This window comes from Lepidothrix coronata, unplaced genomic scaffold, assembly GCF_001604755.1.
Source record: "Lepidothrix coronata isolate B3197 unplaced genomic scaffold, Lepidothrix_coronata-1.0 Scaffold13, whole genome shotgun sequence".
Lineage (NCBI taxonomy): Eukaryota > Metazoa > Chordata > Aves > Passeriformes > Pipridae > Lepidothrix > Lepidothrix coronata.
Genome location: NW_016690193.1, coordinates 3,303,230 through 3,375,318, shown reverse-complemented (window position 1 = coordinate 3,375,318; position 72,089 = coordinate 3,303,230). Strand labels below are relative to the sequence as shown.

The following is a 72,089-nucleotide window of genomic DNA, read 5'->3' as shown; positions in this document are numbered from 1 at the left end:
AAAATGAGATTAGATATAAGAAGAAGTTTTTTATAATGAGGGTGGTAAAACACTGAAACAGGTTGCTGAGAGAGGTGGTGGATGCCTCACCCCTTGAAACATGCAAGGTCAGGTTGGACAGGGTTTTGAGCAACCTGATGTTGTTGAAGATGTCCCTGGTCATTGCAGGGGCGGTTGGACTACATGATCTTTAAAGGTCACGTCAAACCCAAACTATTCTGTGAATAATAATAATAGAAATGGGGGAAAAATAAAAAAAGAAAAAGAAAAAAGGAAAAATAAAATCTGAGGGGAAAAAAAACTACAAGTGATGCACAATACAACTGCTGACCAATGCCCATCCCATCCCCCAGCAGTAAATAGACCCTTCCAGCCAACTCCTCCCAGATTACGGACATGACATTCAATGGTATGGAATTCCCTTTGGCCAGTTTGGGTCAGATGTCCTTGCCACACTCCCTTCCACCTCCTCATTGGCACAGCATGAGAAACTGAAAAGTCCCCGTCTTAGGATAAACACTACTCCCAACAATCAAAACATCATTTTGTCATCAGCATTATTCTCATACTGAATACAAAACACAGCCTTGCACCAGATATTAAGAAGAAATTAATTTTATCTGAGCTGAAACCAAGACACCAATATATTAGATAATTAAAAAAATTAAAAAGGATTTGGTAAAAGGAATTTATTAGAACCTATGAAGTATAATGTGTGTGAACTATTTTTTACAATCAAGTGATCCAGTCAGGAAATTATTTAATTAGGTAATAGGACCAACTCATGTGAAAGTGCAAGTATAAGCAGAAGCATTCAACACCTAACAGGACATATTTGGCATCACATAGTATTAAATCCGAAGTCAGTAAGTTCTTTGAAGATCAAGTACACTAGGACATAACTAAGGTCTTTTGAAGTTTGAAACCACAAACAAAAACAAGCCAAGACAAAATGAGAAACACTAATCTACCTGAGTAATATTCAATATCCCAATGAAGAAATAACTTGGGACACTTTTCAGTCTCCCTATTGGAGTGGGTTTGTGGACAACACCAAAAATGCAAGATCCTCATCTAAATTAGGCGGCCCAAGGACTCTAAACACGGTCTTAATGACTATGTTATCAGCTGTTCTGGAGTGAGTTTCCCAATTCTGTTCTAAAGCAAAGGTCCCTTTTCCTAATACAAATTTCTTTTAAAAGGTTGTAAATTTAATTTTTGTTAAAACCTGGAAAATTTACAACCAGTTGCACTAGTTATATACATGATGGATCACAACAGCACAAAAACAATTCACGTAGGAATAAAACCTTGGCTACAAGTACTGTGTTGTCCAAAAAAGAGAGCATGACAGCAAAAGAAAGTAATCAGATTTGGGATGCAGCTATGTAAAAGCATTGCAGCCTTGTCAGTTCTGGTACAAACTGGTCTTCTTAAAAATTAATATAATACAAATGTGAAGATGAAGGGCTAGGTTAAAAAGAAAGATTTGTGGAACATTGACAAATAGGCATTGCTACTCAAAGAATGTTATTACATATGAACACTGGCATTTCAGGACAATGAAAGTTATGAAGAAAAGTACAGGCAGTCATGGCCCATTTTCACTGGAAAAGATGACATGGATACATGAAAAAAAAAATCTCTATTTTGTCACAACTACTGCTGTTGTTATATTTTACGTTAGTAAAAGGCAAAAATATGTAATTAAAAAAAAGTCAATCCTGTTTGTGCCATCAGCCCTATTCAGAGGCCCACACAATTGGAACAGGATTCAAGTTAGAAGTTACAGAGCAGGAATCAAAATAGGAAAACAGCAGAAAGACTGTAAAAAGCAGACAGGTGCGATTAAGATACTAATAAATATTAAACTCCACATTTCTAATCCCCAAATATCATTAGTTCTTGTAATAAAATATCAAAGTTCTTCCCTTACACAATTAATTTCCTTTTTCATCTTAACCTTCTAACTTTATTTTGTGCTGGTGCTATCATACGAAAGCTCTTTGAGTGCTTTTCTCTGATTGCACTGGCAGAGTTATATGAACCATTACCTATCATTACCTTTATTTCAAACCTGTCAGTTCTTCCTCTTTGTAGCCAACAAGCTGTAAAAAGGGAAAAAATGCAGTCTTTGTCAGAATAAAACACATACAAAAATGAGCTGAAAGGAGCACGTGAACAAAAGAGAAGGGAGAGTGAAGAAAGAGAAAGATAAGAGAGTTGCAGAGAGTGAGCAGATTTATCAAAGGACATTCTACTCTCGTATCATTTAAAATTAATAAATAAGTAAGCCCACAACATTAACACATATCGCATGCTAGACCTGGCTCCTGCCCATGACTCTTCTTTATTCTGCCACGCCTTGTACTTAAAATACCTCAAACATTCCATAAACATTATGCAAATAAAAATAACATTGATACCACCATCTCATACATGGAAAAATGTACATAAATTGAGCTTGGGTACATGAGAGAAGATGCGCTTCCCTCAAAGCTGTATCTTACGAGGTGCTTTTCAGTAAATCCTTCATGAGCCACACAATGAGCGATGAGCAATTAGTTCTAATTAAATAGCCCCCTCTAACTATAGTGCTGCCAGTGACACGTTAATGACCTCAAAATGCACTTGGATTCGGAAATCTTTTCCCCCTGGGTGCATGCCAGGCTGCCTTACCTCTGTAAAGCTGTGGCATGCTCCAGCTGCTACTGCACATGTATGGAATGTCATTCCTATTTGCAGTAACATGCACCGTAGGCAAACACTGGAGCTGCCATTATAGAAGGGCACTGCAGACACAGCTCCGAGACTAAAACATGCCGGTAAGTTTTGATTTATCTGCATGAAACACCCAGAGAAGTCACATACAATTGCAAAGTGATGGCATACTGACAGGCAGACCACCACGGGGGCAGGCAGCCAACTTAATGCAGCAGATACACATTCCAGAAGTTATTTATCATGCTCAATGTTCCAGGTTAGTAGCATACCTCTTAACATCTCAAAAATAAATAGGGAAATAAAAAAAAATTAAAATCTTAATTAAATAGTCAAATTCACCACTATCACCCTTCCTCCCTCATCTAACTCATGTTACTCCCTTCATTTAACACAATGGAGCCAGTGCCAGAAACTATAGTGTCCTGCTGTCTCTCAGTAAGTAGGACACAAAGGAATAGAAAAAAAATCAGTTATCCTTGTTGTGAACATATAGTGGAAGCCACTGAAAATGACCAGAGGAAATAATGTAATGAAGTCACAAAAAGACAGCTAAATTTGTAGTCATTCCTAATCTAGCCATTATCTAGAGACTGAACTGCGAACATTCATCACAGGTATTCAAACAAATTGAATTAACTGTCAATAAATTCTGAAGTATTTGTATTTGGCAACTTTTATCTACAAAGCAGAAGATGGAAGTATGTGGAATATGTGTTAAAGAATGGAGCCAGAGCATCTGCCATGGCAAGCATGCAATTGGGCAGCTGGAAGAATCTAAAGCGCTGGCTCAAGGAATCTATCAAAGAAATGAACAGACGGAAAACTTATGGGACTTAACAACAAAGGACGTACAAACAGTGGCAGAACACACACATGGATTGCTGAGCCCAGCTGAGACCCCACAGGTCATATGATGGCACAGAAAGGATTCAGATTTTCCATCTTGTTTTGAAAATATACCCATACTCTATAGCCCACATATACATTCCTCCTGGGCTGTGATTTACAAATACCTCAAGAAAACAAAACCTAATCTGTATGAAAGAGAGTAATATTTTTCCTCACAGTTGTTTTTTGCTTGTAGGATCTCTCCTCTCCTTCCATCTCTCTTGAATGACATAGTGCAGTTAAAACACAAGACTTGAATCAGTTTAGACATGTGAGTTTGATGGGATTAGGGGCAGTTAAAGATATTTCCACTGCTCTTCCAAGATCTAGCTAATGGCAGTCAAGAATGTTAAGATGTGGGGAGCTTTCTATGACTGTGACAGAGAGAAGCACAAAGAAAAGCTGTTCCAGAAGCACATATGGTGCAAGAAAAAAATCTGAAGAATAAAGTAGTAGCTTAAAGCAGAGAAAAGTTATGATGGCACTATAAGTTTCTTGCAGTTAATATGCAGCTTGTCACAGCCTCTAGAAATCACAAGTTAGTAAGTATGAAAGCTAGAATATGAGAATGACGTGCATGCGGCCAAAACAGAATTCAGATTTAAATTTTATTTTTATTTCAATACATGAATGTGTCCATGAATATGAAGGACACAAAAGACCCAGATAAGCTCAGGTATTTTCATTTAAAAAGAAAAAAAAAAAAATCATTTCATATTTGGATCCAAAAGCAATCAGTGAGAGAGGTAAAAACACTCTCAATTTAGAGCAAGAAAGGAAAGACCATGGAGAAAAAAATAACAGGAATGAAGAAGGGGGGGTGGGCAAGCAATCCCAAAAGCAGGAATAAGTCTGTAAATTACACTGCAATGAAAACATTGTAATTTGTTCATATTAGACTTCGATATGTGTGAAATTCCAAACACAGCTAGAGCAAAATGCAGCCTACTACAAAAAATTGAAATCTTTAATTTCCACAGAGAAAGATTAAAATATAACAAACATATCAAGCTATTGTCTGCTGCATTACATACAGTCAGAATATATCAAGTCCTATTATTATTACTATTATTTCATTTGAATTACAATTGCACCCATTGTCCAGGGGATAATTTCCAGAGATTCTATCAGTGTTCAGAGGATTCAGAATCTAAAACAGCAAGCAGCATACACAAGAGGAATGGGAAGATATTAAAGCATATCCAGCAAGCATCGACTTCTTCTACCAGCAATCTATTTAGACAAAAAAATATCTCCTATCTAGTACAAAACTTGCATTATCCCAGGCTTGGTGAAAATCTGCTATGTATTCATAAATGCCCACCTTTAAAAAACTGCATATGGAGGAAACGAGAACTGCCTCAAATTCTAATAAGGCTCTACTGAGTAGGTCTGCACTCACATCACGCACAGTCATGGAGCCAAAGCACCTGGTGGACACATATCTAATGTTCTGAGCTTAAAGAAGAGCATGAGAAGACAGGAACTGAGGAGTATGCTTTCTGGAAGTGCTCCATTTCATAGCATTTCATTGAGTGGCACATCTGCAGCTGCAACACACACTTGCACTTTCTCATATAGACTGCAAAATGGGATAATGCTGGCTGACACACAGCAATCAAAATGATTAGCTGTTTCTGATATTTGGGCTCATACAGAAGCAAAGATGCTAAAATGCTGCCTTGCAATCAAAAGAGAAAGCCCAAAATGCAATAGGTGCAAGAGAATTGTATAAATATTTCTTACAGTGAGCACCATATGAAAAGTAATCTCAAAGTTTTTCCAACAATCTAATCTGTTTGAAGACAGTGTCGTAGCAAAGTTGAGACCAGGGAGCACAAGTTGTGCATGTAATGCTTCTCTGCTATAGCCATGAATTTACAGCTGGAATGCTAAGTGAGAAAAAACAGTCAGATGAACTTCTCTTCTGCAGACTCTTGTTCTCTGGGAGGTTTGCAAACACAGTACGCAAAGGGGCAGCTTGTGGATGAAAAGAAAACCATAGTCATAAATATTGACCCTTATAGCTACTGTTACCATGGTGCCTGTGCAACTCAGGCCATTCTCTTAAGCACTGTACGAACAAAGATGAAGAAGAAAAAAAAAGTCTGCTACCACAACTTGAGCAAGAGACAGCAGCTGGCAAAAGGGGAAAACACAAGAAAACTGGGATAGCAGTGGTCTTGGCATAACACAGCTGCTTACCTGGCAGTAAACATTTGTAGGCATTATAAATAAGGAACCTTTTTGGAAAGGCTTCGAAGGAGGAGAGTTTGCAAGCAGTTCTGTGCCTGTTTATGAAATCAAAGAATAATGATAGCATTAAAAAATATGCTAAAAAATTAAATGGATTATGGAGATTGGCAACTGAACGCAGAAATAAATGTTTTAATAATGCAGGAGATGAGATGTGTGAGAGAATAAAGAGCCTTGAGAACAAAAGACAAACTTCCTACATTTAATGTGACAGGTTAGGTGGAGCTAGCTGATGAAGTCAAGCAAAGAAGTGACAGAGGTCAAACTGAGAGCTAAGGAAATTATCTTTAGAGAAGCAATTATCATTGACAGAAGTGGATCAAAACTGCATTGCCAAGGCTAGAAGTGTTGTTGGCATAATCAAGGTATACAAGAGAAAGGTATGAGGATGACTGGGAAGGCTAAGGGTTCTGTTTCAGCTATATTGAGATTCGAGAGGTGCACATAAAGGCCTAAGCAGATAGCAGACAGGCCAAGATTTTAGTTTCACCATGGAAGTTGTAGAATACTTCTGTATCTTGTCTGCATCCAGAAGATGTGTCCATGTCTATTCAGAAATTGTATCTTCAAAATAATATATAAGTGGGGCCTCTGGTGGTCTAGTGGTTAGGGTGCAGGACTCTCACCGCTATCTTCAAAAGATGAGATTCTAAAAGACTAGGGACTAAAAGCTTTTGGAGATTATGGATATGAATTAGAATGGTTTTGAGAGGAGGGTAAAATGAAGATTCAGGAGGTACAAGAAAAGAATTCAGCACATTCTACATGGAAGTCATGATAACAAACTTAAAGGGAATATGATTTGTTGATCGTTATTAGTTCTTTGTCTGTGTGAACCTATTACTCTGCATGCATGTGTGTGCATGCATTAAAAAACAGAGAGACAGAAGAAGTATAGCCAACACTGGAAGAGTAACAAACTATGACTACTTACAGAAACAGGATTTTTTCAGGTTCACACAGCCAGACAGAACCTGGAGCCCTGAAGGGGCTGAGTCAGCCCATCTGATAAAAACATGGTTATTATAATTCATCAAAATTTATTGTGATCAGGTCTCTGATAAAACAAAATTTAAAAAAAAAAAAAGTGTGTTATGTCGATCCTTAAGAAAAGTAAGGAGTAAAACCCAAAGAACAGCCTCATCTGAAGCCCTGGAATCATGGAGCACATCTTCACAGAATCACAGAATATGCCAACTTGGAAGGGACCCCCAAGAATCACTGAGTCTAACTCATAACCATGCATAGAACCATCCCCAAGAGTCACACCATGTGTGCCTGAGAGTATAATCCAAACACTTCTTGAACTCTGTCAGGCTTGGTGCTGTGACCACTTCTCTGGGGAGCCTGTTCCAGTGCCCAACCACCCTTTGGGTGAAGACCCTTTTCCTAATATCCAGCCTAAACCTCCTCTGACACAATTTTAGGCCATTCCCTTGGGTCCTGTCACCACAGAGAAGACATCAGTGCCTGCCCCTCCTTTCCCATCATGAGGAAGTTGTAGCCCGCACTGAGGTCTCACCTCAGTCTCCTCCAAAGAGGAGAGGCCCTCAAAACCCTGTACTGACTTAGCCTTTATTGTGAAGGGGATGACAGGAAAAAGGAGCAGAGATTGAAATAGAGAGCATGCCACCCTTTCTAAATATCTAATATGCTACAAAGTTGCCACAAAAAGAGATTTGCAGGCCTGAGCTGTCATTGCACAATGTTTCAAAGCTGCAGTCTTCTTTCTGTGCTTCCCTTCTAGGCCTGATCTGTAAGTTTCCCACTTGCAGAAGGAGAAACCCGAGGCCCTCTCTTTGCAGTTATACAGTATGCCCGCAGAAAAACTGTCAACATCTAAACGCTCATGTAAACAGGTGCATATTTTAATTCTTTCTCCCATAGGCATAATAAGTATTATTAAGACTAGGGCAGACAGCAGATTTTTAAAAGGCTTTAGTTATATCAATAGTAAATTTGAATGGATTTTTAGTCTGCTGTAGTAAGGCAGTAAAATATAATAGCTTCTTAACTGACACATTGTTATCAGTCTTATTATGGCTTTCTTCATGCCTGTCAGTGGATTATGGTAATTTTTGTAGTCACGAGTCTAATCAAAGTAGAAGAGACTGAGTTACTGACAGCTCGGGAGAGATATAACTGCTTACATAATACTGTCATGAAATTCCAACACAGGCAGAAACTTCAGCATCTCTCTAGCCCAACTCTCCTCCTAGTTAAACAAAGCAACTTTTGGAACAACAGGTTCCTTATATGTCAAACAAAGGAATAGAGAAAGTTCAGTGGTTTCCCTCAAATTAATACAGCATTCATAACAAGAAACTTTGTTCTAGGCAGTTGGTGAGAAGCAGTTTAGAGATGGCTTTGTGATCAGTATTGTAAACTCAATATCTACCTGTCCAAGATACATCTTCTGCTTATTTCTGAGGACCTGGTCAAATTAAACCATCACCCCCCATAGTCTAAATTCCTTAGTAAGGCTGAAACACCACTTTCGCACTCGCACTCAAGCAAGCAAGATCAATTTACTTTCTTCTTCAAAGAACCAAGGAAGAGTTTTGTGCATTATACAGTGGCTTAAAAAGGGTAACAGCCAGGACTGTACATACATGCAAGGTGTGCAGTGTGTAAGAGCAGGCATACACTGCATGTAATAGATATAATCACAGTGCAGTTGTTGTAGGGATTTCTGTTTTCCTTTCCATTCTCTTCAGTCTACCCCAGGAGCCACCTGCAGTGACTGTCAGTGACCCACTGTATCTATCACTGCAATCACTAACATATTTCAAATTGCCTACTGAAGAATGAGTTTATACTCGTGCTTTAACCACAGCTGATGTGAGCTTGAAAGTAAAGGAAGTAAAAGGTTTGACTTAAGAACAGAACCCTGAGATCCCATCTACTAGACTGTCTACTGAACACTAAATTTAGTAAGTGGCAAAAGAAGACAAACCAACCAACCAAAAAAAAACCAAAACGAGACAGTAGACTGGTGGCACATATCTCATCAGCATTCTTCACCACTGATAGTACAAGGGAAAATGTGAACAAACACAACAGCAATACAGGAAAGTAACACGCCCTGCTGTGGAAGACAAGAACAACAATTCTTGCTGAAGTTAGTAGGAATGTAGTCACAGCCTAGATTTCATTCATTTCCTCTTTACATATAAAACCAGGTGTCCTGAAGCTTGATCTGATGGTGAGTGACATTCCTTCGATAAAGTAATTTCTTTCTTTCCTCATAAATGTGTGGGATGTCAGAACACTCTGAAGCACAGGAACCAGGCATTATGGAGGTATCTATGAAAGAACTTATTCACCAAATGTAGTCAATCTCTGAACATGGCAGCATCAGTCTGAAAAGAGGCCTCTTACATTTGATCTTCACATAAAATAATACAGGCAGGTACTGAAGTGTTGCTTGATCCTACATTTGCATCATCCACAATGGTACAAATCATACCTGAGGAACATCTTTATTAAGAAAAGCAAAACATTTTAAAACATCCAAATTTGTTTCCTACTGTGTGCAAGCTGAGAAGAGTTTCATTTTTCCAAATCTGTTTAAATTCCTGGCTACCTGAATGGCCACTGTATTATCAGTCAAGTGTAACATAAGAACTCCACAGAGCTTCATGAGTCACAGTATTGGATCCAAAGCCGATTGATGTGAAGGTGAAATATTATCTTCTCATTGAGTTTAAAGGGTTTTGGCTCAAGCCTATAGTAAAAGACATGAAATGAAGCGATGTAAAACCACTTGAAATAAGCTAAACCACTTCTTGAGATTAAAGACAAATTATTATATAATACAGAATCTTCAGCATTTTCTGCTTATCCTCGTAGGATTTAATGCTATCTTCTATAATTTCTATTCTGCAATGAACTAAGGTTATCTGCAATAAAGATTTCTGTAAGACATTTCACCCTGCTTTTGCAAATCCTTAATCTTTTCCACCAGATTTTGTTACAGACTTCAATCATCCTTTTTAACAGCATATTAATTTCAGAAACTACTGAATCAAGCTTTAACATAAAAAAAGTCAAAGTATAACTGGAGGGCAGAAAGCAGTGAAATGCAAAATATTTTCAAAATGAGAGCGATACAGAGTTAGCTTTTGTGGCTGAGGAAGAGGTGTTGCAAGTAGCACAATGAGATTCAAATATTATCGGTGAACAAATACCTTCTACTAAAATCCTTCCTTTTATAGGTTTCAGAATTTACTGTCCTAGCTGGACCTGTCATATATTTATTTCATTCACTATCTTTACTGCATATCTGTTCTACTTCTTCAGTAACCAAGTTCTAACTGACCAGCACTATGCAACATGAATTCTAACCAGTGTTAATGAAGCATCTCAAAATACTTTTCAATCAGTCAGCAACAAGCTCTGGGCAAATACTACATGAGGTTTTTTTAAAATGCCTTCCTTGTGAATAAGAAAACCTAGCCAAACTGAAGAAACTTTTTCAAAGCTCATATCAATACTCGCCTTCTGTTTAATGCTATAAAATCCTATTTCATTAACATATGATAGAAACACTGTTATAACTAATACTACAGATTAGTTAGTGCCCAGCAGAGGTGGGTGAGATATCAATAGATGAAAGCATTGCTCTTCTAACTGCAAGCCATGGCAAATGCCGAAACTAAAAAATACTGAGATCTGGTATTACCAGGGATAATATAGTCACGTGCCACACCGTAACACACACCAAATGCAAATTCTGCTCTGGCCATAGTTTATCTTCTACTTACACTTTTCAGTCTGGCACTTGAGTCTACATAAAATAATGCACTGAAGTAAACAGGATGCCAACTTGACATCAACGTTGACTAATGTATTCAGGGCATTCAGGATTTACTTGTGAGGGATTGGGGCTTTGGGGTTTTTGTCTGTTTGTTTTGGGGTCTTTGTGTTTGATTATTCTATTGTTGGTTTTTTTGAGTTAAGATTCAGTAACCCAGATCATTCAGCTTTGAAGGTCACTAGATAAGGACATGACACGAGAGTGTTTTTCCTCCTGATGTTTTCCCTGTACAATGCACCTAAAATAACATCATCATCATATGCTACTTAGCGGAATTGAATCAATTATATCAGATTGCTGTGTTATGTTCAAATACATGAAGCCAAATAATGAGCATTTGGTTTATTGTTTGTCCTTTTCAGGAAACTTGGCCTTATGGGAAATTGACAATCAAAACAAAACACCATGTTGTAGCCTGTGGGGAGTACTTTTGCTCCAAAAAAAAATGATAAATACCATTGTCTTTCATTGTGGAAGTATCCCCCACCAACACAGGCAACTGCTGATTAGCAGGCAAATACTGAATGAGCCACCTGTATACCACACAACAGATTTCTGAACAATACCACTTTTAAAGAGCCAGAAGTATCAGGCCACAGATGGTGCTTTAAAAAGTCATTACTAGGGCAATTTGTTGCATCTCACCTCAATCTTTATTGTTGAGATTATGCAACAATATATGCAAATCAGTCACCGAATTTTACAACAGCTATAGTTCTTTTTCACAAAATCCACTGGATCACAATAATTATAATAAATATTAATAATCTACATCATAGTCTTATGAGCCTGCATCACCTTCTCTGATCTGAGGATCAGCTGAACAGCACAAGTCAACATATCAGACATCTTGGTCTCTACGGGGGTCTCAAAATAGCAGCTTTTTAGTGATCAAGTATGCTGATAGAGATACCCAAGTTACTGAGAGAGGAGAAAGTGTTTTAAGTTTTGGACAGTTTCCAGATTCCTTTGAAAATGGGCAACACACTCCAGTCTTTTCTCTTGGTTTTAGCTGTTTGCTTATGTTCTCAAATTCCCTGTTTTGGGGAATAAAGACTCTTTCGAAAGTCAAGTCTCTGAGCAAAGTCTGCATGCTATGACCTGAGAGAAGGTTCTTTCCATCTAGTCAACCAGTATGTACCAGGTTGCACTGTAATGATTTCTCAAGCACTTTGAGCAGAGGAGGTCTTACAATCTATTTATCATATGCAGTTCAAGTGCTCCACCCAGATGGGCAGAACTTGCTTTCCCTGCAGAAACTTGGGTTCATTACAGTCCTCTTCACTAATCATTTTCATCTTCTTATTGTTTTGCATAAAAAGAATTTATTCTTTTTAAAAACAACTCTTTAAATACATGCATTTTCTAATATTTGAATCTACACTTATATTCCAATCCCATAGGGGAACATTCTGACAATGAAATGGCAGAAAAAATGAGTTTAAAAGATCATCACACCCCTAATATTCTACAGGCTTCTGAAATTCTAGCAGACAGTTTTTGACCTGACAGGACAAACCATGTTGTGGTTGCTCCATATTGTGGAAATTTTGCCATCTTCACCTCTGCCAGCAAGAGCATCGTAAGCTTGCACATATTTTCAAAACAAGTCTCCCCATCCAACTATTTCAGAGTACAGGGAAAGGAAAAAAAAAACCACACCACTCAAAAGAGAAATTTTAATGTGTTAAAAGTCCATTCGACTTAAATCCCAGAAAAATCCCCTAGAGAAGACTGACTCGCTATCTCATTTTTTTCAATTGTCATCATTAAAGTTATTTCTGTATTGCAAATATTTCTGTTACATGGAAATTGGTAGAACCTGCCTTCTCTCAAGCAGAACAATTAGTTCGTTAAGAAAACCTACATAACTTCTAATAGGAATTGGAAAGTGTTCATATCTGTACAGGAATAATTAACTGCTCAAAGTACATAGTGGAGGACATCTTGCTAGGTATCAGTTTTGTTGGAAGAACCTGATGGTTACATTGGATCACAAATATTAATTAATAATCTTGTTTCTTTGTTTTAGTACCATAGAATAAGAAAAGTAGATGTGCCATTTGTAGGCATAAATATAAGCTGAAATATAAGTGAAGTATCTCTATTCAGCACAAGCAATGCATCAGTTAAGGCAGAATTCCCATGTAGGTATGACATTTCAGGAAAAGCAGGGATATAAAAAATATCAGATACAAAGAAAGACACAGGAATATTTAGCTTTAAGAGATCAGTGAAAACATACTAGTGAGATTCTTACTGGATCATAAAGAGGAAGGGATTTATTTGTTCGGCCTATTGTCTACAGACAATACAAGTGTAGCCTTAATCATCACAAAGGAAAAAAAAAAAAGGTTTGTGGTAAATATTAGGAAGAGTTTTGCATCAGTGAAGATTGTAAAGGACTGAAATAAGTCTGAAATACCTACTGCCAGTGGTCCCTGAGAATAGGTTAGACAAACACCTATCAGGAACACCACCAGAGTACAGGCCCAGACAGAGATGACTTCTTGTGATCCAAGAGTATCTCCCGACTCTTTGCGCACTCTTTTTCCCATTCAAAGCGTTTTACAGCATGTACCTCTTACCCACTTTAGCCCACCTCCACTTTTTGGTGTAGAGTAGTGAAAGTGTTCATTCACTCACTGAAAGTTGTGGCAGGCAGAACTGCCAGGCTTGAGGACTCAGAAACAATGCCTAATTTTAGCTGAAATAAAAAATTCTATCGGATAAAAAAACCTCAGGAAAATACCTGAATTTGTTAGGGGGAAAAAAAGTAATATAAAGAATAAAGTAATAACTTAGGAAGTACAATCCACTAAAAGACTTCTTGAGGGCTGGTAAAGGCCTTGCTAAACCAAAGCTATGCATTGCTGTGGCCGAGAAGCAATACATCAAAGTTGTCAACTTATGCAATGTACTGTGCTTCATTTCTCTTTCAAAATATGTGAAAAGCTATGTAAATTCTAGAAAGACATACACATATCTGGCACCTGACATGTACATACTAATTGTGTTTAGGTACTGAAATAAAGGAAATTAAGAAATTTCAAAAGTGACAAAGCAAGAACACAGCAGTATTTATATGTCCTATCTTTCTGTATGTCCATTTGTCAAATAAATCACAGCACACCAAACAAATAATCCAACTCCCTCCTCAACATGTTTAAGAATTTGTTCATCTCTTAGACATGATTTAGCGACTCTAGCACTTATTTGTGGAAGGAGAAGGTGGTAGAGAAGCAAGAGTTAACAAAAAGATTTATGAATGGGTAGCACAGTAGCATTAATAAGTGCGGGGGCAGATGGTACCAATACTTTAGTAATAAATAATAATTATTTGAAGTGTTGCATATGGGCAAAAAGTCTCTGGGGGTCTTTCTCTTCATAAAAATAGCTGTTGCACCACAGCATTGATTAACCTTTTAGCTCCATTATGGTATTTATCTTCCAGTAAGAACTGACAACCAAGAGGATTCCAACAGGCTCCAGTATGGAGAATGTTACAAAGTTTCACACAACTACACACGAGAAACATGGTAAGTTAATCAATATTATAATTGGACTGCTACTTATGCCTATTTTATGTTAAAATCTTAAAACTATAAGCATAGTTTTGTTTAATGTTTATGTCTTCTTGAGTAAATAGTCTCTGAGTGTGAAATCGTATGGGACTGTTTGTGGGGTCAAGGAATTATCTAGATTAGAAAAGACTGGAGGTTTGATCCAAAAATATTTTTTCCTCCATTCTTGAGATTAACTGCAGAATGAGGTAACAATTCTACTCAGATACTATCACCAACATATGAAACTTCACCCACTTTTGTGAGGAACAGGGTCAAATAACATATTCATTAAGAGTAGTAATTCACACCTCAGTCTCGCTGATTTAAAGGACGAGTGTGTCATTAGTGTCATGTGCCTATGTCAAGGCATAGAGAAAGTGCATATCTTAATTCTACTGCAAATGTAGGAGCAGCACAATTGGAATCCTAGACAGGATGGCAAAATCACAACTGTCTCTCAGCCAGCCCTCCAGCATGTTAGGACAAACCTACATTCTGTGTCAATACACCGAAGCACAGACAGAGAACAAGGCATGTGCTGCAGGAAAGATGGTGTTTACATCTAGCATACAGGTGGAGAAAACAGCTGATACAGCAAAACCTGCCTGCCCCCAAGACCAGTTAGCAAAGGTGACAATGTTTCTGTTGCCCAGTAGAGACTCGTTTGGTGACTATACTCATACTGGGTAAGACTGTAAGAGGCCATTTACTTCCCTCTTGCAAAAAACAGAAGAACAGATATGGCAGTCACTTCCCCTCTCATAAGATCCTTTCCTAAAAGCCTATATATATACATATATATGTATACACACATACATATATACACACACATATATATGTATACATATACACACACATATATATGTATACATATACACACACATATATATGTATACATATACACACATGTATACATATACACACATGTATACATATATATACATATACACACATGTATACATATATATACATGTATACATATATATACATGTATACATATATATACATGTATACATATATATACATGTATACATATATATACATGTATACATATATATATATGTATACATATATACATGTATACATATATATATATGTATACATATATATATGTATACATATATATATATGTATACATATATATACACATATATATGTATACATATATATATGTATATATACACACACACATTTCAGTAAACCACATTTTCTCTGTTGACTGTATTTTCTCTCCATTTGCATTCCAGCCTAGTTGAATGGGTTGTCAGTCACTGTTTGGCTAACCCTGAATTGTCCCAATATGTAAATCAGACTTCCTCCCTTTAATCCCCTAAAGAGGGTTTTTTTCTGCATTTAAATCATTTTACTACTCATTACACGGACAATGAATCCAGACCCATGTGTTTGCCTATGCTAATAAATGTATAACTAATGAAATGAGGATTAATTAAATACTAATGCAGTGACATAAGATAGGAAGAACAGTGAGACTTCTAAATTTTACTAATGAGGTATTTAGGAAACATGTGGATAAACCTTCTGAAACTGAAGGTTAAAACATCTTTGAATCTTGATGCCAAAACCAAACATGCAACATGCAATACACCATTACTGTACTATACCAGTACTAATTGCTGAGGCAAGTCAGTATCCAAGCAGGATGCAGCCCAAGCCATAGGACATCAGGCACTGCATCCACCAGTTTACTACTGGGCAGCAGAGCAGATGTAGCACATTCATAAAATCCTCTACCCAAAGAGCAGACTTTCTGGACTGGATACCAACCTCAACTACATTCATTTTATATGACTGTAATACCGTCCTGTTTACCTGTTTACCACCTAAGGAGTCTTTCTGCTGTGCCTTTTGCAATCGGACACGTCTATCTCATATTGGCCCCATTAGCCACCAGCGTGCTTGTAACAAACGTGGATAGAGCCTTTCCCAAACCTTCATTCGCGAAGCCTGGCCACGAATGATGACCGCCCTGTTTACACCAAGGTTTGATTTAATCTAGTATTGATCAAGCTTCAACTGCACCACAATTCCGTTTGCTTCTTACGGGAAGAAAACATTCAGCTGTGTCCACACTTCACTAGTGAAGAGGACTGCTGAGAAGCAATTTGACTTACATCATAGCTTAGAAGAGAATCAGTTTGTTTTAAATTACATTTTAATGCAATGGTGCTTAATCCATTTTTCTGAAGTCCTGCATTGCCAACACTCAAAGAAACAATAACAACGCTTTATTTCTTCAGCCAAAACCATACCACCTCTCAGGCTTTCTCACACTAGCTTTGAGAAAATCTGGTTATGGCTGAACTATCTGAACGTGCTTTCCTACCTGGAAAATCCTCATAGGTTTAATGTTCTTTTGAAGGCACTTCTCCCTGTCCCCCCCCATATATTTCCTTTGCATTGTTAATGCTATTTCCTCTGAAATTCAGGCCACAGGAGTTCTCTTTGTTTGCTACTTTGCTGTCCTTGGAATGGAGTTTAGGGAAGCTTTCTTGCCTGAGATAAGAATAATTACACTAAACCTGGTATGTGTTTGTATTATTGGTCAGCAGTTATCACATTATCTGCACCAAAGAAGTCATCATAGGTGTACCCTGGAACACTGGGGTTTTTGCAGTTATTTTCTCACATACAAGGAGTGACTCAAGAGGAAGCAATATGAAACTGAACCCAGACCTAGTGTAACTGTGCTGAAAAAAAGTAGAAACAATGCTGTAAAATCTGGGTGTAAGATTTATATTACTATTATCCTCTAGATAAATCCACAGTGGGATATGAAAGCCAATATATAAAGTGATTTTTAGCTATCTCTCACAAAATTAATCTCAGAGAAATAGCCCAACAGACAAATACTGAAGGTCAGATTTTTTTGGTTTAATAAGGAGGTAGATAAATAGCATTAGACAAGACTTGTTTAGGAAACATAAGTCAACAGCACTTACATAGTAGTGTTTTGGATAGACATAGACTCAGAAGTCTTAGAGAAGACAATGTTTCTTGGCATCCTGAACCACTTGGTAAGTTATAGAGGGGGATCTTCTCCGAAGTGCAGAGCTTCTCAGAAAGTCAAGCTACAGAGAGTCTGGAAAAAAGAATCACTGCTGCTTGGGTGGCAGTAATGAAACTTGGTGATTGAAATCTGCTGGGCTCATTTGTCAATCCTAAGCATCCATGTAACATTCAAAGCTTTCAATTACCTTTCCCAACACGTACTTTTCTGGTTTCCTCTCATGTTAGCAGCTTCCAGCCATGCAAGGGAAAGCTCGGCTTTTTTCATGTTCAAACACGTCTCAATGTGAGAGGTGTAGAACAGATATGAAATTAATCTAAATATGTGTGTGGGATGATACAGTCTGATATCTAGATCCTGTGTGAAACCTAATGTCAAGATCCATTTATAGCTTAACTTTCAAAACAGACAAAGGAATTGAAAGAACTCGGAAGTCCTGAAGTATTGACTGGAAAGAGCCATACAGGTACTCAAGTCTGTGTGTGAATGTCCACATGAATATCAGCAAAGGGTGAGTGGCGGTGGTGTCCCTCCATTCCCACCCTCAGAGGGATTTAGAACAGGAACCTACAAACTTCTGTGTCAGCAGCAAAGAACTATAAAGGTTCAGCTATGCTCTGACCTGGTCCCATTACCACTACAGATATTTCTGTGCAAGTGAAAAACAGGATAGATGACAGAGAGGAAACACTATCTACCATCACTATCATACATCTTTTGCCTCACTAATACCAGGGCAGATCATGTAAATTACCTGCCCAGGGCCCAGTAAATTTGGTCCCTTGAGTTTTCATCTTGGTATAATCACTAGCTTGATTAATCATGTGGCAGTTCCCTAATCCTGCTCTGCTCACTCAGAGAATAAGCACTGGATATTAATTTTTTAAAGTTCTTTTTTTAAAAGCTTCTAGAGGCCAAAGTCCATCTTTAATGCACATTATTAGTTCATTCCTAAAATCCAAACACCTGACTGAAGTAGGTTACAGATGCCCTTGAACCCTTAATATAATCACAGTATGCTCCTGACTTGGCTTATTTCCACTTCTATCAAGAGCAATAAATGAACAGCTTCCATTATCAACTAAAAATACCTAGTGCCATCCTCAGATCTCAAAGATTTGTCACTCTATACTCCCATCATATTTACACTCGTAAGTTCTGTATCTTCTAATTCTAAGGTACTTTTTGATATTTGGTATTCCATTTAAAGTCCAAGCTTTGGGAGTCAGGTGGTTTCATGAGAAAATCACACCCCTAAATTTGACTTTATATTGTGAATTAAAGTGAGTTTAAAGAAAAACTGAGAATACAAATCTAAATAGCTTTGAAAAAATAGAAGCCTAGCAATTAACAAACACCTACTACTACTTAAGGAAAGAAAAAGACAACCTTGCATTCCTCTTGATTTAAGCCAGTCTTGTGATCCAAATTGGGGGGTTCAAACTCTAAACACTAAGAGCTGCCCTTTCAACGAATTCACATTGCATGAATTTGGATTCATATTTAAATGCATAATAGAAATTCAAGCCTGAACATCTAAGTGAATACAGCCACACTGTGAGGAGATAAGCTATGAATGAATAGCTTAATTGGACACTTGCAAAATTAACTTGTCAAAAGTAATTACTCCATACATGATCCAACTGGAAATGTTTTATATCAACCACAGCTTAAAAGAGTATTTAAGCTATTCCCTGGCCTTTAAAATATATATTCCCAATATGCTGCCTATTTACTGTGCTACTACCATGCATTTGCAAACCTTTCAAGCCTTCTGGTACAAAGAGACAACAAAGCCACTTTGTTCAGTTCTGAAGAGGTTAGCAGATACGCTGAATATATTTTTAATACAAATTTTCTCATTCTTTCCTCTCCTTATGTTAGAGTAAAATCATCCTGGACATGTATGTTTGCTTTTTGTGTGTAACAGTAAAAATGGATTTAGAATGAAAAAACTAGAGATTGGGAGACATTTAGTGATTGGGAAAGACCAAGTAAACATAATCACAAGCAAGACACACGAGTAAATGCTGCGTTTTTTCCAATTAATGTCTAATTCCATATTTCAAAAATTGTAAGAAAACAACAGACATGCTTTTGGGAAGAGGACTCCAAGAGGAAGTTAAAATCTCTCCCTCTTAGGACCTAAAAGAAACAGCAAGCTTTGCGTAACTCATCTAGCAGTAATAAAATGCTTCCTGAACTAGACAGTTCCTATCTAGTACCATGAGACAGCAGATCATAACTGGAAAAATAGAATATCTTGATACACAGATATATTTCTTTCATCCACACGTAAGGCAGCTGCATATCTATTCAAAGTAATGTGCCACTGAATTTCCATCTCAGTAATACAGGAAGCAGTAAACCCAAGCGTGCTGTTGAGGCCGGGTACATCGCATAACCTTCCAATGCACAGTCACTACTGCACACCTGGCCTAGCAGAAAAGTTCTTCTGAAGAATTGTCCAGTGACTTGACAGAGTATCACTTTTCGTCATAAGGGTACTATCCTGATGAGAAAAGCTTCCTATATAATCACTTATGCATTGCCGTAACCTACACAGTAGCAGAAAGAGACAGAAGAGAAATCAAAAGTATTGTTAGAACAAAAGCCAGCAATGCATTCTCATGCCATTACCACTACTTAGGCCACTACAGTGAGAAAGAAAATACTAGTAGAGTAGAGAGAAAACTGTGCTACCATACTACAAATGCTAACATTTCGAGAGGAAGGAGAAGAAGGGCATATGGCAAAGCTAGAAAGGTTGGTCTCTCAAGTCCCTTAGGCAAAGCTGTTACTGCAGTTATCTAACATATGCTACCTCCATTGACTTTGTTTTAGCAATGACTTGGGGAATTAACCCAAACTCTTACTGAAGCCCCACAGAGTTTTGTTTGAACAAGGCCCGTAGAAGCAGCCCCCTGACATGGTCTAAGCATACTGTGTTGTGCTGGCTTGTACTGAACTGAGTTCCCCCACATCTTGCTATACTGGACAAGGCAAGGAGGAAATATAAACTTTAAAGTTCATCCAATTTATTAAAACTAATGAGCCATTACCCCAATATGTGCAAAGCACACAACAACTCTTACATTCTGGCTTCAGACTGCAATTTACTAATCACTTACTGGAGCTAAAGCACCTCACTCCCAAAGCAGTTACTGACTGATTGGTTAATAAAAGTTTCTACAGGAAAATTTCACTTCCATAATGGAAGAATTTCATCTAATCTGAGATGATGCAATCAGTTACTGAAGCACTTCAGTCCCAAAGCAGTTACTGATCGACCAGTTAATAAAAGTTTCTATAGAGAGAATTTCTCTTCCACAATGGAAAAATTTAATCTCATCTTATCTAAGATGATGAAAAAAAAAAAAAAAAAAAACCAAAAAAAACCAACAACAAACCCAAACAAAAACTACCACACAAAACAAACCAAAAAAAGCCCATCAAACCTCAACTTTCCCTCACCCTGCAAAAGAAAACACCAAAAAAACCCCAACAAACAAACCCCCAGCACTTATTTTCCTTACCTTTAAAATAATAGTAAAAGAGGCATTCTACTACCAATGTATTTTATACACTGGCATATAGCTTTAAAATGTCTGTTATCCACAAAACTGGACAATTATTCATACTTTTTCCAAAGAATAAATTGGAAAACAAAACCTCTGTGATATAATTTGTACAAAATACAATTCCAAGACTCTTCAATGGGTCGCTATCCCAGGTCACAGTTTAAAGAAAACTTAAAATACTTTGGTTAGTTATCAGCCTATTTCATATAGGCTGCAGTTACTGCTGGGCAGAAGTTCACACCAATAAGCATGAACTGGTGGCACCACAAAAAAACCCAAGGACAGAATAAATGACACAAGATGAAATATTTGATTCAACATTGTCAGCAGTCCTTTCCAATAAACACTAGGATACACAAGTAACAAAACAGGAAATACATTTGTTCTGCTTCTGTGTATTCTAGCCTGTTTTGTACCCAAAGGCACTCATCTCTCCAGGTTGTCACAGCCTGTCTCCATTTACAAGCTCTCAGTTAAGGGCTCTGACTAACACACTATCTTCACCAGGTCCATGGAGAAATCATAATCAAGATTCAAAAGCCATGAGTCAGTCTGCGGGATAGAAAAGAAAAAACACACCAAACCAGCCAAACAAACAAAACCCCACAAAAAAGCAAAACCAACCCAAAACACAAACAAACAGCAATGTGAGATGGATGATTAATTTCAAGGGCACTGCCACTGTCAGGAAGAAGCAATGTTTACATTTTTTATTTTACTATAAGAAAAGTTAACAAACACATAGGTATGGCATAAATACATTACAGAGGGGAAAAAAACGCAAACAAACACCACAAACATTCTTGTCACTTCTTATCAAAAAGCAGAACGTAACTCAGATTTTGCTTCAAATGCCACAGGCGCTGTGGGAAGATGAGGACAGCAGTGCAGCCATAGAAGTAAAAACAGAAAAATTTATGTACCAGAGTAAAGACACTGTATCCAGCAGGGTAAGGGTTTCAACGTGTGTTCAAGCCCACCTGGCTTGCACATAACAGGTGTATACAATTGAAAGCAAGGAATATACAAAAAATTTGAAAATAACTAACTGCTTATAAATCAATCCTAAACAAGTAAAACAGAAGTCTGTGTTGTTGCATAGGAAGAAGGCAAGACAGGGCTCACTTCAGGATCTGTAGCCTTATTCAAACCTTTTGAACATTTATCTGTAGTATTTTCCTTCATTTGCATTTCTGCTGTGCTTTTAGTGCAGTAATAAATCACAAAGTTCCATCTGGTCAACAGTTTTAGTTCGTATCCTCATTGCCTCAGAGAATTAAAAATAATCCTTAGTGTTAAGAACAATAAAGGCAACCCCTAGAAGCACTGTGCTAAGCCTGAGGAATAAAATTTTTTTAAAATATAACCTCTTCAAATTGGCTTCAACCTACAGGTACTTTCACATTCTAAAGAAATCCCTCTGAAAAGGAGCACCTTGACAGGATTTAATATATGAGACTATCTTTAGATTGGTTTTGATTAAAAAATTCATTTTAGACTAAACTAATGTCACTATTATAACCAGCTTACTTCAACATTATGTTGCTTGACAACTCTTTCAACCTATTCCTTCACTTTATTCATGACAGAGAAGTCAATAATAATTGAAGGTTTTGTTGATTATTAATACCTTCTCTTAGTCAGGGAAAACACTTTGATGCGTATTCCCAATTTGACTGTTCAGCTAAAATTTTCCTTCTTTAACAAATTTAGCATAGATCTTTGTGTCTGTTTTTTCCTAGGTTGGGCTGTCAGCTGGAATCTTATAAATGAGTATATGAAAGTTCTTGCTCGAGTATAAGTTATGTGAAACTATGCTGCTGAAATGTTAGGTCCAGGACATATTTATATAGATAAAGTTATAAGATAGCCTGCAACAAGAGTTATGACTCTTAATTTAGGAAGTAGCAGGCCTCAGGCATAACGCAGCTCTTTGAAAATTTCAGTTGAAAATTGTAAACAGAAGAAACAGAAAACACAAAAATGCAACATAAAAAGCAATGAAACACAGGAATAAATTAGTCTCACTTCTAGGTGCTTTTTCCTCTGTCCTTCCACGTTCTTTACTATACAGAGGAAAACGAAAACCAAAGACTGGAAAGACATTTTAAAGGCTTTTTTGCAGATGCCAATACAATTAGAGAGAATGCATTAGTACATTTTAGATCAGCTGAAATATTATCAATCGCTTTCTTATGCATAATCATCACAGACAGTACACACATGTGATTCATCCAGTAAACTTACTGGACTCAAATTTAGATGCTTTAGCCTAGCCTCTGCTGTTTCCAAATGCAGTTTCCACTGCCTGAAAAATATAGTATGAAAAAAACCCACTATAACGTATTCCTTATAGACCAAACAATATCCAAACAGAAACCGGATATGATTCCTGAATTACAACTCAAGCATTCAGAAAACACTGTGTATTAAAACAAGCCCAAATCACAAGGAGTGATCACTCTGGAGGTAAATCATGCTGATTTCCAACCCAAAGAAATTAATCCCTAAGCAGCTAGAAATCATACCAAAGGTAGCATAGTCTCGTAACACAGACTTTCTAATAACTCAATCAAGATGCAATAACAATATGGCAGCGATATACCTGGAAGTCCTCTTATGCCTATAATAGTGGAAAAAATAAGAGTTTAATTTATCACACAATAGAATTAGGGTAGTACTCACCATTAGACAAGCTAAGTGGTACAGAACTTCCTCAAACACTGCCTCTGCCTTTGGAAAATGAATTGTAAGGTACCGCAGCTACAACAAGCCCACTAACCACATTGCTTCCAAGTCGGGGTCCTGAGATACAAGGAGCTACTCTGCACCTAAGTGGTAGTTTTCAAGATGGCTAGCACCTGATTCAAATCACAGGTGTAGTCAATGCTCACTGCAGCACTCCCAGGCAAGACAAACCAGGTGAAAAGAAGTACAGAAAGGCTGTAATAAACAAGTTCCTCGTGGCTGAACCAGGGATACAGGTTCTCTTCAACAACACAGCCTCTGAGGAAAAGTAGCATCAGTACCAGTATGTAACTTTCATTTTCTTTACTGTTTATAGAAATTGCTTTTGCATACATATTTCTTGTGGTATTTTTTTTCTAGCTAAGTCTGGCCCTTATTTTCAACTCATGAGTAATAAAACTTTTACTAAATAAAATAAAATGGCACTACTTCTCAAGTAGGAAATCGATGCCATTTTGTACATTAACACATTTCAATACAAGACCCCTCGAACCATGAGGCCCTTGACATTACCCAGTCTATCACTGCACATATGCATGCACACATGCATGCACATGTAGTCAGCAGATCATAGAAGGTAGCTCTATTAGCTCCCTAAATACTCTTTCCTGTAGTCAGTAGAAATACCCTTTTCCAATCTGCGAGATCAGGTACATTTTTTTGTACATTTTGTACATCTGCCATCCCCCATTATTAATAGTTAAACAAGTTGAATGAATGCAGGCTGAAAATCATTGCCCTCACTAGTTGAAAGTGGCAGGAAAAAAAAAGAAAATTTCTCTCTTTACACCTGTAGCTAAAAAAAGGCTTTCAAGGTATAGAGGTGATCTTAGGGGCCTAAAAGTTTGAAAACATCCCTTACCATACTTTGCTTCCAAATTTAACAATGCTCCTCATTACTTTTTCCTGTAGGCCAATGTCTGATTATTTGGTACACTATGGATCTACTCTTCCAAAAGTCCTACCCTCCACTTCAAAATCTTAACAGAGGTTCCTGCCTGTTCCTTATTTCACATGCTGAAATAAGACACTGCAGGCAGACTGTGAGGTATCTTCCAAACACTCCAATCTCAATATCCCATTCCCTGTTATACTAAAAAGAGATCTCACAGTCCACAAAAGGACCAAGTATGTGTGCTAAGTATGCCTTGCAAGAAAGCAGAGTCTAAAGCTCAGACCCTGTAAACTAAAACTCAGAGGGATCTTCTTTCAAATAAATGGGAGAGACTGCATCTTTATGGATTAAATGACATACTGTTGGGTTTTTGTTCTCTAGAAAATTCCAATTTCCTCTCAGGCATTGGTTAAATTCTTACAGCAACAGGAAATTCCGACTCAGAGCAAACTCTCCCCTGGATCTACCCTCTCTAAGACATAAGTCTACATAGTTAGTAATGAACTATCATTGCACAAATCTTTATGCAGTGCTATTTTCCTATTCCAAGCCACAGCATGATCTATAAACACACTGCAAAGTTGAAGCTGCTGCCCAGGGTATATAAGGAACAAATATGTAGCCTTTTCTACCTCAAAGTAAGCTGCTGGGAAAGGCAATTATGCCCTTCTTGTCTGTGATTGGCCAGCTTCCTGTGTATGGATGTGTGAGCTTTCATTTATTACCTCCTGGGTTACCGGCACAAGGCTGCAAAGGAAAAGGGTTTTCTAATGGGATTTTTTTTTTCTGGAAAAGGAATTAAAATAGCAATGAGACAATTTAAATCACAAACAGTGGCACTTCCCAATCTTCTTCTCTATCTAAGACAAAAACTAATACAGCTAAAAGTTCCAGAGGAATAGTCTGGGGTGGATTTCAACCCCACTCTGTTGTCTACTCCCTTCTAAATAATATGTGCAAAGGGCAGAAGTCTGTGAAATCAAGGCAGAGTAAGACTTTAAGTAACATAATTTTAATATTCATAAGGTTTTAACTTCTTAGACACTACTTATGAAATCTTCTATTACATCATAATAACGGTCTTAAAAGAAAGTCACATAATCTGAAACCTACCATTTTTACACCAGTAGAAATACTTTAGAGCTATATTCAGAACCTGTTTCCATAGCTGGGTCAAAATGACCTGCCAGTCCCTAAAAAGTATCAAAAAACAACAAAATCCAGAGTTTGTGGAGGACAATTGCAAAGAGAGTAAATTTGTTGCAGAAATAACAATCATACACTAAAGCTTTAGCCTAAAATGCATTTTTCATCACAATACCTTGCATAGGCCCTCACTAAGTCATATCAGAATTATCAAAAACTCTTACCTATTTCATTGGCCTAAAGACTGCTACACAGGCTTTATATTAAGTTAGCTCATATGTGAAGAAGTTTATAGCAGGAGAGAAGGAAAAGGGTTACTCCAGTTCTTTCAGACACCACCGCATGTCCCAGATGACCTGATCTCTCCCTTTCTTCTTTACTGGACAGGAATTTTTTCTTGGTCACACTTTGTTGTACAAGGGAGGGATATTCCCCAAGAAAAGGAACGTGACAAACTAATTAAAACAAGGTTATATTGTACAAACAACTATAGATCAGTGTCTGCTGAAGGTATCTCTCAACTGGTTCTTTCTATAAAGAACTTCCAGTTAATTTAACTTGTTTACAATATAAATATATTGGAAAATTAGTGCTCTTGAACATCAATTATAAAACATTTTCTTATTTGGATAAATTAAATTCTACATGATTCTGAACCATTGAGCATGTTGTATTTGAGCTTGGGAAAACAAGAGGGTGTAGGGGTTGCAAGATACTGTCAAGTGCTTGTGTGCACCACTGTCCTCTGCTGGAGGAAATCGCCTCACTCACGTGTTTGTGACTGATCAACTCCTGTTGGCAGTAGATGACATAGAGCAAAGATGACATAAGCAACAGCTTATGTTCATTCCCATTTAAGCTCCACAGGCCCGTGTCTTAAGATGGAAGGTCATTAATTTTATTGTCTGTGACACGTAGCTGTGTAAACATTTAAGGTGTTTGCATCTGCCCTGGACAGCGTTCTCTATTGCCGTGGACCTGCAGAGACTGGACCCTGCAGTTTACAAGAAAATCCAAGACTTCAACCGCATGGTACCTTATCATTCGACGCCCAAGGATTGCAAACTACCACCTATAAAACACCGACTGGTTTTGTACCAGCGTGAACCCAGAGGAAAACCACACACAGGCATCTGTGAGGACCTGAGCCGCCAAAGACATTTCAAACAACAGCTACAAGAGAGTCACGAACGCAGTGCCTGCGTCCAGCTCCAGCATTCCCGGGACAGGCGTTCCCAGACGAGGCAAACAACCCGCATTCCCAGTTATCTTTGGCGGCGCCAGGGCGAGCGGCCTGATGGGAGTTGTAGTCCGCCCTCTCCGCCCCGCGCCGCCATCCCGGACTGCATTTCCCAGGGGGCGCTGCGGGAGCCTCTGTGCCGTCAGCAGGGCCATGGCGGCCATGGCGGCGCGGGCCTGCGGCGGGGCTTGGCGCCGGGGCTGGCAGCACGGCAGGGGGGTGCCCGGGCCCGCTCTGAGTCCTTTTCCCCGCGGGCAGCGGGCTGTCGCCTGTAATGCGAGAGTCGGGGCGGTGCCGGCGGGGAAGAGCGGGTACGGTGCCGGGAGAGGGGCGGGTGGAGGTGGATCCCCCTTAGGGCATCCCGCCCTCCGGGTGGAGCCGCAGGGTGGGGGCACGGGAGCGGCGGTGATAGGGACAGGTCCCGGGCTAGGTGCTCTTCTGAGCGGAGTAATGCGTGTACAGCTTGCAGGTCGCTGGCAGCACCTTGTGAACGCGTGTTTGCGTCGCACCCTTCCCCAGAGCCCACGCGGTGGTTGCCGCGGCAGCGGGGCCGTGGCCCTCTGGCACGTTCGGCTGCGATAAGAGCCCGCGGCTCGGGTGCGGGAGCACCCGCGTGTGCGGAGTGTGAGCAGCGAGGGCTGCACCAGCGCTCCCGAGCGTGGTTTCAGGGGTCGTGCTGGTCCAGAGGAGGCTGTCTCTCCCAGTGGAGGATTGTGAGACTTTGGGCAGCGTGCGTTTCATTCCTGGTGCAACTGAAAGTTACGGCAAAGTTCTGCTGTTCTTTGGTGAGCCAGAGGTTTTTCTCTGCACAGCTGATCACCTCATGAAAGTTGCGCAGACACCGGCGTAAGCGTGCTGCTGGTTGTTTAGAGACACACAGAAACATAATCGTGGAACAAACATGGCAGGAAGCTCCACGCTTCTTATCAGCGTTGTTAGTAGGACTCGAGGACTGACTGCAGCACCTGCCTTTTCCTTTGAGTGTAAGCCAAGACACTGATTAAGCGAAGCCTGGTGTAATTTTTAATGTCAAGATATGATGGAGATGCATTTCTAAAGAATGCTTGAGACAATGAAATGAATTTGTCTCCCAAATTTGAAAAAACCCTACATTTTTCTCTAGACCTTGAAGCATTTTTATAGATAGTTGAAAACACCAAAGAAAATACTGTGTTTTGGTGAAAGAAAATGTATTAGCTCCTTTAGGCACCCGAACCTTAATCTTTTATGATAATATTATTATACTTAAAGCAGTGATGTAAGTGACACCTGCATCACTAGTTTGGTGTTTGTAGGAATGTCCTCTGCTGTTGAAGGGCAGATGGAGAACTAAAATCCTGGCAATGTATTATGTTCACCTTTGGAAGGAACACTGTACTTGATGTATTTGTTTGATGTTTTTTCATAGCTTGCTTATCTCCTGTAGCTATCTGGGTACTCGTGCTGCTGAAGTATTCTGCCATAGAAATGTGATTTCATCGCTGAAATATTATTTGTGCCACTTCATTTGTACAAGGCCAGATAATTACTTAGAAAAACTGTCAAGCAATTCATACTGTAAAGGTGACCTTTTCCTCTTGTCCATATAAAGGTTATGGATGTGAGAATTGCAATTACTTTTTAGATAATATGGAGAAGCTTTATTCTGTGGAATATGCTCAGAGAATAGTAGCTCTCTAGTTGAAATGATGATTTCTCTATTACCAGATTACTAATGTTTATGCTAATATACTGCTAACGCTGCTCTGGAGAGCCACCTTTCCCAGCATGCAAGTGACTAGCTGGCAAAGAATACATAATTTATTATGCCACCTGTCTGCTGGAGATTTATCAAACTACCTGAGAAGTAATTCATATTTATGATGATTTTGTGATTTTCATGAGGCACCAAATTAGGGTTCATCGAGCATGCAAGTCTGCCTCATTAATTTCTCTAAGATTTCTCATGTAAGGAAAAATTAAAAGTTTCAAACCATTACATTTCCTTTTTTTATTACATTCTTTTTTGCGTATAATGAAGACACTTTGCCATATAGTCCCCCCCATATATTGTCAAGTAGTCTCATTTCTGCAGTATTGCAGCACAACTTTTTCCATTACACTGTAGATGTATTTGCAACATCATTTGCAATATTTTTACAATTATATTTTAATTTTTGTTAATAAATGAGGAGTTTTTAATTCTTGTATTTCTAGGTGTTTGTGGGTTTTAATGTCATCTATATTTAAACTGTTTTTCCCTCCTCTTCTTTCCTTTTCAGTCTTGCTCCATGGGTACCAGTGGTGGGTCTGGAAATTCATGCACAGATCAGTTCCAACTCAAAACTTTTCTCTGGTTCCCAAGTCCAGTTTGCAGCACCTCCTAACTCTTTGGTGTCTTTCTTTGATGCTTCTTTACCAGGAACTTTACCAGTAAGTTAAGCTACAGTTTAATTTATGTCAGGATTAATGTCAGACAACTTTGCATATGTTTCTAATGTTTTATTCTTCCCAAGATTTGACTATGGAGCTGCTTTCACCTAGTTGTCTAATTTCTGGTTGTTTGATAACCTGAGATGCCTAGTACAGTTTCTTTTCAATTTCCTCACTCCCTGGTTATTGCCACAGATACTTGATATCCTCTGCAAGGGAAAAAAATTAGGAGTGTCTTCAACATGCTGAATGAATCGCAGTATTTCTCTGAGGCCAGAGGGGGTGTATTTGGTTAGTATGCCACACAGGAAATTCCTTAAATATGAGAGATGCCTAAAGCCCTATGAGAGAAGAATATCTTAGATTTCTGAGTGGCCATTTGATGTTACTTTGCCATATGTTTGTTTATGTAGCTGTCATTCGCCGTTTGGAATGTCTCACTATGGAGGTACTTTGCTTCCTAAGTAGAAAGTCTCTGACTTAGGAAAGTGTAAACCATTGCTATTTCCAGAGCAAAGCAATTATTAAAAAAAAAAAGTAATCTCTGTGAGACATTGTGGAATAATAGGTCAGAATAGCTAGCTAGCACTTAGCAATGAGGTTTATTAGTGCAAACATAATAAGTGTTTGAATTCACAGCTTAATTATAACCGTGATGGCTATGACAGTACTGCTCTAGAATTCTCTGAGAATTTAACAAGTTTAATAAAAAATTAATGGTTAAAAAATTATAACATAAGCTCTTGCTATACAGTGAAAATAAATATTGAATAGACTTACCATTGCCACATGCAACAAGCATGCAGAGACTATAATGGGGTCTAATTATTTAATGCAGAAGCATTTCACTGAGTATATGCATTAGAGTGGAGGTTTGAATTCCAGTTGCAGATATGTATTTTTTTAATCCAGTGAAAGCTTTTCATCACCATAAAACAGCCTTAAATAATATTCTGAAACTGAGGATTAACTTATGGCTGAATTTCTAGGGTCTCAGTATATGTCATGTGATCCTTAAAAAGGGAAATGATTTGATATTTTCATTCTGTAATTGCAAAGGTATTGAAAACTAAGGAAGTGAAGTTTAGATGTTGATAAAATTTAGGCTTCAGTCTGGTCACAGTGGCAATTCAGGGCTGAGTTTCAGACCTAACTATATGGAAATTCTGGAAACTTTGCAGAGATAATGTGAATCTTACGCAATCATTTGGTTTTAAAAGAATCTAATTAGACTTAAAGACAGAAAATGAGTTCCTTTCATTTGGGGCAGAGCTAGGTTAGGTAGTCACAAAATATAAAAGAGTTCAAGATTGTGGTTTTAGACCATCTACTTAACCTTCTGTTAATGCACAGAAATCCTTCTAAATTGTCTAATGCTTATCTTTAGTCGAGTAGAAAAGCTGTTCTTGAGTGAACAAAAATTAGTGTTTATGAAGAGTTTAATTTTTCTGTATGTTACTATTAAGGGTGGTGTGTATGTGTGTGTCTTTTTCCTTTATTAAAGTGCTTTAAAATGAGGCTTGTTATGACCTTTGCGAGAAACCCCCAGTACATGGGGGCTTCGGTAGAGAATATAACTACACCTGAAAAGCAAAAAGCCAGGACGGTTAGGTTAATTTAAAAGTAGTGATGCTGCGTTAAGTTCTACCAGCAGCTTTTATCTATACAAAGAGAAGAAATATTTTTATTAGTGTAGTATTAGTGAACATAGAGTTGAAAGTGAATGTTACGAAATACACGTTCCTGCATGTTGGAATGTGATGCAAAATCCAGTCAGTAGTCATAGCTTTATTTTCCCATTGTACTTGCACTGGTCAGAGACCAGTGTTTGTTCTGGGATCAGCTGGGCTTGTTTTCCATGTGTTAACTTTTATATGGCAGTAGTATCTAAAGAAGAATTGGATTTTGAGGAATTTTGAGAGATGGAAGGTCGTTTTTGAAAATTCGAAGTATTTGTAAAAAAAAAAAGCAAACAAACAAAACTCGTTTTAACAAATGTTACTAGGTTACTACCTAACAAGACTACTTAGAAGGTAAATATTTGGCCTTTCCTTTGGACTCTGTTTTGTTGAGAAATGGAAAAAATAGGAGGGAAGTTTTTATACAGTAATTGTGCTGTCCCTAGCAGAGAATAATTGCTGTTTTAAACTGAGAACTGTAGGGACAGTTTTCATTGTCACAGGGATTAAATCTACTGTGTGACTGATAGACAGTTGTGCTAGTATTTGCCACTTCTCAATGGGACCAGAAATGATGGTGCTATTAGCACAGGGGAGCTTTTCTGGTTGCCATACATTACTGGGTCACTAATGAGTGTAGGCGTGAGCCTTTGCTGTGCTCTACTCAGGAGGGGTGAAATTAGAAGAATGTGTTTAGCTCTCCTCCATCTTTCCTCTTCATATTTTCTTCCTGTAATATTAATACAGCTTATTTTATGCTCCTGCTGCAAGTAGGCCTTAGGAGGACCATCATAGTGTTAGTGTCATGACCATTTCACTGTGCTGTGCTCATAAAGTGCCTCTGAGATACAGCTACAAGCAAGAAGAGCTATGCAGGTGCACTCCTATGTGGTGTGAGACAGAAAATAATTATTATAGAATCACAGAATCATGGAAAGGACCATGATTGAGTGGAAAGAACCTTAAAGATCATCTAGTTCCAGCTCCCCTGCCATGGACAGGGATACCTTTCACTAGACCAGGTTGCTCAAAGCCCCATCCAACGTGGCCTTGAACAATTCCAGGGATGGGGCATCCACAGCTGCTCTGGGCAGCCTGTGCCAGTGCCTCAACGCCACCCTCACAGTAAAGAATTTCTTCCCAACATCTAATCTAAACCTACCCTCTATCAGTTTAAAGCCATGCTCTATCATTACAGGCCCTTGTAAAAAGTCCCTCTCCAGCTCTCTTGTAGGCCCCCTTTAGGTACTGGAAGGCTACTTGAGGTCTCGCTGGAGCCTTCTCTTCTCCAGGCTGAACACTCCCAACTCTCTCAGCCTGTCTTCATAGGAGAGCTGCTCCAGCCCTCTGGTCACCTTCATGGCCCTTCTCTGGACTTGCTCCAGCAGGTCCACATCTTTGTTGTGTTGCAGGCCCTGGAGCCTGACACAGTGCTCCAGGTAGAGTCTCACAAGAGTGGAGTAGTGTGTGAGAATCAACTGTCTTGACCTGCTGGCCACACTGCTTTTGATGGAGCCCAGAACATGGTTGGCTTTCTGGGCTACAAATGAACATTGCTTGCTTATGTTGAGCTTCATCAGTCAACACCCCCAAGTCCTTCTTCTCCAGGCTGCTCTTAATCCATTCTCGGCCCTCAATCCGTTCTCTGCCCAGCCTGTATTGGTGCTTGGGATTGTCCTGACCCAAGTGCAGGACCTTGCACTTGGCCTTGTTGAACTTCATGAGGTTTGAGCAGCCCCACCTCTCAGGCCTCTGGATGGCATCCCTTCTCTCCAGCCTGTTGACCACAGCACACAGCTTGGTGTTGTCAGTGAACTTGCTGAGGGAGCACTCGATCCCACTGTCCATGTCACTGACAAAGACTTTAAACAGCACTTGTCCCAGTACCAACCCATGAAGAGCCACCACTTTTTACTGGTCTCCACTTGGACAGCATACTGTTGACTGCAACTTTTTGAGTGTGACTACCCAGCCAATTCCTTTTGCCTTGAGTGGTCCATCTGCTGAATCCATGTTTTTCAAGTTTAGAGACAAGATGTCATGTGAGACAGTGTCAGATGCTTTGCGCAGGTCCAGGTAGATGGTGGCAGTTTCTCTTTCCTTATCCACCAATGCTGTAACCCTTTTGTAGAAGGCCACCAAATTTATCAGGCACAGTTTGTCCTTAGTGAAGTCTTGTTGTCTGTCACCAAACACCTCATTATTTTCCATGTGCCTTAGCATCATTTCCGTTGGCTCCATGATCTTGCTGGGCACTAAAGTAAGACTGACCAACTGAAACTGACTGATGTGGCACATCTTTGATTAAAAAAGCAGATTTGGAAGTAGTGAGACTGAATGGCAAATCCCATGCTACCGAGCACGCTTTTTGTGCCCTGTGACGATGAAGCCCCTCACCACCAGACCAGACAGCATCTTACTCAAATTACTATAAGACTGTCCCTTCTTTGGGACTACATCAGACTACAGACATTACATTTCATGGAATGAAATGTGCAAAGGCCTGGTTTTTTTACCTTGTGAATGGACTCAGCAGTGATCTCAGCTTGGTGTCTTCAGAGGAATTATTATGCTATACGTGGTAGCAAGTAGTGCATCACACCTGCAGACTGAACTAAAATTCTTCTGTGGATCCATGAAGATGGTTGCACTCCCAGTCTGATTCAGCCTTTTTGAAAATTCTAAGGGTCTTTATAAAGGTTTTTAAAACTAAGATTAGGCTCACAGAAAGGGAATCCATGGTTATCTATTGTCATGATTGAGGTAGCTGACTAAAGGTTAATTGTAGCTCAGACACAGAAATAAGATAGTAGATCTAGTAGCTAAAGGCTGAAACCTTTTTGTCTGTGCTTAGTCTTTGTTGCATGTTTTACTTATGTCTCTTGCATGACAGGAGTGAAAGCATGATCCTATTGTAGGCAGTCCTTTGTAGGCAAGTGTACAAAGAAATAATCTAGGATTTACATAACCAAGGTTTAAATTAATAAGATTTGAATGAATATTAGCCCTACAGTCTTAAGTATTTTGAATTTTTTAATACCTTCTCATGCATTTGAATTTCATTTTCTTCACAGTGTGAACAGCATCTGTTTTATCCTTTTTTGCGAGTTTTCAGAAACACCCGGTAATGAACAATCTCTTTTTTTAATGAAGAAAAGATAAATACCCTCTGACCTTGGAAGAAACAGAGTAAGATCTGTGTTAAACACTCCTGTAGAGTGTCATGAGATGCATGGCTTTATCTGAATATATAATTTTTTCCTGTTCCATTGGACATCTTCAAGGGCTTGACAACTCACTCATTGCTACCTTGTACTCAGATTTTCATATCCTCTTGTTTTTAACTCGTTTAATTTCCCCTCTGTAAACAGTATAGAGGGACACATTTTGGTCCTGCGTTGTCTTCTCTCACTTGTATAATCACAGTCAGGCAACTGGATATGCCTTTTCATGGAAGAGGGTGGTGCTAGAGCAGCTTGATATCAGCCCATGTTCCTTCTGGCATTGCACCACTGGCAACCTAAACTCCAAACTCGGGCTTCTCCAAAGGTGACGAATGTCAGTGCAGCTCTGCGCAGTAGCTGAGAGCACGCGTGTTGTGCTGTTGCCTTCCACAGCTCGCGATGCTGTACTGCTGAGATGGCTGCCCAGGGATGTGACAGGGCTAGTACCCAGTTTGGGATTGTAAAGGGTCTTTCCTATAATGACACTGCATCCATCTGTTCTTGTCAGTGGTAGATACACAGAGTTTTTCCAGATGTTTTGGGTGACAGATTATCAGACTTTAAAAACATGTACAATTCATTACAATATATGGGATTTATCGGATGTATTTGCTTTCAAAAGCACTCAGAGGTTTGTGTGAGATTTTGGTGGATCTGTCAGCTATTCATATGGGAACAGAAACAGCATTTTAGACCAGAATCTATACTTTACAGCTTGAAACTAGATTTTTTGATATCCTGTGCCTGTTAAATCTGGAGGTTGCAGCAACTACTTTACCAACACGTGCTTGCAGTTTTGTTTTGACATTCCTGCTGGCATGCATGTGAATTTACTCCCTTCTTATACTACTTTGTTTTGAAAAAAACTTTGCTTCTTAGTGTGACTTTTGATGACTACAGTTTAAATTGTATGCCCTTTTGATGGGGAACTGCCCAATCTTCTGATTGTTGTGTGCATGTTGGTTTAGCTTCCGCTATATAAATTTTCTTCTATTCTTTGAAACCATGTGATGTCTGGGTTGTTGCTCTCCTCTAAAAATAAGTTAGTGGCACTGCCTGAAGAGAAAAGTGAATTCATACTTTTTTTAAACCATTTACTTACGTCTAGGTTCACTTAAACTGTTTGTTGTTTATTTCAATAAAACTGCAATAACTGTATTTAGGGAAAAGGAGAGATCTTCTTAGAAATTGATGGTACCTTTCTGTTGCAGTCCTTTCTTTACTGATAATATTTGGGTTTGCAATGCATTGTGACTCTTAATCAGCGATTAAGAGTCTTTTGTTGTTCACACAGTTCCAGCTTGCTGGACTTGCAGTTTCAGAAAGCCTCTGTAAAGGAAATCCCACATAATTTAGAAGAAAAACTAGGGAAGTGAAATAGGCTTTCAAGTCGTTGCTCCCTGAGGATGCCTTTGCAGTTCATAGATCCTGAAATTTCTGAGTTCATGATAGATTAAAGCCTACCTACCTGATTTCAAGCTATTAATCAGTTCAAAGCTGTTGTGCTGGTCAGAAGAGGTCTTTGAAAGATGAGGCAGGCTGGCTTCAGGTGCCTTTCAGGACTGCGTTATGGTGTGGGTTGTTCCTCATTCTATTTCTTTGCCTTTCATAGGATCATTCACAGCCCCGGGTTTACCTGTGGAACTCACCTCCTTCACTGCCCTCTGAGAAGTGGTTTCCTCAGTCACTGCAGTTGCTTAGCTCAACTTTATTTCATGCTTAACTGTAGATCATTTTTCCTGGAGATGTCTCTGCTCTTGTGCTTTGAAGTATTTGATGACAGTTGTTGCTCTTCTCTCAAACTTTGAAAGAGTCCCCTGTAACGTTTTCTCTTGCTTTTTGCTGTGTCTCATGTATTTGTGTGTATTTCTGAGACTCATTCTGTGTGTTTTAATCTTTATGTCAAGGTTTACAATTCATATAGTCCTTTGTCTCCTTAGCACCTTGGTAACTGTTGAGCTCTCTCTCAGCTTCTTATTCTTGTGGGCTCTCCTGTTCACCCTTAACAGGTCCCTCTGGCTGATGTAAACTTGACAGTTAAAATGGCATTGAGCTGATAAAACATCTTGCTGTCACTTATTTCAGTAGATCCTTCAGTGCTGTTATCTATATATTTTCTCTTACCTTGTTTTGTGGTTTTTTTTTATTGCTTTACCTTTTGCTTTACATAGGTATTTTTCTACTTTGTAGTGGGGAGCAGGAGTTTGCAGTATCTTGTTTTCTTCCTTTCACACAGTTCTGTTACTGCAGTTATTGTGCCATCTTTGATACTTTTGGACAGCACAACCATTACATGACAACTGGACATATCGGTGTCCCCTCCTTCTGAATTCGGTTGGAAATTGCTGCTGAAATGCACACCAGCTTTTTGCAGTAGCTTTTCTCGGTGGGCTGGGAATTTCTCAAAGTTGGACCTGTGAGGGGATTTATTGGTACAAATTTCTGTTGCTTCTGTTATGAGTCACTACACATGCTCTGGCTTCCTTAAATGTTTGATTTTATTTAATTTTTTCACAGTATGTAGACAGTCTAGTTCCAGGTGACCCCCTTTCAGGAAATCCAAGGTGGTATATTGTGTATATGTGTATGTAAGCAGTGCTCTCTTAATCAAAAGTTTCATGATTCCACCAAAGTCTTAACTTTGCAAACTGACATCTTGCTGCTTCATTCTTCTTCTTAACAATTTTTTTTCAAGATTTTTTTCATTGAAAGGTGTTTAAGGAAGTGTTGTCCAACAGTAATAACAGATAATGGTAGACTGTGTCTTTGTTCTCTTCATGATTAGCTGTCTTGAGTATAATGTTGCATAGCTGTCAGGTTTATGTATTTTGTTTAAAACTTATCTTGGTGCAATTAGGCTGTAATTGGTTCCTGGGGTAAAATTAACTTCTTCGCGTTCTCTCTGATTATCAGTCACCTTGCCACCTTAAACATGACTGTATTTGATTTTGAGAGGATTGTGTAAACTTCTGCAAGTGGTGTTTATTAGTTACATGTGTGGATTTTGCCACTTGGACCATTGTTTTCTATACAGAAACAATAATTTTGCAATTTTGCTGCCAAGTTCAGTCAAATTTGCCTTCAAAAAGATTGAGGCTTGTAGACGTTTTTTGTGAATGTATTAGCAAGCATATGAAGAGGAAATTATTGGTTGAATCTCCCCACTGATCTCAGCTTTATTTGGCCTGCTGCTCTTGAGATATTTGTGACACATGATACTCATTTTGGGATGTTTGATAAAATGATAAGAAGATGGGGAAATCATGGAGGAGAGAGTTTTGGGGTCACTGCTTATGTAAAACAAACTAGGGATGTTATTTAGAGGAGATTATTCTCTGTTGATTCTGCTGTTCCAGAACAACTTTTTTAGTTTGCTTTCTTAATAGCTCTTTGCAAGACTTGTCACATATTGTTTTCCTGAATCAGTGAATTCTTGTATCAAGGTGTGAAAGACCACTTCTGGTTTACTCCCATTTGTATGTTGTGCTCACTTAAGAGAGCTAAGTCAGCCTGCAGGGAAAGGTGGCTACCTTTCTGAGGAACAAATAAGCATATTTCAAGAGACAGCAGTTGGAGGAAAAAAAAGAACGAGGGAGTTGGAGGAAAGGCTGGGAGTTCAGCATGTATCTAGTGTGAGCTCACAGATACACAAAGATTGCAAGAAGGAGCAGTGGGCAGATAGCCAAAACTTAGAAATAATAGAAAATGACAGTCAATGTGTATCAAAGGTCAGAATTTGTTACAACTGGAAAACCAGAGAGCTGACTTCCACCAAGACTACAAGCAAAGGCTCTGCAAGGATAAACAGGGCAGGGCAGGGGTTGGTTTATAACCTATTCGGTCCTAAATGCTCTGAATTGTCTCCATTTAAGAAGTTAAACATTATCTCTGTTATGTTGAAGAGGGCAGATGTTCTTGTTTAAAAGCCTTTTTTGGCCTTCTTTTGTGGAACTCAGTGTAGGAAAAAAAAGGTCTGAGAAGGTTCACTTCAGGGCTCCTGTTGACTTTGTATTTGATCACGTTCTGTAACTTAGGGTTTAGCCATCGCTCAGTCCACTTCCTCCAGCAGGAGTGAAATGTTTTCACTGGATCTTCCTGTATTTAACTTGTCCTGGATCAGATAGCATTAGTAAAGGTTTAAATTTCAGCTGGCATAAAAGAAGGAGTATCCTTATGGCAGGTCAAAAAAAGCCATGTGGCAGATGCAGAAGACTGCTGTCAACAGGGAGGGCTTGGATGTTCAAGAGGTACTGGACTTCTTTATGGTAACATCATATAAGCACAATTTTTGGTTATGGATATCATGAACCATTGTATCACCATTGCATTGTCCTGTCTTCCCTGTGGGTTGTCCTGCTTGGAACTGGTCCTGAATGGTAGAACTTTGTTTTTAGCTGCTGCTGCTGGGATCTGACATACAAAGATCAGTGGTTTGGGGCAATGCCACTGGATTGGCTGCTTTCCTATGACCCCAGAGAACAGATTTATTCTATTGAGACCATTGAGCACTTTGCCCACACAGTGGTCTGAATGGATTTTTCCTCTTGTGTTTCTTTTAGCAACTCCCTGTGAGTTTGAGAAACCCGTCAGTGTGTCACTATTTAAATAGCTTTGTATCTGGTATTACCTTCCTGTTTTTCTTGTTCCCGGGGGTCAGCATTTCTCCCTACTGCTGCTGAATTTTTCTGGTCATCACTGACACTGGAAGCTGCTTCCTCCAGTTCTAAGCCTCGTGATGCAAGCTTTCAGGCTAGCTCTTCAGCTTTGAGAAAGTGTGCCCTCTTATTCTTTTGAGTACACATGAAGTAATGTGTTTGGGAGCTGGGTACTTCTAATGTCAGAACTGCCTGGTTTTAAGATATAACTTGAATCAATGCGTGCTGCATCACCACAAGCCAACTTTACCATCAGAGGAGGTCAGCAATAATAATAATGTTTGTGTAACAGCATATAGCTTTGGTACCAGACTGGAAAGGTGAAGTTAAAAAAGGTAAAGTTAAAAAATGCATTAAATGCCCCTCCCCCCATCTTCTTTGCTCTTTCAGATTCTCAGTTGCCATTTTGTTCTCTTAAGCTGGAATCTCTTTCTGCTAAGCTAAGATCTCAGTTTGAAGCATTTGGTGCTTTGTTCTCTAGTGTCTTGCCTTTTTCCTTTGGGGTAAGAACATAGTGTTCATACTGGGACAGGAAACATGCTGTAAAGTAGATGATGGACTGACATGCAGAAGACCCTAAACTGAAGTTGGCCTTTTTAAATTCCACCTGCAGTTTGAGATCTCAGGTTTTGGAACGTGAGTTCTTTGCAGACCTTACAATGACAAGATTTAGTTGGCTTGGTTTTTTAACTTTTCACTGTATTCTTGGAGGGATGAAGTCTCATTGTAACCTATTGAAATAAATGGCTCATTTGGGAAATGATCAGGTCTTCATTTATATTATGTACATTCTGTACATGCATATCTACAAGGCAGTCAGTCCCTTCTCTGTGTGTGGGAGGATGCCAAGGCAGAATGCTGCAGTGAAGTACTCATCTACAGTGTCAGACTGAACAGCCACAATTACATTTGGACTAAGTACATATAAGAGTAGCTTATTTTGAAGTTTAACTTATGATTGCACTTCAAAGAACCATGTATTGCAGCAAACTGGTACTTTTAACACAGCAAGAATAGTAAGACTGAATATATCCATTAGTGGAAGCAAATAAAAATCAGAGTGATATGAAATGGGAGTACTGGGAAATACGATTAGATATATCTGATGAGGTTTCTAAAGATTACTGCCTGGTCTGCAGAGAGCTGTCTGAGTACATTGCACTCCCTTTTTCTTTCAGCTGTTACTTTGAATGAAAAGGAGCTAAGATTAAGTGTTTTTTTGGTAAACAGTCCTGTAGTTAATCTGATTAATGCTGATTTTTTTCATGATTGTAAGTAGGACTGAAGGTGTTAAGATAGTCAATTAATATTAAATCTACTTTATTAAAATGTGTGACCTAGAATCAAAACCTTTAAAAATTTCTAGGGAATTACTTTGATTTTACTGGTTTTAGTACAAGCAGTACTTTGTTCTGTAATATAGGCTACCTGAGTGCAAACATTATTGCAAAAATAATTTTCTTTGGTAGAAGGTAACAAAAATAAACTTTTTCCAGGAGAGACATCTTGATGCTTCTTCTTTTTTGCCTCCCAATTATATATTCTATATAATACTCATTAGCAGAATAAGAAGATGCATACCTACCCTCTTTAAAATGTAAAAATGGTAATTTACTAAATACAGAAATGTATATCTTCACCTAAAAGGATACCATCTTTCTTTAATGTATTAATATAAGGAGTAAACCTGTTGTTAAAGAAAGAGCTGTTTAGCGCTCAGTTACCATGGTGCTCTAGCAGAATAGGGTAGCTACAAGGGAAACGGCGCTGTTGTTGTGATGCCATTGGTAAGGTTTTTCATGAGTTTCCAATACAATTTACATTGCTTTTTGTGATAGCTCTCTAGGATTTTTTTAAATATTAGGAGGCATGCTTCCATTTTAGAGGACCAGAAATACTGAAGAAGCCTTTATAGACTCTTGTGTTTTGTCCATAGCTATTGCAGGAAGTACACGGCCTGCTTTCAAGGCCAACACTTTGCTAACATACCAGACAGGCAGCTTGTCAGTTCAAGCCAGTAATTTAAATCTTTGGTGCTAGTCAAAGCTGTCAACTTAATAACAGCCTACTGCATAAACAAGCTGGAGGACTTATTCTAGGTCATTAGTATGGGAAATTTCACATACTGAATTGATGTTTATCACTGCAGATTATTTGAAAAGCCAGGCTTGTTTGAAGGAAAAGTAGTAGTTTGCTTAAACAGTTCTGCTTTGTTCTCACAGCCTTGATCACTGGGATGGGTAGTAGTAGTCACTTCAGAAATGAAGCAGTATTAAACAGATAAGTTTTCATTTTTGAGGAAGTAGAGAGTCGTCTCGTTGGGGTTTTTTCCCTTTTAAAGTGACACAGGACAGAGGAAGCAGATTGGCATGGTAGACATTTCAGTATGCCATAGTGGGAAAGATCTGCTTTGCAAGGCCTTCTATCACCACAGAGATTGATAAAGGAGTAGCATAGGAAGTTGAATGAGTAGTGGTGCATATACAGTGATTTGGCTGGTATTAGCCAGTACGCTGGGGACACATACACATTAGAGTCATCTAAATGCTTAGTAAATACTACATAAAAAATAATCAATACGTCACATTTTTGTGCCTGTTTTTCCCCAGAGCCACCAAAATGATTCCTCAGCAGTAGTGCAAAAGGTTCTCTCTGGTATGAGTAGTATGTGTGTGGGAATTATTTCCTTCACCTCACAACAGTGTTATCCCTTATGACAATGAGTAAGACACACTCAACCCTGTTTGAAACAAAAATGGAAGAGCAAGTGGGCAAAGGCAGTATTTGTAGTGTAATCATTAGCTAATCTCGACCTGTGTTTGAACAATGTGCTATGAAGCTCTGACTGATTATGACTCTTTGGGATTTGTCTTGTTTGCTGATTGCAGTCAGTCATAACCCCTGCACCATCAGGAATTGTAGCAAGATACTGGTTCACTGCTTCCTTGCAGTGGTGTTCTGAGTTTACCAGTTCTTATGGAACCTTAATGGGTTTCCAGTGACCATTTTTTTAAGGGACTGACTGACATGGTCCTCACTAATTTGTAAAGCTGAGCAGGACTGTGCCATAAGGCTTTAGTAGGAGGAAATTTGCCTGTGTATTTAGAACTATGATGATATTTTAAACGATGATCACTTTGACTAGCATGATTACAGAATTCCTTAAACAAAAAAAAAAAAGAAAAATATCTTTACTGTCTGCAAGCATTTAATTGTTGACAAGAGGAGTGCTTACTATACAATGAGCTGCAGCTATGCTACTAAAATAAATTAATGTTTCGTAGTCACCAATTTTGCTTTAGATTACAAGTCAGGACTAATTGTGTTCATTTTGTCATGGATCAGTATTTCAAAGGGAGATTGTTCTTTTTTTCTCATTTAGAATTTGCTTTATGTATCTTTTAAATTTTTTAATAAATAAAATATGCCTGAGCAGATGATGTATTCTGGTTAGCCATATATAGCTACACTAAAGATCTGAAAGTTCCCTTGTTAAATGTCTTAAATATTTAATTTCTTTTCTGTATAAGCAATTTTTAAGTTTCTGTTACAGTAACAGTTTCCCATATTCTCTCTTATTATTTTGATTTTTTAAATACTAAATGAATAAAGCAAAGAGAGTAATTTTCCAGCTGAAGATGTGGGATCATGGGAAATGTACAGCTGCTTAATATGTTTTCAGAATTCAGGTTGGAGAATTTAAAAAAGTAAATACTGTCAGAAACGTGGAATAAAACATTATTTATTTTATGTTCTGGTCAATGCAGATGAAATCATGTACATTCTTTTGCATAATGTGCCCCTTTAATGGTCCTGCTGGAAGTAGACTTTTTGGCAGCTGTACAGTGCAGAACAGGATGGATAAAGTTCTGTTCCTGTTTCAAAATGCTGGAAGTGTGAGAATGTCAGAGTTGTACTAAAACAAATTCAGTCTTTTTTTCCTTTTCGGTTTCATCTATTTGATGTTAGTTAAACAAGCTGTTAAATTAATGAGAGCACATCTGAAAACAACGTAACTTGTCAGTACTTTTTGGAGTGAAATTTTCTTTCTCATCTGGATCCTGACCCTGCTGAGGAGGTACAAGGATGTAGTGCTGATAGTGATGGGTCCCTGGTGAGAAACCACATTTAACTCCTTTGTTTCTTCGTGAAGGCCTTTGTGGGTCTTCAGATCACATGGCATTCTGCAAGAACCTTAATCCCATGGATTACCTGGGTACTGGAGACATGTATACTTGCCATGGAATCAATTGATGTCTTTTGGATTCTGTTTTAGTAAAGCATGTAAGTGTGCTTCATTTCATCCTAGTCAAGCAAAGTATTAAAATCTATGGTATATGTAGATACTCATGAATTCACTGTAGTTCTGTGGTTACAGTTTTTCTGAAGTGTTTTACTGAAATGGCACTGCAGTCCCTAGTGCAAATCCCCTGTGTTTCCAATTCCCAGTATGAGCTGACAGCTAGTTACAAGTCAGTTATCATTGACTGTGATTTGTCTCTTGTACCCTCAAAGATTCAAAAGCACTGGAACATTTGCAAAAGCAGCAAGCCAGAACAGTGTACATCTCCTTATGTAGTATGACAAAATGACTGAACAGCTTGTTTTTTCATCTTAAAGCTTTGCAGATTTATAGCTACCACAACTTTAATGATGAGTAGGAACTACCCACACAAGGAAAGAGATCTAATGGTGACTGAAGGCAAGCAAAATTGAATATGTGCTCCTTATAAGGCAGTGTGTGGGAGACACATTTGTTACATACAGAATATCTGAGCAAAACCATGTGTCATGTTTCCTTAGGTTCTCAACAGGAGATGTGTAGAAGCAGCAGTGATGACAGGCCTGGCACTCAAGTGCAGCATAAACAAGAAGTCCTTGTTTGACAGAAAACACTACTTCTATGCAGATCTGCCTGTAAGTATGCAGTATAGCTGGTCCCTCTGCAGCTGTAGGAAAGGACAAGTCTGGAGCATGGATGGCAGTGGGGCATGAGTGAAGAGATGCTTTTTCTGTTTTCAGTCAGTGCTCTGCTCACTCCAGATGCTGTGCCCTGATGAAATAGGCAGCTGTACCCTGCTGCTCACTGATTGAATATGATTGCTCTGATTGCTGACTCCTTGCTTAGCTGCACAATTCCAGTAGCTTAATGTAATTGAATTGGGAGCTGGAGCTGCTTTGTCCCTTAAGTTGTCCATTCCTGGTGGTTAGTACTAATTGTCTGTTAGGGTAAAAGCACTCTGATAATAGTCCTTCATTTAAAGTGAATGTATAACAAACACAGGTTCAGTGGGATAAACATAGTAGTCCCTTTTTTGCCCAGGCTTAGGGACGTAAAAATATTTAATTTCCCTTCAAAACTTCCTCAGCCATGGTTCCAATAAAGGAAAAAAAAACCAAACCAAAACCAAAACAACTGAGAAATTAAGTCTTTGCAATATGTTTTATTGGTAGCTTTCGTATTGGGTAGAAGATGTCACTGGACGTCAAATGTGTTTTGCTGCACTTATATGGATGTATTGAAATATTGATATCATTTAAGAACCTGACTTCGGTCATTGCAACAGGATCCAGCAGTGTTTGAGCCTTTTTTTCTATTTTAATGAAATTAAACCTTTCTAATGTTAAACTTTTTTTATCTGTCAGCTTATTTGTACTGAATGTTCAGTTTATCACTCTGTCAAAGGGAGGACACTAGTTTTGCTTTCTCTGGTTTTGGGGTGAAGATCTGATGATTGCAGTAAAAAAAAACAAAACTGGTTTTATTTTATCTGAGAAAAATCAGGCATGTTAGCTGATTCTCTCTTTAGGTGAGGTGTCTTAGACATCCAGAGAAGCAGAGTGGGAGATTTCTCAGGTCCCAAATTAATGTGTAGGGATGCTGTATTATTAACCAAATTACGTTCTTTCCCACTCTTGTTCAGACATTTGAAATATTTCGAAGTTACACAAAACATTTCCAAATACAATTTCTCCCCAACTTTGAAGGAGAGTTATATTATAGTTGTCTAGTGGAGACCTGGATCTAAGATGAGATTTCTGTTCTGTTCTCTTCTACATTGGAAACTTGTGGCTTTTAGTTCTGATTTGGTTTCTTGAGATAAGTTTGCTAATATTTGTGAGCTCTTTGTTGGGGGCTCTGTAGTGATCTCCTCGGACGGTGAAATGCAAACTTAGCAGTTTGAATTGCCAATACTTTTTTTTTAAACTTGTAAAACTATCTTAATGCCCATTTCAAGACCTGAAGGAGAAAAAAGTGAATAGCAGGAAATAAACATGACTTTCAAAATTCCTCTACACATCATAAGGAAACACCAAAACCGTAACAGATTTGTTTGCAGGCTACCTTTAGTGCCTGTGCTGTTAAACTGAAAACAATTTCTTATATTCTTGTGATGTCTTCTATCAGTCTGCTGCATAGAAACCATAAGGGATGAATGCTCTCACAGTTAAGAATCTGCATCCATGTGCTTAAGAGGAGAACAGTGAGGTGGAAGAAGGTGTGAGCACCAAGCGGGCTGCCATTGTCTGCAGACATGAGTTACAGGATCCTCTGGTCATATAAGCATGGAAATTTGGTCAGGGAGATGCTGACACATTTTATTGTCTTGAAACATATAATTCTGGCTTTCTGCTGGCTGATTTCTGTAGTTTAAGTACTGACAGTAAACTACCAGACCTGCGTTTCATAGTGAACAGTCTAGTCAGGAACCCTTTAATAAGATGCAGAGTTTAGGCTAACGAGCTGTATAGAATGAATAAATCCAGCTCTTAGGGTCATTTGACAATGGGATTATTGTTACTCCTGAAAATGAGGCTTTTGATGGGAAATGGGATTCATGTTATTTGTTGTCACTCACTATTTCAAGCTTTAAAAAATCATTTTAATGAGAAGAGCTGTGTGATTAGCACAGGCTGCATAGAGTCAGTTATTTTATCTTTCTTATAGTCATTATGACCAGAAGGTCATGCACTTTGTTGCATATATAAATTCAGCTGTTCACAGGGCCAGACAATTGTTCTCCATTCCAATGCCCTGTCACCATCTCTGCATTTCAGAGTAAGTTTGTCATCCCTGCAAAATATGCAGATGCTCCTCCCAGTTCATTTGCGTCTGGCAGATGTTTTTTTAATTCTCACCACTAGTGCCCTGAGCAGGTGAGGAGAAGTGATGGGGACCCCACCTCAGCTGTCAGTGATTCACTCCTGTATTTTTACATTGTTGCAGTTATACCAATACCTTGTCACTGGCAGCCCCTTTTCTGGCCAGCAGCTTCCCCTTTGAGTGGAGTCCCAGGCATGAGCGGGCATTTGTCAGCTGTGTGCCCTATGTGGGGTCGCAGTATCTGTCTTTTAAATTGCTACATTAATGACATTGAGTTTTCTCATTTTCTTGATTTCCATGGCCCCACCCCTTCCCTCTAATGATGCAGTTCAGAGCAAACAGAGATGGATATTCAACCTGTTGGGAGGATGAGTGATAGTCCCAGCTTGGGGATGGAAGTACAGTAACTGGCTTCAAACAAGATTTAACATGGTCACGGAACCACAGGCATGGAAGAACCTCTTCCAGTCCATTTCCTGCCCCAGGGCAGTATCTGAGAAGTTTGTTATCCTTGGCAAGAGATTGTGCAGTTGATTATTTATTATTTCAGCGTTAGTATGGTGTGTATGCTTACCTGAATTGAGGAGTGCTCTTATTTTTTCAGACTTACAGCTTTTTACAGTTACGTTGAATTCTAGACCCATCTTCTAGCTTGCTTCCTTTCCATCTGAGGAAAATAACTTCTGAATTTACACGTGCATGTGTTCTGTCCTATGGAAGATGTTGCATTTTCAGCTTTGTTCTTAGTCAATAATATTTGCACTTGGCCATGACACTGCTTTGTGAAAACTGAATGTTTCATTTGAATATAAAGCTAATATTGTTGACAGGCTGGCTATCAAATCACTCAGCAAAGAGTTCCTATTGCGGTGAGTGGAAGTCTGTCGTACAGTCTCTGCATAGACAGCAAGATGAGCCAGATGGTGACAAAAACTGTGAGGATTAAACAAATTCAGTTGGAGCAAGACAGTGGAAAAAGTCTCCATGATGACACAAGGAGCCAGACTCTCGTGGACTTGAACAGGGCTGGTAGGCTTGGATTATTTTCCTTTTTTTTCCCTCCTTTTGGTGTAAGATGAGTCTTTTAAAGGTAAATGGGTGACAGGAAACAGGCAAAAAATAAAAACAGCCTTATGTCTTTCTCTTTTCAAGCAAAAATTCACCAAAATGACTGTTACATTAGAAGCAGATGAATACTTGATTTTTTTAGTGGCCAGTGGACTTTCCCATTGCTGTTGTTTGATGGCAACTGGCAATAGCAAGTTGGAAATCTCTTGGCTCCAGTTTGCTCAAAACTATATGTGTCGCTCACATAGAGCCACTCAGCTATTTAAGTTCTTGCACTGTATGTCTTGTTTAAAAAAAAGAGTAAAATATCACAGACCCAGGGAATCAAGTTTGTATATAGAAGGAGCAGCTGTGGGAATTTGTCATTGAATGAGTCAGACATTTCTTTTAATTATTAGCTTTGAAAAAAATGTAAATTTTCTCTTAACTCGGAAATTGTAAATGAAGAGATCCAAATTAGCACACAACATGGGCAGCAACCTGACTGGCCTAGCTAACTGAGACACAGTGCTTGGGTGTCCACTGAAGTTAAGGGCTGTGCCTGCTCGTATTCTTTGAAAGCTAGGTTCTGAAGCGAAAATTTAGACTACATCTGTTTACAGTTCTGTCATTTCCAAAATTAGTTTAAGATAAATAAATCTGAATCTGGAATTCGATTGGCTTTAAATGTTCTTCTAGAGAAAGAAGAGGAATGGGTCCTTCTGATCTGCATGTGATCAAAGGATGGAGGATTGTCTATGGTTTGTTACTTTTAAAAAAAGGAGGAAAAGTTTTTATAGTAGTCTGCAGCTAGGCCCATAGTGACAGTTACTGAATAATACATGGGGGTATATGGTTGTTTGGTTGTTTGGTTGTTTTGAAAAAAGCCCAAATTCTGTCCCCTGTTTATCCAGTTGCCAAGATCAAAAGCTGTTGTTGAAAATCTCCTGTCTCTTTCCCCGATAGGAGTTGGTCTCATGGAAGTTGTCATGGAGCCTGATATGTGCTGTGGGGAGGAAGCAGCTGCAGCAGTCAGAGAGCTTCAGCTCATTCTTCAAACACTTGGGAGCAGCCAGGCAGTCATGGCAGGTACTGAAGGGGGAAGGGCATGTTTCTTTGTCACCAGTAATTCTCTGCATTTGCAGGAGTTTTGCAGGTTCTGGTTATTTTGCTCTGTGGTTGTTTGTAGTGCATAGCCTTTTGTAGCTGTTGTTTTTACAGTCCTCAGAGTCTGTCCTAGTGTCTGCCATGCTTCAGGTCTCCTTATAGGCCTGCCTTTGTCTACAGAGCTTTGCCATGCTAGATGTTATATTTCCTCACACAGTAATTTTACAGAATAAACCTAGGCAGGAAGAAATGTCCCCAGGGTTCTTGTGGTGCTTCTCCCTGTCTGTCTCCATCTTGATTGCCACAGCACTGCAGCGTAGAAGATCCGTAGTAGGGATTAATTGTAGAGTATGGAAGTTAAGGGACAAAATAGTGGGACCATGGATCATCTTCTAAGTTGTCTTTTAGGTCTCAGCTAGTCATAAAATCAGCATAGAAAGTAAACTTGGGCTGCTGTTGTGGATGGGATGGAGTAAATGACAGCATGACGCAGACATGGTGCTGGGGTTAATTTTAGACAAGATTACCTATCTTTCTGAGACCTGCTTCCTCTTGTAGGAACCCCTGTTCCTGGCACTGGCTCTTTCTGAAACTTAAGGCCCCAATTCTGCTTTTGCAGAAGCATAGCCTGTGTTCAGCCTCCTAACTGGTGATTCTGTCTCATGTGTTTCTATTAATTGGAAAATTCAGGTCATGCCATTTTTCCTCAGTCCTAATGTTACCAAAATTTACAACCAGCCCATGGTTACAGCTGGCATACAGCAGGCTTCTGCTCGAGAGTCCAAAAGTATGGTTTTAGGCATTCATCCCCTCCACACATACACATAATTATCAGCTGCTTATTAGTGTTCACAGTGTAAGCTATATTTTTGCCTGTGACAGTTGGCCTCACTGTCTGGCAACAAATTCAGTCCATTATACAAGTGGATGTCTCCTAGAGAACTGAGTCAGAGTGGCCCATGTATCACCCAATAAATGGGATCCAGTAAATGTTGGCTAGTGATGCAAATTTAATTTAGTGTAGGCGGAAATAATAATTGCTAGACATTATCTATTTCTCTGAATCTTTTCTCACAGTAGTGTCTCTCATATCAAATGAGGCATGGTTGTCAATATTAAGCAGACAGTTTGCATGCTTCTTCAAGGGCCTTTGTGGGCATAAATATATACCATGATTTATAACTATTGAATTTGGCCCTGAGATTGCCATTGGAAATTGCTCGATGATACCTTTTATCACAGAGAGATTTCTGACTTTATAGGAGTATTGGAAATATTTTTCTTCCAGGATAGATGGCTTTAAAAGTATTTGGATTTTTTTTTCAAGTTGAAGGTTTTAGGGTCTTTCTGCTGTGGTTTTCCCTCATTGTAATTACTTTTTTTCAAATAAAGGCTTTACATCCTCATAATTTACCTTCATTCTACTTGCATGTACAGGGAAGACAAGTGCCCAGTTTTATCAGTTTTTACTTCATTAAAAACAAGCAGATGAAAAGATTATTTCATTGCAAAGTGAAAGGAAAATAAGCTGGGCTTAAAGGAAAAAAAAGATTTTTTTTTAAGAACATTTGCAGCTTGGCTCTCCTTTTGCTTATGCCTGATTAACTTTATTGTCTACAATACATCCAATATACAATCAAATATATTGTCTGCATACATCCAAGTAGAAACAGGTTGTGTCTCAAAATAAAACAAGGGCAGGACAAGACTGCTCCTCTTTTGGAACAAGTACTTGTTTCACCCCAAAAAGGGAGCACATGCACAACACTTCTCTTGAGAGAGATGTTGGGTCATTCCAACACCTTTGTTCTTCATTTGCATGTCTGGTAAGACTCTATGAAGACAGAGGAAATTAGTGTGCCATCTCCAGCCTGCTCTTACAAATTGTACCCAGGCCTCTCTAGTCAGTTTAAATCCGTTGACTGGAATGGATTCTGAAGACATAGCTGTCTTCACAGGTTTAACTGAGCTATTTTGCACTCTCATTAATAATGCTACTGTATCTACATAGTAGGTGTTTGTTTCTTTTTATCTGTATTTGAAATAAAAAAATAAATTAAAAAAAACCACAGGAAAAGGCTACAGGTGTGTAATGTGGGAAAAATAATGTTTCTTAACATTCCAGAACGTAATACAACCTCCACTGTTTGTTTATTCACAGCAGTTGATAACTGTGGCAAGCCTTTTCTTCTCAGAAGGGATGTTGTTAGAGGGGCAATACTTAGAAAGATAAAATTACAAGTTAGTTGTGGTTGAGTCACTAAAGATCTCTAAGGACATTAGTCCATTTTGGACTAAAACTGCAGGATGCTTTTATATAAAACTTTTTATTCAGTTTCAGCTTTTGGCAGCCAGGGGCATTTTGGGGGGTAAGATTGCAGTTTCTTGAAGGAGAAGGAGAAAATTACCAAAAAATCCACTGCTTCTCACATTTTGTCCTTGAGCTGTAAATTTCCAAGAACACCTTAGTAAATCTGTTCAACGTAACCTTAAGTTCTTGTGTACCATGCCAGGATAGTATATATCCATCAAATTGTAATTCTAAAAGGTATTTTTGTGCTGCTTTGAGAGGAATGGAAGCTCACAATCCACCACTTTGCTTGTCTAATTCTGCCCTTTATTTAAGAGCTGTGATTCAGAAGCTCTTTTCACTGTATGGCTTAGAGGATCTGTGCTGCACTGCACCATGCAGTTTTCTGAGAGGATTTATGAACCATGATTTTAAAAAAAATTCAAAAAAAGCACAAGCATTATTCTCAGAAATATTTTGAATTATTCAAGGCAATGCCTTGAAGTAGAATCAGAAGCAGAAAGCTATGATGAAATGGTTGTTGCTCCTTTTTGAACATAGAGAAGTCTGCTATTAATACTTTGCACATAACATGCAGTTTTTAACGCCAGTGTACCGGGCAGACGGTCCTGTTGATGAAATTTCCTTTTACAGAGGGTCAGCTGAGAGTGGATGCCAATGTTTCTGTGCATCACCCCGGAGAGCCTTATGGAGTGAGGACTGAAGTGAAGAATATCAATAGCATACGATTTCTGGCAAAAGCAGTAGGTAAATGGTGGTTGCTTAATTACAAGAGCGTTGTAGATATTTTATGAGGTCTGAGATGAAATACGTCAGCTCCTGAATGCAGGAATTTGCTTTAAATGCCCTGACTGGCTTCACCTGTGAGTCTGTTCCGTGCACCTTGCCCGTGGGTACAGGAGTCCCATTTAAGCTTAGGCTGTGCCTGAGCTGCCACATCATAGGTGTGCCAGTTTTCTGTCCTGTCTTCTAAAGAACCTTGGACCTATTTTGTAGTCCCATTCCCAGTCCTGTATCAGGACTTAACTCCTGCTGCTTTTGACTGAACTCCCTGAATGGACCCTGGAGTCGACTCACCCCCTCACCTTGACTGAGACTGTCAGTGGCCCTGTGTTAGTAGGACACACCCCTGCCCACACTGTTCAGACTGGGACTGGGACTGTATCACACCGTGAGGGCACTGCCTGGGCTCTGGTCACTCTTGACTCCTGGTTTATCCCTCTTTATGGAGCAGCCCCACTCTTGCTGCTCCCTGATAGAACAGACCTTAGTATAGGGTACTCTGGAAATAGCAACCATGTTAGTGTGCAGGTTTTGTGGAGGTAAACTCTCTTCCTAGCATGTTTAGTACCGATATATGGTAACAGTGGTTTCGTGTCCTCCAATGGAGAGAATTGTTTTCCACCGAGGATGGTACATGATGTGTGTGAAGTTCAGATGCAGCTTGGCTATGAGCAAGAAAAGATGTTTGTTACATCTCCAAAAGAAAACTGAACTGAGTGACTGCAAGGTCACTAGGAACGTATGGCTTGGCTGCAAAGCCTGGGAGAAAATGGTTTCCATTTAAAGGAAATTAAAGAAGATGAGGAAAACACACAAAGAAAGAAACAGTGCTGGAGAGAGACAGTGACTGATAATTCTGCCTATAACTACTGCTGTTGATTTCATTGAGGTTAAAACAACAAACTGTTTCATTATTGTGTAGCAGTGAAAAATGAATTAGTGGAGTGCATGAAAGCTATTAGTGTAGTCTAACAAGCTTACTCTTTTTTCTTTTTTTACTGTCAGACTATGAAATACAGAGGCAAATTGAAGAACTTGAAAATGGGGGAACAATTCTGAATGAAACAAGAGCCTTTGATTCCAAGCTTGGGTGAGTTTTTATTTTGGAGGAACATGGGAATAGCCACTTTAGAGTGCCCCAGATACTTAGTGACATGATCAGGAGACGTAATACAGTATTGCTCAGCTTTTGTTTTCTAAAGGTAATGTTCACAAGCATAGTCTCCTCGCAGGTAGTAATTTAAAGCTGAGGCTTTTTCACAGCAGATTGTGTGCTGCATTACAGCAGTGTCTGTGTGACAGTGACTGCCCTCTTCAATGACTTGCACACATTCTTTGAAGTAGTTTTAAGAGGCTCTCCTGATCTTCATGAGGCAGAGTTTTTGTTTTGTGTTTTTGCCATAAAACTAATTCTGTGGTACCTCTTACCACACTTGTTTTCTTTTTATTTTAGGTGCACGGTACCAATGAGAGACAAAGAAGGAAAACAGGATTATCGGTATTTTTTTAAATAAAGTTAACATTTCATGAACTGAGAATTCATTAAATTTCTTAAGTGTAGTCATGGTAATAAGGATATGTAAAGTTAGTCAGTATAGTAAGCATGTATTGGAAGTTTACATTCCACTGGAAGGGGCAGAGACCTATCAAAGTAAGTGCTAGTCTGAGCAGTCCAGATCTAGAACTGTGTCTCATCTCTGGTAAAACCCCTAGACCTTTCCCAAAGACTAAGTTGGAGTACTTGAGCTCAAAGTAGGTAAATTGAAGGTTTACTTTGTGGACAGTACAAGTATTCTTAAGAATGCCTGACATAAAACATAAGAATATTCTGAGTTCAGCATTGCTCCCGCTTTAAGTAAATACTGAGGGAAATAAATGGTTTTCAGATGGCAGGCCCTGTCTCTCCATACTTACATTCTGTGATCATAGATCAAAATCGCTGCTTGAAAGTCCTGCTATTGGAAGGTGTCAGCATTCATAAGCAGATTTCTACCTTGAAGATCTTTGTAGATATAATGACGATGTTACCTTGCTAAGTACTTTGCCTTCCACGAGTGTGAGATGGCAGCCATCAAGCCATAAACAGTCACCTAAGAGGGATTTAGCCGTAAGGCGAGGGGGCAAGGCATGAGTCCTGTTGGAAAGCAGTGCTGCTGGGAACAAGTGCTGAGGCAACACTGCAAGGCAGCAGCACACCTGCTTAGGGTCATCTTGGTGTTCATCCTCCTAGTAGTTCCCTAGCTTTGCATCACAGAGATGGTCTTCCTGTTACTCCCAGAGTTCACTTCCCACATGGGGAGTTGTAGTTCTGCAGGAGAACTTTCAAAGCCTCTTAGCTTTGGCATCTCTGTGTTCCTGTTAGATCCACGTATATTGTACCACTAGTCTTGCTACAGCAGAGCAATGGCTTTGAAGACATCCCACAAACTTTGATTTTAAATCTGCTTTTTAAATGGTGTTTTTGTAGAAATGCAGCAGTAATGATTTTGTGAATTCCTTGTTATGGTAGGGGCTGGTATGAGGCTTATTTAAAAAGACTAATTTGAATAAATGCAAAAGAAAATTCATTAAAACCTAGGCAAAACTGATGAGCCTAAGATATTTCAAATAAAGACCATAAAACTTATTACTAGTGCTAATGTTATGATCAGTATTAAACTGTAAACTGTGTTTTTCAGGGGTTTTTATGTAACTTACTGCTGCACATTATACATTAAACTTAAATCTATGTTTAGGCAGATTTAAAATAGAAAATATTATAGTAAATGTAGAGGGTGCCCAATGCCCTTTATTCAGATGGTTTTGAACCTCTCATTTGATCATGTAAGTGTGAAGTTTCTCCTTCAAATGCAGTTATCTGAGTAGTTTGAATTGGCCTTCTCTTTAAGGGAGCCTTTTGTTCTGTGATGGCACTCTGCTGAGCACAGTGACTTTGCTTTTAGCACAGCATGAGGTTTCATCAGGAGTTTTGAAGTTTGTCTGGAAAAGGTTACAACCTGCCCAGATCACTCCTGGCAGTTGGTTGTCAATCTGAGTTCTTCCTGCCAGTCCACTCCCATTTTTGTCCAGGTCCACAATTAATACTGGATGCCAAAAGGAGTGTCTTATTTCTATATCTATTATTAGTGGTTTTATTGGCGTTTTTTATTATTTTGGGTGCAGAAGAGTTTTAATTACCCCTTTTCTATTATGAACTCTTTGACAATTGATGGCAAATACTCAAAGAAAGAAAACAGACACTTTGCAGCAGTTCAGGGTCTATTCCCTTTCTACTTACCAGTGATATACCAAGTCATGAATTTTTAATATTTTGTTTAGTTGAAAGAGTGATACAACTTTCAGGAAAGTATAAACTTGTGATGTAAATTTTATTCCTTGTTGTTTAGCTTCTGAGTGAAAATAATTATAAGGGAGTTTTTCTTCATTTTTACTAGGTTCATGCCAGAGCCAAACCTTCCTCCATTGATTCTGTACGATGCAAAATCTTTGCCAGCTAATATGAACCACCAGCAAGTGATAAATATTGATTGGATTCATGAGAGACTTCCTGACCTTCCCAGTGTGAAGAGGGAAAAGCTTGTTGAACAGTATGGGATTCTTCCTGAACACAGCTTTGCCTTATTGGTAGGTCTATTGATCAAGTGCTGAAAGAAGCTTAGAAACTTCAAAGTTGCACAGTTCTTGAAAAGATTTACAAATGTCGTATTAACCAGCTGTCAGCCCTCGTGGATGTTTTTATTTGGAAGTATGTCTGATGCGTACTTTGTACCAAGGAGCCATGTACATAGAATGGTGGAGAAATTAAAGCAGACACCACGAGCCTAGAAGTGTTTCTCACGCAAAGTGCAGTCAAATAACTATTATTTAATATTGATCTTGACTGTCTACACATCGACGCACCCGTGACTGACTGCAACAAATGTACAACTTCTGGTTACAGACCCTTGGCTGCAAGTGCCTTCTCCTCGTCTTTGGGCCTGGTACAAGGCTGGGCACATTGACCATATGTAACGAATACAAACCAAAATCCAAAATCTAAATCTTCCAGCTTCACAGGCCCATTGATCTGCCGTTCAGCTTTATTTATTCTTTCTTTCTTTATTCTTTGGGAAATACACCAGATGGTTGCACGGCATCAACTTTGACCTCACAGTGCAGTTTACCAAGGGTAGGTTCAGAAGAGGGGATGAGAAGGAAAAGGATGTGGCAAATACAGTTATAAAGACAGAAGTGACAGCAAAATCTCATAACCTCCAAAATTATTCTAAAGGATTTTGAGGTTCTTAAATACAAACTGTGACATCTCTCTTTGCCAGTGATAACTCTGGGGAGGGGGCTAGTATACTCACCAAAGATTAGACACTTCACATAGCCAGCTAAACTAGGAGAGTGTCCTGCTTTGGTTACCTCTATGATTAGTGGAGACAGAAGAAAAAGGACTTTTTCAGAGTGAGATTCAGAGCAGAACCATAAGTACTTTAAATTGTCCTTTGGAGGAGTTCCTTTCCTTTGACTGTAAATGGAGGGAGAGCAGTGCACATATAACTCCCTCATATCCCTTCTTTGTGTGTCTGTAATTTAACACACTTGTACAGAAGCTGATTCTACAGAAAGAAAATGGTTCTTTATTCTGAAGGAAGCTGTTAAGAAAACTGCCTTTGTGGTGCTGTGCCATTTTAGTGAGTTGCAGATGTTTCACTGTTTGGTGGGCAGGTGAGTCATAAGTCTTATCAGAGTCATGAGACTGCAGTGATAGTATCGAGAGGTGTTAGTAGTTCTTACCTTTCTATTTCATTGTATAAGCTGTAAAATGTGATTTTGCAGCCAGTATTCCTGTTCATGTATGCATTTTTTCATGTCAGCATATTTCTCACATATTAAAATAGAAATAGGGGTAGACAAGATAGATAGGTCCTGCACCTTTTTTTTCTGATTTCTTCTTCTTCTTCCCCTCTGTGGTGAGTTGACCTGTGCCAGCTGCTAAGCACCACAACTGCTTGCTCATTTTCCCTGCCAGTTGGACAGGGAAGAGAGTAGGAAAAGCAAAAGTGAGAAGACTCATTATCTGAGATAAAGACACTTCGGTGAGGGAACAGGTAAGGGAAAAACCCAAAAGTGATGCAAATGCAATCACTTGCCACATCCCACAAATGTACTGATGGACAGCCAGTCTGCAGCCAATAACACTGATTACCTCCCCCAGTATCCCCTTCCCTCAGTTTTCCTTGTTGAGCAGGGCATTACATGGCATGGAATATAACCTTGGTCATTTTGGGTTAGCAGGCTAGACTGTGTCCGTGCCTAACTTTGTGCCCATCCTTGGTCTACTCGCTGTGGGGAACGGAATGGAAAAAGAAAGTACTGCTCAGCAGTAGCCAAAACACCAGTGTGTTGTCAGCACTGCATTAGTCACAAATCCAAAACGCAGCACTGTCTGTAGAAAATAAACTCCATCCCAACTGGGCCCAGTACACCCACTGCTTTCACTTGGCATCAACCCACTTTTTGTGGGTTTCAGTTTGCTGGTGTGGATGGCTTCTGCTGTGTGGCTTCTGTCATCTCTCTCAACTAGCCCTATATATTTGCCTCATCCTGCCCTTTCTTTCAGCTGTTCTCTGAAATCCATTATTGCCTTTGCTTTTTCCCTTTTATCTTTTTTTTCCTTTCTGCAACGTGTAAGACAATTAATGAGCTCCAAGCTGAAATTTGGGATTCAGCTTGTAATAAGATAATGCATCCATTTGAATGCATGAAGTGAACGCGTTCTTCATTGCGGGTCTCCTTTTATTGTGCATTAGAGTGTCAGCACGTATCCTCTCCATAAAAGTTGCTTGCCTGTTCACTGGGAGACTAGTTAACCTTATTCATGGGAAAGCGGTGTGTGCGTTGCTGCGTTCAGCTTGCATCAGAAGTTGCAGGAGATTGCTGATAGGGCCAGATGCACAAATCTAATGAGCATCCGTTCAGGTTAGAGCGCCCAGGAGTGCTCATTAAATAAATGGCTGTTGTGGAGGGATGGCTCTAAAATGCAAAGTCTGTTCTGCACCAACTTGTTAGAGAAAGCCTTATGCGCCAAAGTTACAGTAAAACAACACCCTCCAACAAACTCCAGCGTGCAGGTTGGCTTCCGAGCTTGCTTCCTGAGCTTTCTTCTCGGACACAGTAGCTTCCTGTACATACTGTGGTGTTGACAAACTGAGACTCCTCCTTTGCCTAATTACACGGTGGAAGGAGTAGCCTATTAATATCTTTATATCTGAAATGTCTTAAGTGTAAGCTGCTAAATTTTTGAGAGTTTCGTATAAATTGCAAAAATAAATGATGTTTCTGATTTTTCTTCATGCAGAGCTATTCTTATTCATAAGGATACAATTCTTTGAGCCATGTACACTCCATAGTATTTGGGTGCTCAATTTCTGCATGCAAGTTCTGCTTTGCTGTGTAAACTGGTAAGCTGGCAAATACATCAGTCAAGAAGGATCTTTGACAACTTTGCCAGTTATGGTATTATAACATTTTTGTCTTGCTTCTTATTGAGTAAAAAATAACATATATTTGCATAGACATTACTGTATTAATGTGACATTTTGTTTTCTAAATGCATGCTGAGGTCCAAACAGAAAATAGATCAGTTGTCACAGTACAGCATGAGAAAAAACCAGTATGATCACTTTCTTTCTCATGTGAATTCCAAGTCTTCCTGTGCATTTACCACTCCTCTGCTCACACAGAATTGACTGTTCTGCTTGGGCTAGTTGCTTTGGTGGAACAATTACATTGGGACTCCTTCAAACAGTCAGAAGTGGGCTGCTGTAGCAGTTGGTTTTGACCATTTTGTTTTGTGACATGCCATTCTCATACATGTTGGCATGCAGGTGAACTTATGCTTATTTTTAGAATTTAAATCATTTTATAAGAAGCTTTAGGAAAAAGTTTGAACTTTCTTTAACTGCTCTGCTTATCTGCTACATGTTCTGGTTTGCCTTTTTTTACCCCTGACAATCTTGCACATTTTTGCAGCAGTTATTACCTCACAGTTGTTTATTGTTGGAACTGTGATGGTGAAAATGGGAATAACAAAGCAACAAATGACATTTTATTTGTGAACATTGAGGTAGTTTTCTTTTTCAGTTCTTTGGGAAACACTACTGATCTTTAAAAGCATAAGTTTGCATTACAGTCCCAGTGTCCCCAAAGATTGTACCCATGGTATTTGGTAAAATAAAGTATTATTTCAGACTGTTTAAAAGGTGTCTGAAATCACTCCACCCACTAGGGGTTTTGACATCTCAGTGCTATGAAATGATCATTTTAAACCATGTTTAAAAAGAAATTTGCATCTGGTTGAAATACTGGTATGTCAGATTTCATGCCAGTGAGACTGTAATGAATAAGTTACAGCATATTTGGTGTGTAACAGGAGCACTGAGGGGGCCTGGATCACATACATGGTGCTGCTTTTCCAGATTTCTGGTTTTCTTTCTATGAAGATTAAAATAGAGTATTCAGAATTAAGAGAGATCAGGCAGTTAGCGCTCCTGTAATCCAGCATGTTAGAGTGTGCTGCAGTGGTTTTCAGAGCAGATCTACTGCAAGGGACAGGGGTGTGTATGTGTTGGTAGTTGGAGTGAATTTGGCATGAAGAAAGTTGACCAAAATATAAAATTAAAGTTAAGTTCACATAGTACAGTATCTAGAAATGGAAGCTAATCAAGTTATGCCTACATTTTTTCTAATATGACAAGAAAATAAGGAAAATGTTTCATTTCTGTCAGTCATTCTGATGTTTTGACATTCTGCCTTATTCATTTCAGTCTAACACTGCTGGGTTTTCCTACTCCTTGGCTATAGAAAATGACAAGTCACTTTAAAAAACCTAAAACAAAATGCAAGGGAATTTTGGGAAATGTGTCTGGTTTTGTGTGTGCAAGTAGTGAGTATGGGGTTCCTAGACCTGGTAGCATATGTAAGTCTGCCTCTCTTGAGTTTTTCTGGGCTTTTCTGTGCTTGCTGCCTGGAAAACATCTGATTAAAATGCGGAGACTGGGTATGTTTGTCCTCAGTTTTCAAAGGTCTGGCAGCAGGGTCAGAGCTGTAACTCCAGCCAGGCTTTAGGTATCCAGAAATCTGAATGTGCCCACTTGTAGGGATCCGCTCTCTAGCCTGTACATGATGGAAGTGTTGGACATGCTGCATCTGAGCTCTGTAGCTGCATTCAGACATGTGGCAGCCGCAGACATTGTTTGCCTGTGCATAATGTTGGAGCTAGAGTTGCTCTGCCTGGAGTGTTTGTAAAGCCTTCTGCAGCATGTGTAAAGAAACCAGCATTTATACTGGCTAACTTTTTCCTATCTAAATTGGACAGGTGTTTCTGTGTAAGGGAACCCACTGTTTAAATAATCAGTGTTTGTTAGTGCTATTCAATCCTGAGGTGAATTAGAAAGAGTACAGTACTTGGCAATGCATCATTCTAGTAATTCCACTTAACACACTCACAGTTTTTAATCAAGTTTACTGTACTTTGATAATTCCTTTACTTTTTTTTTTTAAAGCCAAATTTGTTCCTCTAGTCTGTTTAGCCTTAGTTTTGCATAATTTGATTACAAAGTAACTGCTAGTTAAATTAGTAAGAGCACTGGAGAAGAGAATTACATCTGTATGTCTTATATAGATATAGGTTTACCTTGGTTCACAAAAGACCTCAGTGGTTTCCTAAGCTGAGAACTTAGTTTCTTTCCTCATGGTCTCAAGGTAAAGGGGGTGGGTCTGATTTTTGTCACACCAGTTTTACAGCATATCAGACATTAATCTAAGTACATTTTGTTCTGTTTCAGAGAACAGAGAGCAGTAGTTTGCAGTCTTCTCAAAAGCCATACATCATTACCAACGAAAAATGTGGTATCCAGAGCTGTTGGAAGTTTGTGTTGTGAAAGTTTGGAGAGGGAAAGTCTAAAATTCTGTATTGCTATGGGAATAAATGGCCTTTAAAAACAAGGGCATATGAGACTGATGGGATGTGTGTGGATGGAGAACTCAGGCTTTGGTTTAGTGTGTACCCTGCACTCTTTTTGCTCATAACCGTTCCAAGATCTGGCTGCAGTCAGTATGTGCTTGGGAAATGTTTTTGCTGTGATGACTGTACTTAGAATAGCTCCTTGGCTGTCTCTAAACTGTTACCTCTCAACTTCTTGAGAGCTGGCTTGTCCTCCTGTGTGTTTATGCCACACACTGTAGAAGGCCAGTGGTATGCTGGATTTGGATTTCTCCTTGAAAAGGTAGGAGCTGCCACTTCATACTTCTTCAGCCTTCAGTAAACCTAATGAGTTCTGTGCTGCAGTTAAAGATCCATCAATAGCTTGATGACAAACACCACAGCATTCAACAGACTGTGCAGTATCTGCTCTTCTAAAAACAATCTCGGATTTCACTTAGGCTATAAATTGAATCCCCTACTGTCATATCTTCTGAGCATTTAAGGGTGCTGTGGAAAAGCTTACATAGCTTCTCTGAAAAAAAAAATGGTAGAATAAAACCCTGCTTTTTACAGTATGACCTTTCCATATCATTGAAGGGTAAGCTACACTTACTCCTTCCATCCAAAACAAATAGAAGTGATTGCAACATCAAGAGTGAAGTATCTGTAGACAGTTTCAGGAAAAATCTGTTTGTGGTAAAAGGTAGCATGACAGCATGTGAGAAGGCAGCATTGTATTTTCTAGCATTATACATACTTAAAACACGGGAGAAGATGAGAAAGGTTCTCCCCAAGTGCTGATTTTAGGGAGGTGTTAAGAGAAAAGTGATCACTCATTTGTTGGAAGTTCCACTAAAGCAGACAGGCTGACAGATAAGCTCTATGTATCTGTTCTAGGCATAAGATAGTTCGTTTGCTGTTATGTTAATAAAATTACTGCAAAGTTTTGTGCCTTTGCAGTGAATTCACAACTGAAGTTTACTTTAGGATTGAGCATTTATACGCCGAGTGTAATTGTATAAGTAGTTGTAACCTGTAACCTGTGTCACCTGCTCTAGGTGACCTTGCCCTGGCAGAGGGGTTGGACTGGATGATCTCCAAAGGTCCCTTCCAACCCTAACGATTCTGTGATTCTCTGATTCTGTAATCATGTTTGCACTCTGGTATCTCTCATGCATTTAACTTTTCTTAAACAGAATGAAGATGGATTAGCAGAATTCTATGAAAATGTGGTGAAACAGACCCGAATGAAGCCAAAGAGAGTGATCGGCTGGGTTCTGAATAACCTTCTCAGTTACTTGAAACAACATTCCCTTACAGTAAAGGAAAGGTCAGTCTTTGTGATTCATACACTGGTGAAACAAGAGTGATCCTTTTCTCAAGTTCCATGAATAATACCATGTCACTCCTTTGCCCACTGCTGCTTTAGTTGTTACCTGTGAAGTTTGTTACACCAGGCAATGCTGCGCAGGCCTTGGCACTGTCATCCTGGATGGAGTCAAACAAGTATGTTGCAGAGAAGAGGACCATGTAGTTAAGAGTTGTAATCAGTCTTCAGTCTTTAGAATATGATGATGGTAAGGCATAGTAGGCTATCTCAAATACCAAACTTGAACATAGAGTAACATGAGGAAAAATACCAACCTGTATGATTTTTAGGCAAGCAACAGTAGCATAGATATATGACATCACCTTATTCTCTGAGGTAACTTCTCCCTTTCTCCCTAGCCCAGTCAGTTCTTTTCTCCTGGCCGACCTTTTGAACCTTCTAGAAAAAAAAGAAATTTCTTCTACAGCAGCAAAGCAAGTAAGTACCTTTTTGATTTTACTGTACTCTGAATCTGTGGCTGCTTACTCCAGTAGTGCAGCAATTCTATAATTAATGTGTACCAGTACAGTGGTTGCTTCAGAAGGAAATTGTTTAGTGGTGATGAAAGATAAATTTTGTATCTATAATATAATAGATGCAAATGCCTTGTATGTGTTTATAATCTTACAGATACGTTGCATATTCAGTGTTAGAAGGGGATAGAAGCCAAATAGTAGACTTAAACAGTGTGAACTGAAGTCAATTAAATAAATCCTCCTTCTGAACAGAGCAGACACTAGATCTCAGTTTCACAGTTCGAGTCAGACCTGAGTGAAAGGTCAGTGGGAGCTAATCCATGGCTTGCAGCTAAGCTGAGAGTACCACTTACTACGTACTAAGGGACAGTAAGGTTCCCAAGCATTAGCAGGTGGAAAAGGATATAATTCACCTGAGTGTAGTCACAAAAAGAGTTCTTCTTTGGTGTACCCCTGGGTCAGAAGTGGGAGAGGTCTGGCCTTTCTTTTATCCTTGCCTCTTTGAGCAAGTGCTGTTACGAACCTCTCACACAAGTAAAGATGGTACAGCTCGTTTTTTTTAAAATATCGTGTTGCTTAGGACAGTCTGAAAAATCAGCTCTTGATGATTTATGTCTAAAATTGTGAACTGGTTTTGATGGACACAGTGACTGCTGTGTCTATAGTAAAACTTTGGGGGTTTTTATGATGAGGAATAATTAATCATTCAACTTAAATTATTGCCAGCTCATTTATGTGGAATACATTGTCTTTTCAGACTAATTATTATACTCTAGATAAGTGCAATAGGGACCTGTTTGTGTGTTTATCAGTGAAACTATTAATTAAGACATTTAACTTACCTTAACTGCTTTCAAACTTTTAACGCCCTGAAATATATGGAGCAGGTTTCCATTTATCTAACACGTATCCATTAAATCCAAGTACAACGTCGGAATAGTATTGAAGTCAGTTCAGGGTTTTTTGCATTGTTATAAACCAAGTGTAACTGTTGCAAACATGGCTCTTTACCCTACTTGGAGACTTTTAAAATTTCTGGTTTGTTTTCTTTTTTTGGAGATGCTTGTAGTTCTTAATTAAGTTGGTCTCTTTGTTGGTCTGTTTCTGTGGATAGCCAGCTGCATAAGACAGGTGTCATAAATAGGGATATAAGTGCCTGGCTTCAGGCATGTGTGTTTAGAAATTTTGTATTGGAAAAGTAAAAGCTTGAAAAAGGAGATAAAGTATTAATAGGAAAAGCATTGGAATGCAGAGCAGTTCTGTGCCTGAGGGGTTGTGGCACACCCATCAGTTTGGTGTCTGCATTTGAAAGGGAAGCTTCAGAACTCCAGTCCTAAGTCTTTTCCTTGTGGAGGTAGGGATAGGGTACTAATGCTCTTCTGTGGAAGTTTTCTGCCTTGTGATATATTTGTGTGCCAGCATTTCTGACAGGTTATGAAATGTCAAGAATTTCAGAGATGCATTTCTTGTTTAATTACCAACTCCTTGTAATGTGTGTGTTGTCCTCGGTGCTCTGAAATTGGACACAGAGAAATCACAGCACTGTTTGCCATCACCCAGTGATGATGCTATCAGACTGCAGAAACCTTGCCACATTTAGAAAAGTATTTTGGTTGCCTGGATGTCAGAAGAGTAACAAATGTTTATAACAATTCTCAGCAGTAGGCAGAGATGCTGGTTGGCCCGAGGGCAGAAAAGGCTATATATACACACCAGCAGATGAATTGCAGTACTTGGGGAGGGGGAGCATGATGTGCAGTGGCAGACACAGATCCAACAGGAGAAGATGGAAGGGTTGGATGGGGTGAGTGCACAGACATGTGTACACATACGTGCTCGCTGCGGGAAGCTGTTAAAGGCTTAAATTTTTTAAAAGGTTTTGTGTTCGGTCTCTGCTGTGTAAGGCAGTTAAACACAGGCAGATAAAAGCTGTGAGCACTGACTGTAGACACAGAGCACTGTATGGTGGGATGCACGTGCCAAGCAAAGGGCACTGTGTGCTCACATAATTACCATGTTGGTAATTACACAGCTCACGCCCAACTTGCCATCAGATACAGTGTCCTACTCCAGAGGTCTCTGAAGCAGTTCCAGGCTGGTGTGCCTGTGGAAAGGCAAGAGCAGCTTCCAGGTCTGTGGGTGTGCAGGTATGTGGGGGGAGCATGTCCTGGATCGGGGCAGCTGTGGCCCACCACAGAGGCACCATTTTGAAGCCCACAGTGGGAGGTGTTAGTACTGCTCACCCAGGGCTGAAACCAGTCCAATGGGAAGTGTCTCTGAGATGGGGCCTCACTCCTTATTTGCCTGGATGGCAGCAAGTGCATCTCTGGCATGACAGACCTGCCTTTGAGTTATGGCATTGGGGGAAGAGGCTGGTTCCTGGGCCAGGGAAGCAGAAACTTTCCTCTGCTGCCCAGAGCCATGCTGCAGCAACTCCGTGTGGGCACCCTTGTCATGAGTTCACTGGGGATCAATGCCCCAGTAGGCCATGGAACAGAGCAGAGCCCAGGTTTTGCTGGCTTCTGCAGTTGCATAGGTCACCCACATAGGAATAACTTCAAAAGACCCACTGGGCACTCCTGCTTTAAAGTAGATGGCAAAGAAATGAGTACAGTACACAAACCTAAACTGAACCATCTGCTTTGACAATTACGGCTATACCATCTGGAGGACTGGACCCAGCCTGCCCCTCGCTTCTGTGAGAGGCTGAGGGACAACTGCCAGACATCAAGGCTTCCGTCACTGGAAATGAGAGATGCCCACAGGACTGACTCGAGTGGTGCTGCCTGCTGCTTCCTCCCACCTTTGGCAGCAAATCACTGCAGATAGGGTTTCCAGTTGGAGCATTCCTAGGCACAGCAGTCAGCTGGCACGTTCACCAGTTGCAAAATGTTTGATATGATGCCCATGGCAGCCAGACATGTAAGTCCTGATTAATTCATCTTGACCAATGCTGCTGTGCCTGCATGGGTAGAAACTGCAGAACATTATTAAAATCTAATCATGCTCAGGTAAGAATCAATAGTAGAAACTGTTGAGTTTTCAGTAATGGAAATGAGACCTGAAATTCACATTTTGGCTCTGGAGACTTCATAATTTGATCCTCCTGTGCTGGTGCAGGCAGTTTGAGTAAATGAGTTGAAATCATTTTTTTAAACTGCTTTCTTTAGCTTCATGCTCCTTGCCAAGTGGAGAGACACATTTTTAAAAAGTGCATCTTTGACAGGTCTTGGCCACATATCTTTCTGCTTTCCTACGTACCTGTAAACAAGCAAGGGCCTTGATAACATTGTTGCTCTACTAGCTAAGTGGAGATGCTTTTTACCAAATGGAGTAGTACACATGATGCAGCTGTCACACAGGGAAAATCTGGTGCCTTCAAGGTCTTTAATGGCCAAGCTTTTCTCAGTGCCAGGAAATACTGGCATAGGCATAACAGGGAATCAGAGCTGGATCTCTGACTGTCGAGCTGTCCTGCCCCTGCTCTAAGTCAGCCTGATGTATGAGTTGCTCCTGGATAACTCTGCCATGGTCGGCTGTGTAGATTTTGTTTGTTGCAGATTTCCCCCTCCTGCAGCCCATGGCATCCTAAAAATCCCATCTGCCTTTTTCCAGGAGACTGAAAGGGTTTATTCACTGTCCACTCCTGATTTGTGCAGCACTTACACTCTCCGGGGTGTTTGCTATGGGCTGTGCTGTGCAATGAGGACAGGGCTCACTCTGAGGATGATGTACAGTATGGGTGCATTGGGAGGCCTAGAGGACAGAAGACTTCCTGCCTAGTCCCTCGAGGAAGAAGCAGAAGGGCTGCCTGGGGTAGCAATGGAGAGCCACAAAAAAAATAAAAGCAAGAGGCTCGGACAGGCTGAATCTCTGTTGGATGTAGTGTATTTCTTTCTAGGAGTATTGCAGGTAGCACTGGCATGATGACTTCCAAGTACTGCACTACAAGGAAGATCTTGTAGAAGACATCATATACAGCACTGATTTATTCAGTATAAACATCCGAAAGCTTTACTTACAGCAGTTGTAACTCTGGCTGCTTATCAGTAACTTCAGTATCGTGATCTGCCTTTAACCCTCTTAACAGGGAAAAATTAAGATGGAGCTTCCACAATGCAGCAGCATATCATTACCCTGTCACAAGGTCTCCAGAAGAGTGATAAGATCCCATAAAAAGCTTTGGGGTACTGCTGGCAAACAAATCACCTCTTGCAGGAATTGTATCAATGCATGGTTCTTAAATACATGTTGTGGCTACAGAATTCTTTAACTGAAAGTCTTTTGTACCAGAAAATTTGTCAAGCTGAAGAAAATTGCTGGGGTAGTTAAGATACCAACCCACATGCTTCTTTTTTCCCAAGTTCTCTTGCTGCCCTGCGAATTATTTAACATTCAATTTGAATGCTCCTCCCAGACTCTTCTTCATCCTACAGTGAATATTTAATGCTGAAATTTTGACATGGCATCCATTTCCATATTGGGACACAGCAATGGCACTTCAGCTCAGGATGGAGCTCAAGGAGCTGTTTTAATAAAGGAGATTTTCTTACTCTCCTCCCACAGCCCTGAAATAAGAGCAAAGGGAATACAGAAAATGACTACCCAAGGAAATTGTTTTTTTATAAATGTTCTCTCCTCTCAAGTGTATTCCAGGGCAATAGCCCTGCTGCAGTGTAGGAAAACACACTAGCATTAACAAGTGATTATTCCACAGACCTGGGTTTGCCCAGCAGTCCGGTACTTGGAGATGATGCATAGGTGGGCTGGAACTGCTGCATTCATTCTGCTTGGCACCATTTTTCTTCTGCTTTGTCATATGTATCCTCATTACAGCTTGCTGGTGAGGCCTGGTAATGGGATGAGTTACCTGCGATTGGACTTGGTACAATAGTCAGCTAATCGTCATTCTCGGGTAGAGCCATTGCTCATGGAGGTGCATTTCCTGACTGCTCTCAGGCAGTTCATGTGAATAATGTGAGATGAGCACGAGTGCTGCTGGAGGAGCAGCCTTGCAGTCCATGCCTGTCTCTGCTGGGGTGGCCCCTCTCCGTGCAGCGAGGCACACGGGGCTGTGCTCAGCAAACATCTTTAGAGATGTACTGGCACTGGCAGCAGCAGGCAGGTCCCAGGACCGTGGGAGGCTGCAGAGCACCAGGGGTGAACCATTAACCTGTACTCGTGCAGTAAGTGATGATTCTTTGTCTTATTACAGGATGCAGAAAAGGAGGGGGAGAGTACAAGGGCTCTTTCAGAGAAGCACAGGATTAAATCTTGGGTTTATTCTCGTTTAGACAATCTGCTCTTGCTTTAACTAAAATCTAGCTTCTTGGATCAGTAACTGAAATACTGCATGTAAACAACATTGGTAAGTCAAGGCACTGACCTTTGCTGCTTTATTGTGATTTTCAGGTGCTTGCAGAATTGTGGAAGGGAGAAGGGAAGACTCCTCTTGAAATTGTTAAAGAACAGAAACTTCAACTGTTACAGGATCAAAAAGAGCTCGAACAGATCTGCCAGGCAGTGATTGATAGACAAGAAAATGAGGTGATTATGATGGTGCTAGGAACCTTCTGCACTGTGGCAGTCTGTGGCACTGAAAGGGCGTTAAAATGGCCTCTCTCTTTTTTCCCTTTTGATGGCATTTGAGCTCTAGAGCCAGAGCAGTAAAGCTGCTGCCAAGATATTATCAGGCTTTTCTTCTCCTTTCTTATTTTACTAAGTGGATTTTTTGAAATTGAAGCTTGCACAAAATGATCAGCAGAAGAAATTATCAGTCTGGCTAATGTGCTAAGTCATTCTGAAAGACCTTAAAACTTTAATGTAGGAAAGCAAAACTACAGGGCCCTGTCCCTCTCCGGCTGTACTGCCATTAACCTGACCCTGCCACCTGACAAAAAACTCTTGATTTTTGTGTCATCTGTTGTGATATTGGGGCAACACTGCTAAACTGTTCTGAAGCTGGAGACTGAAGTTACCTGCCAGCAAGGCATATATTAGTTACGGAATTAGAGAATGCATCAGAAACTGGCAATGCAAAAATTTTACTTGCATCTGACTCTTCGCCATGTCCCTGTCCCCATGCACTGCCAAAGAGACAAGTCTAGCTCGCTGTCCTGCCTGACAGTGGCTGTGGGGTGGGGAGGAGCCAGACCCCGTGGCAGCAGCAGCGGTGGCTCCAGAGCTGCTGCCCACTCTGCTGTTCTGCTGGGCTATGGAAGCAACGTAAATGCTGCAGTAGGAAAGATGGGGGGAGGGGGAGGTTGGCTCTTCCCCATCTCCTTGGAAAGACACAGCAGCCAGTGTGGCTCATCGGTCTAACAAGGTCTGAGCTGGAAAAAAGGGAAAAAAGCCCTTGTTGCTCATGAAGGGGAGGAGTTGGAATGGATCTTGACAGAGTCTATATAATCTGCTTTATAAAAAGCAAAATGAAAACAAGTGCTTATATGTTCTCTGGAGCAAAAATGTAAAAGCAGAAGTGAATAGCTTACTTCTAATATAAACAATGTCTAGCTACATTTGCCATTTGGAAAAAAACATTAACATCTTTTGAGAACAATACCACCCACTCCAGATCTCATTGGGGGATGCTAACAGCTCTGCAAGAGCTTTTGATAAAGAAAATGAGCTTGCAGTAGGTCGGCGTGACCTCCATCAGACTGACTCATTTGCAGAGCCTGATAAAAGTGCTGCTGTATTTTCAGGCTGGTAGGAAAGCACAGGCGTGGACAGAAGGGACGTTAGGACCAACTGGGAAGTGCAGGAGCAGCAGATCCATAACCACACTCCTGTTTCAATGCATTTTGAGAGTAACTTTTTTCAGAATGAACTAATTTAAAAACAGCTGCTCAAGCCAACACTGGGCACTTTATGACAGTGCAGTATTTGGATTGCACTGCGCTCTGCCCCACATAGGTAATTACTTGCAGATCCAGAGTAATGAGTCCTTTCCATAGTGTGACATTACAAAGAAGATTTTAGACTGACAATAATTCAGATACTGTAATGAGTAGCAATATTTGCATTTGAGTTTGGTATTGGCACAGTTGGTGGTTCCTATGTTCACAACCCTTCCCTTAATATCTGCAAATATGACATCCTGTTTAGTTGGCAGCTATTGTGTTCTACTCAGTAACTCCAACAATGTAGAGATTGCCTTCCCTGCCACACAAGCAGTATGAAGGCCAGATGCTTGTCTTTCAGCAGTAGCCTCTCCTTTAGGAATGCCCAGAGGTGACATTTCTGATCCTTTTAGCTTTTAAATATGGCCCTTGCAATTTTGCAAGTGATTGTGCATCAGTCACTTGCTGTCTGATAGGCAGTTGTATTTCTGACCAGTTAATTAATTGTCATGTTGCAAAGAATTCTGTGCTTAAAGGAAGCAACACATTGTTACAAAAACACCTACATCTGTTCTTTAAGGACCTCACAAATATTATCAAATAGGCTATGATTTGATGCAAATTACTTGTTAGAATATTCAGTAAGAAGGTAGATCCTATTAGCAAGAAAAGTCCACCTTTCTTCTCTGGCTCTTTTCCAGAAAGTTGCTGTTCAAGTTGCAGACACTGTTAAAATCCAAAAGTGTTTTCTGACTCTTTCTATAAGAGGAGCTATTTTTATTAATTGTAAGGCCCTGCTTCTCTGGGGACTTGCTGTTCTCTCATGGGAGCAGAGCAGGAGCTTATTGCAAAGCTGAAGGCAGTTTTTATAAATAACACCTTAGCCCAAAATGTAATGTTCTCTCACAACGGTCCAAAAGACAAAAATATTCATACCCTGTCTGGGAATGAGTGAAGATGTTCAGTATTCCTGTAACATTGTTGCTTTTTTTTCTTTAAGGTTATGGCGATAAAGGCAGGAAATTTAAAAGTTTTAAATAAGTTAATTGGCTTGGTACAAAGAGAAACACAAGGACGGTCGAATCCTGTTCTGGTGAAGCAGTTATTAGAGAAGAAGCTAGAAGTAGCCACAAGAGAAAAACCACACAAGTGACTACAGAAACATGTGCTTCGTTCTGTCTGCAAATGGACTTTGGTGTCTCCTCGTGCATTGGGCTTGTTGGTTTTACTTCAAGCAGCTCGAAGTCCCAGCCTTCCCTGGATGCATCAGCCAAAGGCAGATGGGCCAAAGAAAAGCAGATGATACAGCCATTTGCATCTCTTTCACTTTGATGTGGCATTTGGAAATGTGATTTCCACACAGCCCTGGGAAGCAGGCTCCTGGGAGTGTCTGTGAGTATGCAGAAAGCTGAAGCTGTATGGGTTAGTTTTCTAATAAAGCGGGTGCAAACTCAGCTTTTCTGGCTGCCTGTTTGTGAGAAGGGAAATTCACAGATCTCAAATACTCAGTGTGGTGGTGCACACTAGTAACTCACTGTGAATTAGTGTGAGCACACTCATAACAATGATTAAAACGCCTAGAAGACCACATCTGCCTCGATGCCTAACAGAATGGAAAAAAATTTCCCTCCTATCATTCTTCCTGGTTTCTGAGGGATGGGGAAGGGATGAAATCACTAGCTGCTTAAGTGTGTGCCTGAGGCTAGTGCCACAGATAGAAGTGCCTGCATCCCAGTGTGTCAGATTGTTTGCTCTCCTCCTCCCAGCTATGTACCGAAACATCTGCTTTGTCTGCTCACAGCTCTCAGTTCTCAGGAGTGCCTGAGGGATGTGCCTGAGCCCTTCTGAGGGTCGCAATCCAGTTTGGCATCAGCAGATGTGCTTCTGCCAGCCCTGCACAACTTAGGGAGGAACAAGTAGAATCACAGACCCACAAGGATCGTGAGAATTCAGCTCCTGGCCCTGCACAGGACAGCCCCAAGAATCACACCATCTGCCTGAGAAAGTGGTGCCTTCCTCTGATGCAGTAGCTCAGTAAAAGGACCACTTGTTCCAGTGTAGTTTTTTTCTCTGCAGGCGAGAACGTGACCCTGTGTTACAAAGGCCCAGTGCCAAGGGCTGCTGTTTCCCTGGCACATGGTTTTCTGCCATCACCTGGAACTGAACTGCTTTGGGGAAGGAATGGAACATGCAGTTGGCTTACCAAAACTGAGCAGGCTTCAGCTGGGGTCCAGGGCCTGCTCCACTACTTAATCCTAAGGGGTGTGGTATGCTGGTGGGTTTTGTTTTGTTTTTTTAATACTTTCTGTTTTTCAGTTCCTAGCTTTAACTACCCACTGAAATGGACCTAGAATTAACTTCCCCATCCCAACCCACTTTAGCTGATCAAACCATTAACAGGAAATGCAACTAGAGGAAGGCTGTCTAATTTATATCTAGTAGGGAGAGAAGTCCCATTTAGTACCCAGGGTTTGAAGTTCTTAAATCCCTCCTGGAGACTGCTAAGCTGTACTTTTTAAAGATCACATTTACCTCAGGCCTCAGAGCTACTTCGTCAGAATTGTTCTTTAGGATATGCCTGCAGGGCAGACATTGTCACAGGAGAGCAGCAGGTGTGGCCCTGGGACTTCAGTCACCTTTTGCAAATGTGGTACTTGCAACACTAGTTCAAAGTAGGTTGATTGCAGTTCATTCTCCTGAGTCACAGCACTAATGTGTATCTGGAGGAGGACATTGCTGTACAAATTGGCTCGAGGTTCAAGTGTGAACTCTTTAATTAGAAGACTTTGATATATTTAATGAATAAAATGTATATGCATTATTCACAAAAAATACCTTTACAATTCAGAAGTCATACAGCTGACAAAAAGCAGTAACATGGTTGCCGTCAAAAACTGTGACCCTTCAAAAACCAGTCAACCAAACAGAAAAACTAAACCCGTGAAAACTCCCCAAATCACACCATTCCCATTATTTTCATGTAATTGACATTCCCAATAAGGCTTTTACTATCACTTTTCACATCATGAGCAAAAAGTACCATTTTTAGTTACAGTGGTGTGAGTTTTCAACAAACTTTAAATATTGGAATTCTGTTCAACTCTTGCCATGACAGCAAGAAACAAGAAGGCACAAGGGTGTCTGCGTGAAATCTTGAATCTTAATTTAAGGGTACTCCCTCAGTTTAGAAAAACACAATTGTTTCCCATAGATG

At 39.7% G+C, this 72,089-nt stretch overlaps 1 protein-coding gene across 1 annotated transcript; it reads left to right on the top strand.

Moving 5' to 3' along the window:
- Positions 1-27,043: 27,043 nt before the first annotated feature.
- GATB (glutamyl-tRNA amidotransferase subunit B) lies at positions 27,044-70,329 on the top strand. The gene is made up of 13 exons (XM_017805967.1): positions 27,044-27,202; positions 29,153-29,303; positions 43,665-43,778; positions 46,797-46,995; positions 47,980-48,102; positions 51,065-51,178; positions 52,220-52,304; positions 52,668-52,712; positions 54,649-54,838; positions 61,385-61,518; positions 61,917-61,995; positions 67,446-67,580; positions 69,876-70,329. Exons 1-13 carry the CDS (start codon positions 27,045-27,047, stop codon positions 70,026-70,028), a joined length of 1,680 nt encoding a protein of 559 aa, XP_017661456.1. The 5' UTR covers position 27,044; the 3' UTR covers positions 70,029-70,329.
- The last annotated feature ends 1,760 nt before the right edge of the window (positions 70,330-72,089 follow it).

Excerpts from the sequence above, each read along its gene's own strand:
- GATB (XM_017805967.1), top strand. The coding sequence starts at position 27,045 with ATGGCGGCCATGGCGGCGCGGGCCTGCGGCGGGGCTTGGCGCCGGGGC. Across the intron at positions 48,103-51,064 it reads CAGCCAGGCAGTCATGGCAG|AGGGTCAGCTGAGAGTGGAT; the intron begins GTACTGAAGGGG and ends TTCCTTTTACAG. Across the intron at positions 61,519-61,916 it reads TCCCTTACAGTAAAGGAAAG|CCCAGTCAGTTCTTTTCTCC; the intron begins GTCAGTCTTTGT and ends CTTTCTCCCTAG.